We start from the raw sequence: 72,089 nt of genomic DNA on the forward strand, positions 1-72,089 counted from the left end.
AGCTTTAAGCGAAACACGCTTAGCTGACCAAGGCGAACTTGAGGAAATCGGCGGTGGTTATACATTCTTCTGGAAAGGAAGACCCCAAACTGAACGAAGGTTAGCTGGCGTAGGGTTTGCCATCAAATCCACCATCGTAAAAAAGCTGCCAGAATGTCCACAATACATCTCGGACCGCATTATCACATTACGCCTTCACCTACCAAACGACAACTACCTGAATGTGATAAGCGTATACGCACCAACAATGAGTAACGAGGACAGTGTCAAAGATCAGTTTTATGAAGAACTTTGCCAATGCCTTACCAGCATACGTTCAAGCGAACAAATACTGCTGCTAGGCGATTTCAACGCGAGGGTTGGCAGAGATTCTGAGTCGTGGTCGGGCGTGATTGGAAATAATGGTGTGGGCAACATGAATAGTAACGGACAATTACTACTCACACTCTGTGCCCAATTCCACCTCACCATCACAAACACTCTGTTTAGGCTTCGCGACAAATTCAAAACCACCTGGATGCACCCGCGTTCTAAACACTGGCACCTCCTCGATTACGCGATAACGCGACGAAGGGACATCTCCCAGGTGCATATCACACGCGTTATGCGTGGCGCGCACTGCTGGACAGACCACAGGCTTTTGGTAACTAAGTTGAGACTCCGCCTTCGTGAACCACGAAGACCCTGCAGGGCTAAACCAATATCTCTCAACTTAGATCGACTGGATTGTAAAGATCTTCAAGAAAAATACCAGAAAGGCCTAACAGATGTGCTAGATGTGTTTGATGCCCAGCAAGGTGACTTAATATCAAAATGGAAACAGATCTCATCCACCGTACTGACTATGGCTACGGAAACCATAGGATACAAAAAACGAAACAACGAGGACTGGTTTGACCAGAATGATAGGGCCCTAACTGAAGCATTCAAACAGCATCGTGCACTCATAAAGCGTAATGAAGGAAATCATAAATCCAGTCAAGAAGTCCGAAGTAGTGGTGATTCCTTAAGGAAATTAACGAGGAAGATGAAAGATAGATGGTGGCTTGAAAAGGCAAAAAAGATACAGTGGCTTGCAGATACCCACCAACTAGGCGCTTTCTATGAAGAAACGCGTAAGTTGATTGGCGTTTCCATAAAAAACTGCACTCCGTTAAGATCCCTAGATGGTTCCCAAAAGCTCACTGCTAAGCAGGATATACTTGATCGTTGGGCAGAGCACTTTAATCACCTGCTCAATGTAGATCGATCAGCAGATCTTGAGCATATAAGGCGTATCCATCCTCTGCCGCCGAATGAGTCGCTTGCTGAACCACTAACTTTTGCTGAAGTTGTTCAAGCCATCAAAGAGCAGAAAAACAAAAAAGCAGTTGGCGTTGACAACATCGCCGGAGAACTGCTGAAATACGGAGGGGAGCAACTTCATTCTTTCATCTGGCAAATTTTTGATCGCATTTGGAACGAGGAAACAATACCACCTGAATTTAAAATTTCCCGTATACAGACACTGTATAAAAACAAAGGAGACCGTTCCGACTGCAACTCCTACCGGGGTATATCGCTCCTCTCTGTCCCTGGGAAGATATTTGCCAGAGTTCTTCTCAACCGGCTTTTACCAGTCTCCGAAGCCATATTGCCAGAAACTCAGTTTGGGTTTCGACCTAACAGGGGCACCGGCGAAGCCATCTTTTCCATCAGGCAACTCCAGGAAAAAAGCCGAGAACAAGGCCAACCTTTGTGTATGTGCTTCGTGGACTTAGAAAAAGCTTTTGACTGCGTGCCGAGGGAAGCCCTCTGGACTTTACTAGCAAAAATAGGTTGTCCTGAGAAGTTTGTGAGAATGATTCGCCTTCTGCACGACGAGATGACCTGCTGTGTTACCTATAATGGTGACCAGTCAGAGTTCTTTCCTGTCACCTGTGGGGTCAAACAAGGTTGTGTGCTTGCGCCAACACTGTTTGCTCTCTACTTTTCTGTCGTTGTCAGTGAAGCGCTCAAACAAACTTCTGCTGGAATCAAAATACGTTTCAGGACTGATGGGGGACTTTTCAACCTGGCCAGATTAAAAGCATATACTAAAGTATCTCATGCTCTTATAACGGAGATCATGTACGCTGATGATCTGTGTTTTGTTACCAACTCTGCACAAGAGCTCCAGAACCTGATGACTAACCTTCAGGGAGTCTGTTGTCGTTTCGGTCTAAAAATCAGTGTTAAGAAAACTGAGGTAATGGCAAGCGACTCTCAAGGAGCTACAGAACCTGTCAAGGTAAATATTGGCGATACTGAGCTGAAGCAAGTGAATACCTTCAAATATCTGGGCAGCACAATTACATCCAAATGTGACCTTGATACCGAAATAAACCATCGCATTGGCGCTGCATCAGCTGCTTTCGGTAAATTACGAGCCAAGGTCTTACACACACATGATTTGAAGCTTTCGACAAAAATCTCCGTTTACAAGGCCATAGTCCTCCCAAAATCTTTTATACTCGGCTGAAGCATGGGTCCTCTATCGGAAACATATACGGGCGCTGGACCGATTTCATCTAAAGTGCATAAGAGACATTCTGAAAATCAAATGGTCGGATCGGATTAGAAATACCGAAGTGCTACGACGCGCGAATGTCTGCGGCATAGAAGTGTACCTGATGCGGCGACAGCTCAGATGGTGCGGTCATGTTTTACGCATGGATGATGATAGGGTGGCCAAGCGCATCTTCTTTTCTGAACTCCAGAACGGCAGACGGAAACAAGGTGGCCAGTTCTTACGCTTCAAGGATGTTCAGAAAAGACACATGAAAAGGTGCAACATTGATCCTCAGAACTGGGAGACAAAAGCCATTTGCCGCCCTGAATGGAGAGGCCTACTTAAAAATGCGATCAAAAATTTCGAAGAGCAAAGGAAATCCGCACTGGATGCGAAGCGTGATGCTCTTAAGGCTAAAACACCAGTAGCCATTTATTATAACTACGTGGACGGTATCCTAACGTGCAGCCAATGCTCGCGCACGTTTACACATAAAATAGGGTACTGCAGCCATCAAAGGGCGCATAGAAGAGCTGATCATCCTAGTTCTTCTCTCAATGATAACTGAAAGCAGTCACCATAGCCGAAATCGGCAGGGAAGTATATAATAATAAGTAAAAAATTATGCAAACATAACCTTCAAATTTTTAAGCCTACACACAGACTTTTCAATCCAATTTAAATAGAACTGCGATTTTTATTTGTTTAAAATATATCTCGATGTCACGTATCGTCCTGAAGTCTGAAGGTGAAATATTATCGATTTGATATAACAAAACTAAAATGTTTTGTGACCGTTTTATGGTCGTCACGCTTAGGTATTATATTAGCAAATGCCCACGGTTTCACTTGCGTCTTGGAGATGTCAAATCCTCAATAAAAAATGCCTGAAAAAATATGCGTCACTTATCTTTCATTCAGTTTAGGATTCAATTGGTCAGTGTTTTTAGCCTTACAAGAAAGATTTATTTGGATATTTGAGAGGTAACATGTCGTATTTCCATTTTGTGGTTTATTAAAATTATCTTCTTTACAATATTACCTGAATAGATCAAAGAATAACACAGGCTACTTTTTGTCCGGGAGCGGTTACTAATTTCCTCTTCACACGAGTGAAACCAATGGCTTGTAAAAATGTAAAATTTAAAAAGTGTATGCTTATTTTCACCACTACTACACTGTTTTCAGTAAATCAATTTTGTATAATAATTGGGATCGTTTCAAAATAAAAGTTTATTGTAAATATCACAGCTTGATACTTTAACTAAATTCTGAAAACCAATGAATACAGATTATTTGCTAAAAATATTCTCGAAAGATGTTTTCATAGGCAAATCTTTTTAAAAGCATTTTTCTTACTTAAGTACATACTTACATTGGACATCTGGTACCTACTTACTAAAGAAATATATCTAAGTGCCAAGCTAAGCGATTTTTATGCAAAATTCTAATATTCATAATATCATATGGAATTCATAAATGGCCGTGCATAAAAAATACTTTTCAAGTTTTTATTGCCTTGCCAGACCTTTGGATGGAATATAGTAAAATATTTATGTGGGATGCCTAGTTTTTTTCTTTTAGCAAAAGTGTCGTTGACCGCTTACACTAAGTGGTGTTTCAATAGGTGAGTTTTTACTTCAAACGAATTCATACAATGTTTTGTTTCTTGCATTATAAAAAATGGTAACAAAAAATGTTAATGGGCCCAATTGGGAACAGACATCATGCTGCTTTTGTAGCTAATTACAATCTGTTTATTCTGTGAAAATATACAGTGATAGACAATTTCTACATTACTCGGGCTCTATTTGTTAAAAATGTTCTCACTTAAATAAGACAAAAAAAATATGCATAAGTATCTCGAATTTCTTTACCCATCATGCGTTGTTATTAGTTTCTAATCTTAGCTGACCATGGATGCTGTAAAGGATCCGAAACGTCGGAATCAAATAACATTTAAAAACCACGATAAAATCCGTAAAAGTAGTTTTATTTAAGTTTTTAGTTTCCTCTAAAATGCACTGATCAAAAGACCAATTACAACAATTTATTCCTACCACACTAGGTACCTCTAACTCTGCCACCATTTTTTTACACTCGCGTAATTTATTTCGCAACAAAAGGCAACAAAACGAAATCATTAAGCCGCGGTTGACTCTGCTATAGCAATCGAAACAATTTACCGTAAATGCAACGGTCCACTGAAATACTGACGAATTACGTATTGGTACCAAACTGGGATTTTAAAACCGGACTTTTGTACTGGTTTAAAAGCTTTGGTATGGATTTTTTTGTTGTAAAAGATGGTTTAAAAAAGTAATTAATGTTTTTGGTAGTGTAAATATTTTTTGTAGTATGGAATTAGTATAAAAACGTAGTGAATATTTCATAATTTAAGCAGAAAAAAAAACAAAAAACTATTCCCGTACCGGGAATCGAACCCGAGCCTCCTGGGTGAAAGCCAGGTATCCTAGCCACTAGACCATACGGGAGATGGAGAAGTAGCTGAAATAGTGCTTGAAATTCTAAATAGCTGTGTAAACTTATCTTTTTGCCAGATGGTCACGATTTCTTTTAAAATCCGAGGCCATTTAGATTTCTACGTATTTGTGACGTCATCTGTTGTGAATGTATAGGATCTCAGATGTTTTGTGCAAATGTTAGTTATAAGAAATTATTTGAATTGTTACGCAATATCTAATTAAATTGCGTAGTTTTTTTGTGTATAAAGTATGTAGGTACGGGTATATAACATTTACATATTAATTAAACAAAACACCGCAACATAAAATAACTACAAAACACCAAAAATAACTTACGCACGAAAAATCTCCAAAATCAGGCCAGGGTTTATACTCCACAAGTTATGTGCAATCTTCATAAAATCCCAACTGTAATCTATTCGGGCCTAAGCAAACGAGTGTTAATGGCCTTTCGCCTCTAAGGCCCCAGGCCCTAAAATAACAACACCCATGTGATTTGTGAACCAGATTGCATACACTTAATTTTTTTTTGCGGTTACGAAAAGATGGTAGCGAAGTTTCTTTTTTTGATAAGGGTTAGGTGTATTTTTGAGAATAGCGTTTTTTTGATAAAGGTAATGTGGGTTTAGGGTTTATTTTGTTTTAATTTCTGAAAGGTTTAAGGTAAGATAGAATGATTTGATAACTCTTTAATTTAGATCGGACAAATCTTTGTAATGTCATAAGAAGAAAGAAAGAAAGAAAGAAGAAAGAAAAGATATTTATTGACACAAGCCATACATACACAAAGAAATAAAAAAAATAGAATAATAATTTAAAAAAAAAAAAAGTAATAAAAGGTTGTGCCAAATAGGTCCAGTTCAGCATTATGCCAGACAGCTAGTGTCTGACGCTGGTTTTCAACTGGACCTATGAGGAGTTGCGGGTGTCGATCGGTATGAAATCATTTATGCTCTAAAGACAAAAAATAATAAAACTACTAAACTACTAAAAATAACTAAAAAAATAAATAAAAAAAGGAACCATAATCATAATCAGAAGGATTAGTCACAAAAATAAAATAGAAAGTGGAGGTAAAACGTAAATAAATTCATACCGTGACTAATCGCAATCCTGACTAAGCATCACTCAGCGACGACTTTTTTCACACAGATGAAATGTGGTGTTAAACACATTCACAGAGCCGTAACTGGTTGCAACATCTGTTTTCATTGTGCCACCGATCATTGCCGACATATATTAGTGCAAAATAAGCAATTATAAGTTGTGCAAACTCGTAAAATACAATTTTTACAATTTTCATAAAGTTTGTTGTTTTGAATATCAGGACTTACTGAACGGTTTTCAGGAAATTATTTCAGTGTTAGATAGCCACTTTATCTAGGAATATAAAGGACAAATGCTGCTTTTTACCGGGTGGGTAATCCCAAGGGACGCAAGTAACACCGCTGGCGGAAGCCAGTATCCTAATTACATTCAAAATTGACTGTAACACAGTAAAGAAAATGGCGGCGATCGATCACGCTCCAAAAATCAAGACAGATCATCTCAGCATTAAGCCGAGATCCTTCAAACAAATGGACCAAAAACGAAAACACAATCAGGAAAATCTATCCATCATAACAAAAAACATAAAAGATAAATGAACGAACCATTGCTACGGATCGTTATATAAATTCCATTTAAAACAAACGCAAAAGGACCCGATTCTACTAATTTTACTCAAGCGACATACGACTACGATTCACATCCGACTGAGATCCAATCACGACTCAATTACGATTGAAGCTTATGTAACACTAGCTTCCGCCCGCGACTTCGTCCGCGTGGAATAGGAAAATATCCCCCGATTTTGAAACATTCTTCATTGGTGCTCCGCTCCTTTTGGTCTTAGCGTGATAATATATAGCCTATAGCCTTCCTTGATAAATGGGCTTTCCAACACTGAAAGAATTTTTCAAATCGGACCAGTGGTTTCAGAGATTAGCGCGTTCAAGCAAACAAACTTTTCATTTTCTCTATAATATTAGTATAGATTCCGTTATTTCTATTCCTTTAAATAAACGTTTTTATCAGTTTCTGTGATTCAATAATGAATCATATCGTCTGCAAATTATTTACGATTGTAGAACAAACTACCGTATAGGCCAAATGAAGGACCAATCGCAAACCAATCGAATGCCATTGGAATACGATTGGTCTTATATTGGTACCCGAATGCCCGCTAAGGTTAAAACTGCTATTGCGATGCAATTTCTTATCTTGTATACACTTTCTAAGTATATCTTGGACACCAATGGCTGATAAAAGGGTGAAGGAAAACATCTTGAGGTAACCTGGACTATATAGTCTGAAATCACCAACCCGCATTGAGCAAGCGTGGTGATTAATGCTCAATCCTTCTCCGTGTGAAAGGAGGCCTGTGCCCAGCAGTGGGACGATAAAAAAAAGGCTGTAACAGTAACAACAGCAACAGATTCAATTTCTATTCAATTTTGAAATTTAACTTAGCAGAATCGGGCCCCAGTTTAAGGCGAAATAATATTGAAAATCCTTAATGACCCGTTTTTGCTCAGACACCTATTAAATGGCTGATCATTTCGGCGATCGCCCTTCATTTCCTCGGCTCGATGAGCTCATTTAAACCCCTACTTAAGGAAGGGCGTATAAGGACGATTCGTCTACAGATTATTAAATTTAACTGATGGAAGGGACGATAGATAAGGGAGGATAGAGTATCTCGAAGTTGATGCGATTTGGAGTTGTTTTGATGAAAAGTATTGCTATTTTTGTGTGAAGATGTTTAGTTATATCTACATATGTAGCTGTTTTAACATAAAATGTATCCTATGTCAACCGGGTATAGCATAAAAGTGATTTTTCCAGTCCCGTGTTTTGGGCATAAACAAACACACACCAAAAACTTTCTGTACATTATTAGTTTAGATGGCATTCAAATTGGCAAAATTGCAATCTTTGTGTACGACCAACAAATTCTAGCAGTGGAATTAGGCCAATGCCTACACAGTTTTTGTTAGAGAAAAAACATAAATTGCCATATAAAACTAAAATTACTGATGAATTCCCCTAATGTCATGCAAACCGTAAAATAAAATTTCTACAGCCTTCAAAAATTACAAGTTCAAAAGCCTATAAAAAAATATCACAAATAAAATTAAGTCAACAAAGAAAGTAGTCAGGTGTAGAAAATTTAATACTTTGTCAACAAACTCCTTAGATAATATATTGCGAATAAAAAAAATCGCAAATTTAATTTAACAAAAAAAAAAAAAACTTATATTGTGCGCTCAATCTTACGTTAAAATGACGTAGAATGCCAAAGTTTGGAGCGTAATTTTTTCTACGTAATTAGGATTCAAGTTTGCACAGAACGAAGTAGATTGTTTTTAAATATCTTTAGTTTTACAAGATAGTAAATTTAATCTAGACTCTAATGGGTAAGATTATGAGATTTCGTTCTAGATAGATGAAGCAGTTTAGAGAGCCGGAATTTTATAAATGATGCGCGGATCGGGCGCTTGAGAGGAAAAGTTTTGCTCAACGTGGGTAATTTTAGATTCAGTGCTTTTAATGTCTATGTGATTGGTTCTTCTTTAGTCGATATGGATATATATTTTTCTTAGTAATCAAGTCAGATCAAATTCAGTAAGATTTCACGGTAAGTATTTTGAACAATCTCGACGTTTCTGTTTTATAAACTTTAAAGTGCAACAAGATAGGTAAATGATGAGAGAGAGAAAATGTTAGAGGTAATGTTCCAAAAGTATATATTCATAAACTTGTGATATAGGTTTGAATCTGAATTAAATCTTTTTTTCGGTGATATTAGGATAAAAGGATAGAATTTCAACTACCTATTTCAATTTTGCAAAACTAACAATAACTAAATTCCATTTACTATTAGGTACAGCTCTTTTAAATACGTATTAAAGCAATATTTCTAACACCGGCTTCCCACGGTGCGTGTTATCGCGGACGGACGCGGACCAGCACGGACGACGCACCGTGGGAATGGCCTCGTCCGTGGTAGCAGAAGACGTCTGCAGCGGTGCGCCGGTATCCGTCGCGAGGCGGTAACTTCAAAGGTGCGGACAGGGATTTTATGTCATTCGTTAATTTTCTACCGTGATCCCACTGCTATGTGTGACAAAACACAAAATAAATAAAATTAGATATAATATATCTAATTCAAATGTTAATGTAAGTGTATATAGACATATTAAGTCGTTAAACGACTTTTGTTGTATGCTGATATCCACCAGCGCCGTGGTTTCTTTTTACTTTTACTACTCGTTAATATCACAGCCGCTGCTGCAGCGACGACACGTTCTCTTTCACTTTGCATTTTGAAATGAAGTAAAAGATCTGCACAGACGGACCGTTGGAAGAGCCCTGTCCGTGTGCGTTGCCGTCCGTGAACGTCGGCTGTGCGTGATGATCCGCAGAATCGCGGACCGTGGGAACCAGGCTTGAGAAGTCATAATATTATTTCTCATATACTTTCCTTTGACATTCTTGCAAATAGCCTTAAGAATATCGTAGAGGTGGCACTCTAATCAGTATTGGATCGTTCACAGGCCATCTGCTATGCAAGGCTCACTAGTTCTTGCATTTACTTAGAGTAGAGCTGCACGCTTTGTAGAGGCGGCAACGTCCTACGTGAACGATTAAGCTGATGCGAGGCGAGGCGATGAAGAATGGCGTGAATGGCGATTGAAATGGAATCATTTAAAAATAATTTGTAGATTGATCGCTTTGTCACATTAATATCCTTGGTATGTCGTTACGGGTAGTCAGAAGCCAGTAAATCTGACACCAGTCTAACCAAGGGGTATCGGGTTGCCCGGGTAACTAGGTTGAGGAGGTCAGATAGGCAGTCGCTTCTTGTAAAGCACTGGTACTCAGCTGAATCCGGTTAGACTGGAAGCCGCCTAGTATAGCCGCCCACAAAAAAAATCTGGTGGTTCAGATTCATTAACAGAACATATCTGCATCATCAGTAAAAAAAAATTTTTCATTCTTTTGTCCGCCCTATAATCAGCAAAATATGGATACCAACTATTCCTATGAGCTTGGAGCAGCGCTCGCGTCAGTAAACCGGTTTCGCGTTGCCGTCGTGCCTACTGATGATGATGATGTCCTCCTAGCCGATTATCGGCTACGGCGGCTGTTCTCATGTAAGGAGATTAGCCAACTACGCAGGACATATTATAGTGCACGAGCATTTGCGCAGACACAGGTGCACTCACTATTCCTTAACTCTCATAGCCCGATGGGACGGTAATCCGACACGACCGGAGAGAGATCAGGCGCAGGACCGACATTTACGTGCTCTCCGATGCACGGGTGTATCAATCACCAGCTTCCAGGCTCCGGGCTGCTTTGTGAAAGTCTTTTAAAACCCACAAGGCGATTTCGGCCCGACTCGGGAATCGAACCCGAGACCTCGTGCTTAGCAGCCGCACTTGCGACAGCTAGACCAACGAGGCAGTTCCTACTATGACGACTGTGACCGTACAATCGGTTACAAAATAAACATCTTTCCATATCAATAACTTTTCTTTTTTGTACTAAAACACGACAAAATAAAAATATACGTATCTATAAAACTTATTTAACTATAAGTTGACAAAGTTTGCGCACTGGATAAAATTAATTCCTGTATATTCTGCTATAAAGTATAATCGATGTAGCTCGGAGCTAATTTTTTTAGGCACTTCGACACCTCGATAACGTTTATCTTTATAGCATCTCTTCGCTGTCATATCTCACGTGGGACGTGGCGATATAATTTTAGTCTCTGAGCGAAATGAACGAACTCAATTATATTAATGGCATATTGAATGAACGTTTTCATATGACATCGTTGATAAATTGTATTTCAAGTTTATTTATGACTAGACTAAGGTTAGTTATTGCATAGGAATGTATTTATAATAACTGCCTCGTTGGTCTAGTTGTCGCAAGTGTGGCTGCTGAGCACGAGGTCTCGGGTTCGATTCCCGAGTCGGGCCGAAATCGCTTTGTGGGTTTTAGAAGACTTTCACAAAGCAGCCCGAAGCCTGGAAGTTGGTGATTGATTCACTCGTGCATCGGAGAGCACGTAAATTTCGGTCCTGCGCCTGATCTCTTTCCGGTCGTGTCGGATTCCCGTCCCATCGGGCTATGAGAGTGAAGGAATAGGGAGTGCACCTGTGTCTGCGCAAATGCTTGTGCACTATAATATGTCCTGCGCAGTTGGCTAATCTCCTTACATGAGAACAGCCGCCGTAGCCGATAATCGGCTAGGAGGACATCATGTATAATAAAGAGTTATAGTTTTATACTTTGAAGTATTGGTTGAAGAAAGAACTGTGTAGTATGTTGTTTGATCAAGGTTCAATTGTTTTGTTAAGTGTTCTTTTTTGGCAACGCAACTAGCTTTCCGCCCGCGGTTTCACCCCGAGATGACTGCTTCCCGTAGCCGGATGGTGACAAAAACTATCCTACGTCCTTCTCTCAGGTACAAGCTATCCCCATAATTAAACGGTTCAGCCATTCTTGAGTTATAAAATGAGTAACTAACACGACTTTCTTCTATACATATGTAGATATAAGAAGATACTTTATAGTATGAATGTTATATTGTTTAAAGAAAAAAAAACAGTTTTTTGCGTTGAACTAGGAATATCTCAATAAGAGAATATTTTATCCAGCAAAATAACATCAAAAAAGCTTCCAGGATCAATAAAACACATAACAATTTTTAGAATTCGTATTTCTGCCGTTTGTTTAACTTTTCCCTGAAAACGCGTAATTGGATTTACTTGAAACTTTTACCTATTAGGTACTGTGGAAACAAGCATAGTTTGTAAAAATGATAAAATTTCTGAAACCAATACGAATAAGAGATCACAATGTCAAAGGGAATAATAGATTTAAACCCTTTAACATTGTGATATCTTATATGATCTCTCATTGATGTTAACAGATATAGAAAACTGACTGCCTCGTTGGTCCAGTGGACGCAAGTGCGACTGCTGTGCTCGAGGTCTTGGTTTCGATTGCCGGGTAAGAGTTACCCCGGCCTGGTACATACGCGGCCTACGACGGAACGCGACGGTTTTTAGTCAGTAAGAGTCTGACACTCCCTCACCGCTGCTAACCCACAGCGGGAGGGGTCATTTGATGATTTTTGACGTCGTAAAAAAAAAGCCGACCCGAAATCGCTTTGTTGGTTTTAGGAACTTTCACAAAGTAGTCCGTAGGCTGGAAGTTGGAGATTAATATATCTGAAAGCTAGATCATCCTCCGAGCCTTTTTTCCCAATCATGTTGGGGTCGGCTTCCAGTCTAACCGGATTCAGCTGAGTACCAGTGCTTTACAAGAAGCGACTGCCTATCTGACCTCCTCAACCCAGTTACCCGGGCAACCTGATACCCCTTGGTTAGAATGGTGTCAGACTTACTGGCTTCTGACTACCCGTAACGACTGCCAAGGATGTTCAATGACAGCCGGGACCTACAGTTTAACGTGCCATCCGAAACACAGTCATTGGTGTCTAAGATATACTTAGAAAGTACATACAAACTTAGAAAAGTTGCATTGGTACTTGCCTGACCTGGGATCGAACCCGCGCCCTCATACTTGAGAGGTTGGTCCTTTACCCACTAGGCCACCACGGCTCATATCTGAAAGCTAGATATGCCAAATATTATAGCTATATTCGTTTTGAGAAGTCGGTTAAAAAACTTCATATCGTAACTGTAGCTTCGTTTTTCTTTAGCAGAATCAATTAATTCCCCATACCTCTATATTGCCCTGCATATTTTAGATTTTTCCCGAGAACGTATCGAAATTGAAAAATAACAAGGGAAAATTATAGTTCTTGGTAGTAACAGAATATCGTTTTAATTGCTTTTCAAAAAGTTTTCACATTCGCCTAGTTTAAATATTTTTCCTGATTTATTAAAGTTCGGCCATTCAGAGAATGCGTTCCTGACACGTCGCGATTGAACTGACGACGTAACTACATTCATTGATTATTGATATAATAATGTTGTTTTAATGCTCCTCAATTGTTAAAACGGTAAACAACCAGCAAAAATATTTTTATCGTAACTGCAACGCCATTGCAAAGTTACGTCGTCAGTTCAATCGCGACGTGTCAGGAACGCATTCTCTGAATGGCCGAACTATAGATAGTTAGTATGAGATTTTTTGTGCACTAATAAGATGAAAATTATTTACTCTATAATATATCTATTTACTCTATAAATTTGAAGACCATAAATAATTTCAGTTTGTGTAAACTTTCCCCGAACCCGGGACCTCGTACACGGCAGTTGCACTAACCGCCAATGGGCCAACGCAAAGGACTTCAAAAATATACTTACTTGCAGAAAAACCACTACTTTTCATATTCATGATTTTTAACTAAAGGGCACGTTATGCGATAGCAATTCACTCCAACTCCTTACCTTTTTGCAAAAGGAAAAACAGGATCTCGGCAAACGGGAACTTTACCCAAATGTCACGACACTATTCCGACAGACGTTAGTGTCGCAATTTATGTCAGGTAATATTCTCACAACTGACACTTACTCGAATAAATAAAGAGAAAACAAGTGTACGTAAAATAAATAAAAGAGGTAATATATTCTTGTACAGTCCCTAGTATGGTACGAGTATTATTGGTGACATTTTGTTCGGTAACTTTATTTTTATACACCACTTTCTACATTGCAGTAATTAAACTTATTTTAATGAAATCTAACAGAACTTTCACACTGGCGGATTTTCTGGTCGGTTCATATGGGGTGGTGTCGCATATAATTGACAATCAACATATTGTACGAAAATGACTTAAAAACCGAGCGACAGATTTTTAAAATGTATCACACTTTTACGTTTGGATTTACTACCTAGCGAATAAATTGCCTGTGTAAAACCGCTGCAAAAGATACTATAATTTGTAGCTAAGTATACATTGACTCTTTGATCACGACACTTTTAATTGACTCGATAGCTTAAATCCAAAAATCAATCATATATTGGTGACTCATGCACGGCACTTGTGTCATGAAACACAGTACCGTATCACCGCTTTGGCCTCTATAAAATCCGCTCAAACTTGTCTCGCACATATCCTATCGCACGCTTGAGCGATTTGCATTTGTTTGTCTCCTCCGCCATAACCGGTCATGTGACAATCACATTTACCATCTCTCTCTTTCATTTACAATCACCAACACCAACACAAGATTAACCCAACATACCATTCCAAAAGAAACGCTTTCAAAAAACCGTTTCAGGCTTCATGAAGTTTCCAATTTCCTTCAGCACAAATCAATCCTTATACGCAAAGGGGGGAGGGTACATTGGAGTCTTAGACGTGTGAAGACGTTTGTGGCCAGATAAGGGGTATCTGGAGCCCATTTGCCGCATAGCTGATAATTTCCGCTGCACGATGGTGCCATTTACCCTTCGAAGAGTTGCAGGTGGGTATCCAGTGAGAGAGGTGGGTGAGAAGCTCTTTTAAAATGTCGGATTGGATATTTTTCTCATCTTTGGTCTTGAAGGGGATGAAAAGAACTTTGAACATCCGATTTATAAGACATGAAATTATATAATTAGGTTTAGTGGTTTTGGGAGGCGTTTGGATGCTTTTTGAAATATTTTTTATCAGGGTTTTATTTCATAGAGCACTGTACCTATCAAGTTTTTACCTTTATTGAAAAAAAAAACATTTATTATTTAATGCTCCTGGTCGTGCGTTAGTACAATTGCAGAATTAGAAGCAGACATTTTATGAAACGAACATTTTATTATCACAGTAGGTCTTATGATAGGTATCGCTCGCAAAGACACCACACCCACCATCTTTAAAGCGACCAACATATTTGCACCCGCCCCAAAACTGACAGCACAATTTTCAACCCTAATCCCTTTCAATAAGATCCACAAATCCCTAGCAAAGCCTTCCTCATACGAGTTCCTATATTAGTTAATATCTTGAACTGTCTCCCACCATTACTGACTGTCAAAGTCATCGGTGAGCTTCGATATTTGAAAATAGATAGTGAACTTGATAAAATAGGTTGAAAATAAAAATAGCGCCATCTAGTTTGGGGAGTGGAAAACGCATGTTTAGATGGGTATCTCATGAATTGTGGCGCGATTTATCATGGTAATGGCGTTTTTAGTTGCGTGACCTGTTTTGGGAAGCCATAGGGCTGCCCGCCCATGTCCGAATCGTTAACCGATTTTTTGTAAGAGAAAAATAGAACACTGACAGCAATAGTGCAACGCACACGTCCTACAAAAATTCGGTCAGAAAATCCTAGTCAGATGGTCCTACAAAAAATATTAATAGCCAAATTCTGTCCTAGAAAAAGTCTGACGACCCACGTCAGGCTTTTGCCGCCTAATATAGTGTTATGATTTTGATTTGGTTCTTTTTTCTGAAATATCTGATGCGGAAAAAAAATTGAACATTTTTACTTCGAATGGCCGTAGTTCTATGAAAATGCATGATTCAAATAATTAAGTGAATAATATTTAAACTTATTAGCTATCCTTTTCTAAATAGCCTTTGTTATTTGAACACAATTAATAAACAACTGTGTTTAATTTAATTTTAAGTCCGACAGTCTGCACTCGAGTTTATTGTAACATTAAATCATCCTACAAATTAATTAAGTGTGAAAAGTATTTGTTTGAAATATCATTTAGTTATTTGAAAAGTTAATTAACGCTATGATATTTACTGAATAAAATATTATTTTTATTTGTCTTTGTCTATTTACCTACCCACGGTTTCACCTGGGTCCCGATTGAACTCCGTACCCTGACAAAAAGTAGCCTATGTCGTTCTCAAGCTCTAGACTAGCTTTTACAGCTAGCTTTTTTTTAAATCGTTTTAGTAGTTTTTGGGGCAGACAGTCACATTTCCAACAGCTGGGTATACTTCCTCCTTAGCCATTTCGACCATTTCCCTGAAAATCTAGGTGATCTCATTGAAGAAGAAGGTGAACGGTTCCATCAAGATATACGGACTATGGTAAAGCGGTCCCAGGGTCATTGGAATGCCAACATGATGGCGAACTACTGTTGCAGCATTAAATACAGCCCTAGTCAACCGAATCAAGCTAGAAAAAGAAAGTTTTTGATGCTTAATCGTTGTTCTTCTGCTGTTTTTTGTTGATAAAATTATGTTTTTCTTGAAAATCACGTTTTGTCGATATCTCAAGACCAAAGGTGATACAGAAATTCTGACTTCAGATCTTAAATTAGCAGCCCAAAGATATACAATATCAGTCGTAATATTTCATGCAACAAAAATCATGTTCCCTTGTGTAGGTAATTAGACGGTATAAATGTTTGAATGTTTGTTCCTCTATCCCACAGAAACTAATAAATAGATTTGATGAAACTTAGCAGTAATATAACTAACTAACTATTAAGATAATCTGAGGAAACATGGCTTATACTTAGGTACATCAGAAGAACATAATAGGTTTCTTTATCCCTATCCGGGAAGTAGTTCCTTCGGGAGGCGAGGTATACTGCTGGCAGAAGCTAGCACTTAAATAAACTCAATTCCCAAACAAATAATAAGCAATCGGTCATCAATAACAAAAACAGCGGTGTATCTGGGAGTTTGTACATCAGAAAATCTTAAATCCCAAACATTTATGCAGCTGTAATCAGTAACAATAACAGCGGTATGTAGTGTAAAGAATTCCATAAGGATGTCTGCAGCATGTCACGGGGAATGCATTGCGGTGCTTGTTCACTACTGCGATTCAATGAACTAGATACTTTTTTTTTTTTTTTTTTTTTTTTATCGACGTAAAATCATCAAATGACCCCTCCCGCTGTGGGTTAGCAGCGGTGAGGGAGTGTCAGACTCTTACTGACTAAAATCGTCGTGTTCCGTCATAGGCCTTTTATGTACCAGGGCCGCGGTATCTCTTTCGAACAACCCGCAGCCCCGGCAGGCCTTGGCCCTGCTGGGCCCCGCTGGGGTTGCTGACATCTCTTTGAGGAGCGCGTGGAACAACGCGCGCCGTCGACACGGGTCTGTCGTCTAGAAAGACAGAGGGACGATGAGCCACCCGAACTCACCGCCCACAGACCCACGCCTACGGTGGCCGGGAGTCATCTCGCGACACCCGGCGCTCATGGTGTCTACCTGGTCCAGCGCGGCGGCCGGGATGAGAGGTGCGAACTCTCTGGCGTTCCGCCTCCTCCTTCTCGAGCATGACCGCTTCGCAGAAGGAGGCGACGGCATCCCATTCCCTCTCGCCCCGGACCATGGCCTGAACCAGGGCCGGACGCGAGAGGTCGCCGCCGCCCAAAGCCTCAACGAGGACCCGGCGGTGCCCCTCCCATGCGGGGCACACCTGGACTGTGTGGTCCACCGTGTCCTCGGGGCTGTCCGCACAATGGTGACACCCGGGCGCCTCCTCACGACCGATGCGGTGCAGGTACCTCCCGAAACAACCGTGTCCGGTGAGGACCTGCGTCATGCGGTACGTGAGGGCGCCGTGACTCCTCCCGAGCCACTCCTCAAAGAGGGGACTTACCGCCACGATGGTGGCGTGCCCTGCACTGGGTTGCGACAGTCGCTCCCTCCAGGCCACCATGAGATCGCGCCGGAGCTCCGCCCGCTGCGCGACAACTTGCCGCGGCAACGGGGTTTCTCCCCGGCGCTGAGCCTCCTCGCGCCAGTCGTACAGGCGCAAGAAGACCCTCGCCTCCAGATCCCACGGTGGCAGTCCAGCAAGTTGAACTTGATACTTGGCGTCTAGATTTTAGGAGATTTTTTAGGTAGATTTAAAAGTAAGTACTAGATATCTATTAAAATTTCATTTAAATTGGGTGTGTAGTTTTGGAGTGAAAGCGCGACAGACAGACAGAGATACTTTCGCATTATATCAACATAAATAATTATAGCAAGTGAGGGTTGCGCTGTTACGCGGGTGTAACATAAGATATTAGCAGTAAAAATAGCTTTAAGAGATTTTTTTAGTTTCTTGGGCTCAATCAGTAATACTCGAATCTCAAACATTTATGAACCGGTAACAATAACAGCGGTATGTAGTGTAATGAATTCCATAAGGATGTCTGCAGCATGTCACGGCGAATGCATTGCGGTGCTTGTTCAATACTGCGATTCAATGCACTTGATACTTGACGTCTGGAATTTAATAAACTTACCTGGCTTTTTGAACTTTTAAAGAAGTTCAACAACGTTTTACAACTAGAATCAAACTTATCTATTTATATAAATGCTTGTAAATTATTTAAACATTTTTTGACATTGACTTTTTTATTATTGAAGAAGTACCGAAGTGTGTTTTTGAAAGGGCATTAAAATTGCGTGTCAGGAAGTTGAAGTTGAAGTGGAAGTTGAAGTTGAGAATATTTTCTATTGGAAAAATAAACTAGGACAATTAAAATACAGCGATTAAAATGTCCAAACCTTTTCAGTGATACAAAAAATAGGGCTATTAAAGCTTAGGCTTGAGAAGTTTTGTGATGTTTTTTTTAATTACTTGGCAGTAAACAAAGTAGAAAACTTTGTCTTTTTGATACGTGTTCGTAAATGGACGACTAAGTGTCACTAGACACACAATTTTCCCGATTTTCTTCTTACATCCACGCAAAGTAACTAACAATGCAAGTATCAACTCATTTCAATCCGCCCACTACACGCCACAGTACTCGAAATCCCCAAAGCCTAATCGCTTCGTTTGCCTGACATGTCATAATATATGACATTAACGAATGCTATCTTCCACTTGATATAGGGGGTAATTAGTCCCCCTAAAACATGAGGCCTCCTAATGAGCTTAAGTAGCGTTTAAACCTAGGGTCTGGAGAGGGCTAAGGGACCTTTTTTAATAAGTAATTATGTGTGCGTCGGATTTAGAGGATCAAAGAGGGACTTAACCTAGGCAAAAATGTTGGGTGTGTTATCTTTATCAATTTCAGATTGGAATATATTATAAGAAGTGAAAGAAGTAAGGAAACTTTGTTGCTGGATCACTTTCCTACTTTTTGCTTAGTATCTTTTGCCAATGAATGGAGTCTGTAAGCTTTATAAAACTTGCTATGAGACGTTGTCGATATTTTTTTGTTTAATTCTGCAACTAGAACATCACCATATCAGCCGATTGCCGTCCACTGCTGAACTAGAACATAATGTGCAACAACAAAATAAAATGCTGCACCTTCAAAAATAAGTACCACTATAAAAACTCCAACGGCAATTCTCAAACTAAAAGAGTTCAAAGAGCACTCAAACACGAACGGTTCAAACTCCACAAAACCTTCGATGACGTCACAAACATAATCACCAACATTATCTTTGATCGGCGATTCCATTTCTGAACGTTGCCAAACTGTGTCCTCAAATGAGTACAATTAGGTGTGTCGCGTCCATTGCGCGTTGAGTGAGGTTACGCTGGAGCGCAGCGCACACGGCAGCTGAATTAATGCTGCTGCGGATTTAGGGGTGGTTCAAGTGCTTAAGCTATAGCGATTTACTTTATTTCCTGACATTTTTAAAAATTGAGGTAGGTACTTTATAACGAAACAGGAGGCCAGTCCCAGCAGTGCCAGAGGTACATTTACCATTTCTTATCATTCACCCTATGTATCGGCAAAAACTGCATGGAAATCCATACTGTTCATTTTAGAGCTCCTTAGGAGTAGACAGAAAGATCGATGAAAGCACATCAAACCAACTAAAAACTGACATTTTACTTCGTGTCCTCAAATGAGCACAATTAAGTGTGTCGCGTCCATTGCGCGTTGAGTGAGGTTACGCTGGAGCGGAGCACACACGGCAGCTGAATTAATGCTGCTGCGGATTTAGGGGTGGTTTAAGTTCATAACCGATAGCGATATTTACCTAATGTAATACAATAAGTGGCCTGCCCCACCAAAATCAAAATCAAAATCAAAACTCATTTATTCAAACTTGGCTGCAAAACAGCACTTTTCGAACGTCAGAAAAAAAAATTACATAAGACAGCCCCCAAAACGCCCACCCTTCACCACTTCCTATGTGTTTTTGCTGGGAAGAAGAAGTGGCGCAACAAACTCCCCAGCAACACATGTCTGTCTGTAGGTTAAAAGAACCTTTCAACAAAGTACAGTGAGTATTGCAGTATGCAATACGCAATATTATCATAAAATAAAATTACATTTAAAAATGATTTATAAAATCCACCACATGCTAGCTAGCACTCACCCTACGTAACTTGTCTAACTCAAGCATTGAACCTGCACAAATAATGGGTAATAGGTATACCTAGATATCTATTCCTTCTCGAGATTCACTCCATCTATTGGCAAAAACTGCCAGAAAATACATGTCACCTGTTTTTACGTTTATATTACAAATAGGCAAACAGAAAACTGACTAGGTAGGTACTTTAAAATCCCCAATCTGGGAATCAAAAACAATTTCTCCCCACACTTATATTCATAGACCAAAAATCGCTCATCGCTTACACTCGACACGCGCACTAAAACAGCTGAGTATTCAAAGCTGAACCTGAGAGATGTTTCCAGCATCACATCACTCTGCTCGGTACCGATTACACCTAGCGTAATGCTATTGAGCGATACGACAGTGTTGATTGGTTTTCAAAACTATTTTATAACTTTTGTCCTAAAGGGTAATTCAATCATCTGATTATTTTGTTTTCCAACCTATGGTAAAGCCAGCTTCCAGCATATGGGATGTAGCTGTAAATCAATCTATATCTGTATAGTCCCCAGGCCGGCGAACAATTTTTTTTTTGATACATATACATTTAAGACTTTGTGAGTGTCTTCCTTACGATGAGTCCGACAAACTTTTCGAATGCGCAAATTTTGGTGCCGCTGCGTTTTTTAATGCTTGACTCCTGAAATTGTCGATATGACGTCACTATGGCTCTTCGTACATACACGTTTCATTTTTTGAGATTCGTTTAATAAAGTTAACTAGTGAATGGTGGTCAACTTGTCCGATAAAGATCGTGCTGCGTTTGGAGTGTCCACCATCCTGAAAATGTCGGTATGACGTCACTACGACTCTTCATACATACACGTTTCATTTTTTGAGGTTTGTTTAATAAAGTTAACTAGAAAATTGTGGTCAACTTGTCCGATAAAGATCATGCTGCGTTTGGAGTGTCCACCATCCGAAACATGTCGATATGACGTCACTGTGTCTCCCCATACATACATGTCGGTCAAATACAACAATGATAGATAATACTATTCTTATTGCAAATATCGACTTGTCCGACAAATGTAGTGAGGCAAATAGTCAGTTCGACAAGAAAATGAGAAAAAAATATTACAATTGGAAGAAGTTTATTCTTTTTGTCAATTTCTGACTTAAATATTCACGTGCATTATTTAAGTATATTAAATTGGCATACTACTTACCAATTTTACTGACTAAGACGTATTGTTGATAGTTTATATTATGTTAAGGAATAATATCCCACATCTATTAATGGACTATATATCAATCAAAAGGTCTTTTTAAGTGCAACATTTTGTCTCAACATACCACTTATCAATTCTGAGTATTTTAGAAGATATAGCCCAAATAAGGCGTATTATCGATAGGTTTTACTATGTTAGGGAATGATGTCCCACCTCTAGGTATGAACCATATGTCAATCGAAAGATCTTTTTAAGCGCTATATTCCGTCTTAACATACCACTTACCGATTCTTAATATTTTAGAAGACATAACTGACCTAAGGCATATTATTGATACTTTACATTGCATTAAGGAATAACATCTCACTTGAAGTTATGAGCCATATTTCAATCAAAAGATCTTTTTAAGCGTAAGGTTGTATTAGCATAACTCCGACAAATTGTTAGTACTTTAAAAGCTAGAGCTTTTCTAAGAATATATTATCGGTAGGTTCTGTCAAGCTAATCCATTACTTCTTTAGTAACAAATTATATATTATTTGAAAAACCTTTCCAAATAAAACATTTCGTGTTAACATACTTCCGACATATTGTTAGTAGTTTAGAAGCTAGAGCTTATTTAAAATTATAATTATTGATAGATGTTTTCAATTAAATAAATCCCATCTCTAGTAATGAGTTATACATCATTCAAAAGACGTTTTTAAATGCAACATTTCATATTAAAAAAACTTCGGCGAATTGTTAGTATTTCAGAAGCTAGAGCTTATATAAGATTATTTTATCGATAGGTGTTTTCAAGTTAATAAATCCCTCCTGTAGTAATGATACATATATCATTCGAAACGACTTTCTGAATGCAACATTTACTATTAACATACTTCACACCAATTGTCAGTACTTTATACCAAATCTTAAAATATATCTTTTTCAGTGGACACTCCATATGCAGCATGATCTTTGTCAGACAAGCTTACCACAATTTTCTAGTTAACTTTATTAAACAAATCTCAAAAAATGAAACAGGTATGTACGAAGAGTCGTAGTGACGTCATACCGACATTTTCAGGATGGTGGACACTCCAAACGCAGCACGATCTTTATCGGACAAGTTGACTACCATTTTCTAGTTAACTTTGTTAAACGAATCTCAAAAAATGAAACAGGTATGTACGAAGAGTCATAGTGACGTCATATCGACATTTTCAGGTTGGTGGACACTCCAAACGCAGCACGATCTTTATCGGACAAGTTGACCACCATTCTCTAGTTAACTTTATTAAACGATTCTCAAAAGATGAAACGTGTATGTACGAAGAGCCATAGTGACGTCATATCGACAATTTCAGGAGTCAAGCATTAAAAAACGCAGCGGCACCAAAATTTGCGCATTCGAAAAGTTTGTCGGACTCATCGTAAGGAAGGCACTCACAAAGTCTTAAATGTATATGTATCAAAAAAAAATTTGTTCGCCGGCCTGGGGACTAGTAGTCTATACTTCTAAACAAGTATAATAAAGAGGAAAAATATATAACAAACGCTCTGAAATTACTGCACTATATTCTGGCTGGGTGACTTGGCTGTATTTATCCAGTTGCGGGAAGAAGTTCCCGGGTGAATCCGATGGAAAAAGGTCTAGTGTCTTATACATATAAAGCGACAGTTTTCTTTGCTGTTGAAAAAAATATCTATTTTCGATGCATTTGGATACATGTGGTTAGGACACGGGTGAATCCACGTTAAACAGTTAGTTAATACTCCAATAGCGTATACAATGGTAAGTAGTTACGCTCAATGCACTGTTCTGTACTAAACATATCAAGTGACGCGTCTCTAAGGCGGCTCAGCAGTACGCTCCAAGTGTTAGTAAAGATAATAGTTGTTTTACGCTAGCATTTCATCATAAACACTGCAAGTAAGAACTTGCGTTACGATTACGTGCGGTAAACCGTGACCAGCAACCGATGAAAAAGTCTTTTAATAAGGGGTGTCACCATATGATTGTAGTGTAATATTCAGGAATGCGCGATGCGAATGAGATCAAACGTTCTTGCGATACATTCGTGCGAATTCGCAGCTTTGTGTGGGAGCCCTATCTTCTAAGGACCTTATCAATAATAACAAAACGTGGGTTATAGGTACACAAGGAATAGCCGTACATTTGCATAAGTTTAGACTTGGAAGAAAAGAAGATTATTTTGATGATTCTACCGCGAAAATCGTCTTATGAAAAATTATATTTCCGTCCCGTGTGGGAAAAACCAATAGTGCGTAGGAATTTCAACTCTGACTTAGCCTACCTTTTTCATAACGCTCTCTTTTTAATAACAAGACAAGACTTATAATTTCTTTATTTGTGAGAAAATTACTTTGTCAGTTTGTCCGTAGAAAACAAGGTTCTTACAATAGAACGCCCACGCAATTCCCGGGTGAATCCCGCGTGGGAAGATTTTAATGTTTATTTGCTTATATATGGCTTGTATAATCATTTCATACATTTTTTTATAGACACACCGGCTTTGTAAAAGTAAAGGTCAATAGTTATGTGTACTAAAAATATTATGATTACATATCCTTTAAATAAATAATATAATCTATAACGTGAAAGTTAGTAACTCTTTCAGGTATAAATAAAGCCATATATTCACTGGGAAACAATATTTCAGATACACAGATTCTGAAACATCACGTAGATGCTTACAGCAACAATGTTTCGGAAACTCTGCCGACCACATCGTCCACAGAAACAAAATTATATGTTTCTGAAACAAAATTATTTGTTTCAGAAACACGTAGATATTGTTTCTGAAACAGTGTTTATAAACAATTGTTTCTCAGTGAATACATGGCTTTAGACCAAGTGTTGATGAAACTTTGGTGACATAATGTAACTTATACGTTAGAGTAGAAGTAGACTATGAGTATTGTTTATCAGAGTGCGAAAGCAGGTTAATATGAGTCCTTTTGTATACGTGAATTAATAGGTAGATAGATTTTACCTACTTTGGGAGTGATAAGAAAAAAATACTCGTATTAAATATTTGTTTCCATACGTAGAGGAAAACAACAAATAAACATTTTTTATAAGAGAGTTATATTTAGAAACTTTTATTACCTATATCTATTGTGAGAAATCATTCTATTAATGTTTGATTAGGATAGGGCAGCATTTGTAATGGATATTTAAGAGGCCTATAGATTTACCGTAAACTTGAACATCAAAAAGATACGAAATATTCTATTTATATGTTGTACAATAATACTGAGTTTGGCCATACTGTCCTGTGTTTCACAGTACTAGGGAATTAAAACAAATATATTCCGAATAAAACGTCCGAACCTTGTTCGTGCTTATTTAGTACGAATAAGTACCAAAAGTTACTAGAATTAGGCATAAGTTATTATACATACAAGTTCGAGTTTTTTGTTCCTTTTTTCTTAATAAATGTACGTTTGGTCCAAGCAGATGTAAAAAAACCGGCCAAGTGCGAGTCGGAATCATGAAGGGTTCCGTACCATTATTTAGAAAATGAGAAAAAAATCACGTTTGTTGTATGGGAGCCCCCCAAAATATTTATTTTATTCTAGTTTTCAGTATTTGTTGTTATAGCGGCAACAGAAATACACCATCTGTGAAAATTTCAACTCTCCATCATGGTTCATGAGATACAGCCTGGTGACAGACGGACGGACGGACGGTCAGAGGAGCGAAAACAATAGGGTCCCGTTTCACCCCTTGGGTACGGAACCCTAAAACTGGTCACCGTACTGCAGTAATAAATGTTTTTTTCTTCGTAACAAAAACAGTCAATTTCATGTCTCATTATTTAAAGTGCGTCATTATTATTCCATCCCTTTCTGTCGCAATTTACGACTTGCAATAAACGCATCTAGAATTTTAATTTCTTTGTAGCTCCTTTGACGTTAGTAACGAAGATCTATGGTTTTTACAAACTTTTTTCGTTTTTTCTCGTATTTTTTTCAAATTACACTATTCAATTATGTTTTATTACAATACAGTGTTCGTAAAAAAAAATGTTTTTTTTTTTTTGTAATGAAATCTTAAAATGATTCAATATTGTGCTTGATAATTCTGTTTTATTCTTTACTTATATTTTCATAAAAAGTTGAAGATTGTGGACAATTAGCACAGGTTTATAAAAATACACGATTTCGTAAAATATGAATATGTAGCTCAATTATTCTTCTATTTTTAACGAAAAAGCTACATAATGTCGGAAAATAAAACTAAAAACCGAGGCCTCTACCACAAATGAATAATAACTTAACTGTGCTCGCGTAAATCAACTAGCGCCCTAACTATAATTGGCCGACCTAGTAGGTTAGCACACAAATCAAAGCAGGTTGTTATATTAAATCGGACGGCTTATCGGACGCTTACGACCGGTTAACACTAAGCCGGGTATGAACTAAGTGAATACCGGGTGTAAGTGATTTAGTTACTTACGTCTGTAGTTAGCAGTTAAGGGTACATTTAGTTGAAATTAACAAGTACGTATGTAGTTTATTGATTGAATTTTCGGTCTAGGATAAAGAAATTGGTTTTGGATTAAATACTATTGTCGCTATTGCCATTACAAACACCAATGCACACCAGGCAAGCACCAATAAGTACACCTGGACACCATAGGCTGATTAGAGGTGAAGTAAAACATCTTGAGGAAACCTGGGCTTTAGAGTCTGAAATCACCAACCCTCAATCTGAAATCTCAATCCTTTTGTGTGAGAGGTGGCCTGTGCCCAGCAGTGGGACGACAAAAAGGCTGATGATGAGTGAATAAGATAATGTGGTTTGGTTAAACGTTGTAAATATAAAACCGGCCTTATTTCAAACACGAGTAATCCTCATACAACATGATTATTGATCAGCTAGTTAGTAGTTAGTACCTCATTGCCAGTTGCTAGACTTAATAACGGTACGCAACGTAACTCCGTGTGTTTCGTGCAGATAACGAATGTAAACAGACTATTAATTGTGTCGTAGTGGGAGGTAGGATGGCGAGCTTGTTCGGGAAGGTAGATGATATGAGACACTTTGTTGGAGCTGTTTTATCTTCACGTCTATGATAAATGATTGATTCAAAGGTAAAAGGATTGTTCCGAGCCTCTTTACATACACGAGTTCTAAAGGGGGCTCAGAAATAACTTACGTAAGTCTGAGTCAATGAAAAAACTAACATTAACTTCTGTTGCAACATTTGTCTTCCGTTGCACCAGCAAATGGAGTGATTATTTAATGATGACATATGTCATGGAAACAGCTTGAGGCGTGATAGGGGTCTTCAGCATTGCTATTTGTTGATAGTAAAACCGTAACCCTTAGCTTAGCGAATCCAAAAATACTCATAAAATCATCGGTCATCAATACTTTTGATATTTACGAAGTACATCTTTCTATTTGAATTTGTTCGAATAGAAAGGTGTACTTCATAAACAAACACACTTAACAGAGTTTAATTAGAAAATAATCATTTTTAGTACATGGCAGAGAAAATATTGCTATCCATTCTGCGAAGCCGTGTGTAGTTCCCATAACTAGCTCTCACACACATATAACAGAAAATTCATTAACATAATATATCGTCAACAGCTGCAAAACGTAAAGTGTGAGCAGATATGTATGGGTTTTATGATATTTGATCACCGAGTCAATGGTATGGAAATTATTTATGGGGACAATATTCTACCTTACTCGGTTACCGGTATTGGCTAAATAAATGATGGGTTTTCAGGTAAAAACTGTTTGGGGTATCCACTGAAACATCACTAAATGAGGCTTATTTTAGGTAATATCGGCCTACACTTTTGCAGCCTTACTTATAAAAATCTCTAATCATCATTTTAACTAATCCTTAAGCCTAAAGCCTTATCCTAAAGCCTTAAGTAGTGATTAAATGTTAGTTAAGACATGCTTAAGCAACGTTTATAAGTAAGAATTTTCTTAAACAGCCCATAAGTATTACTTATTATTTAATTCACGTTTATAAGTAAGTCTGTTGGACTAAATAGTGCCACAAATATACAAACCTATAAATAGATCACAGTGGCGTGCACTTGGAGAGGCCTATGTCCAGCAGTGAACTGCGATGGGCTGATGATGATGATGATGATGATGATATAGATAGATACTTAAACAATTGTGGCCTTACTACAAAAACTTTAACCACTGTTTTACACTTGTCTAAAAAAAATGTGGCTCCAAAATGAACCATATGTCAACGTCATAATTTGACATTTTTTTAGACAAGTCTTAAACTGACGTTAAAAAGTTTTTGTGGTAAGACGGTTGATGTTTTTACATGGACTTAGAATGGATAAAAAATATTTATAAGAAAGTTATCTTTCGTCTGTTACCGACAAGGTAACACCATAACTTTAGATTTTGTTCTTTTCTTGATGACTCAGGGAGCAATTCGTAGCAATAATTCTCTACCAGATTATCTAAAACATAAACAGTCGCAGACAATTGTTTCTCTTTCGATAGATGCTCTCGATCTCTCAGGTTCTGATGAAAATGTGTCAATTTGGGAAGTACCTATACCCTTTCGAACAAAAAAAAAAGGATTGTGCTAATCGCGGTTGGTAAATGACGGAGATATGCGCGAACAAACACGAAAAAATGCAAACTTTTAACTTTTTGTGAATTCGGTTAAAAAAGATAGGTATTCGCCAGCTTGTTATTCGCATAATTTAAATAGTTTTCTATATCACCAAGCAAGAATAATATTCCTTTACAAAATGAACTCTGATAGCAATCAGGCTATAATTTAGTGCGCAATTTATCTCATGCTAACTCAAAAGGAATTGGAACAAATATAATAAATAATAACAAACTAGAGTAACAAAGGAATAATTACGAGAGGAATACAAACTGGCACTTAGTTAATTAAACAAGCTGCTAATTGGACAATACAGTGTGACCAGGATAAAATAAAGTGAATTCATTCCACTTGTTTATTTTCTCTTTGTTGTTATTATTTTTGTTTTAATTTTTTTTAAGTGTTTTCCCTTTAGATTAATTTTATTTTTATATAGCTTATTATTTTAATTAATTAAAAACTTTTTATTTTTGAAATAACTCTTTAGTTTTGTGTAGCTAAAATATTTTTATCTAAAACCTTGCTACAGTTTTACCTGTACTCTAAGTAAATTATTTTATTTTATTTTTATAAAAAATATTACATTTCCATAAAAATAAAGCTTATTGGAGGAGGAATTTGGAATTGGGTATACACGTAATTCAATAAAGAAAACTAGAAAAATAGTTTCATAAATATTTTATTATAAAAAAAATAAATAGGTATGTCAATATATCGCACTTCTCGTATAGCTTCTCCAATCAGCATATTCATACCTATCTTTAGAAGATAGGTACAATATAACTTATGTTTTTCCTATGACGTCATCACACGCGTCGTTGGCTCCAAAAAGTCCTGGATGCAGCATTATCATCATCTTCTCATAACTGGAGTGCAGGATTGTCCGAAAGAGTCCGATCTTGTAACCCTAAGGTTAGTTTGGTTCCAAGGTCAAAGTTGATTTTGAAGCATAATCATTTTCTTCCACTCCACTCGCAACGGCTTTTTGGTGACTTTCCATTATAAATAGTAGGTATCGTTGTAGGTAGTCAGTATTTGGTACGTTCCGATTTATTTGGTCTCCTATGAATTCCTCAATAATTGTTCATCAATATTTCCTTTCTTCCTCATCTTTTGGTGATCAAAAATCAGCTGTTTTCGGCGATAAGTCAAATCATAATTTTGAATGACCTCTCTTAGTAAGGCCACTTTGGTATCATATTTGAAGTAAATGTTTAGACACATACATATGCTAAAATGAAAATAATGTATAAATTTAAAATAAACTCATAAAAAGTATAGGTATTCATAAAAATACAGTTTCAGTTTCAGTTCAGTTTTTTTGCTGTCTTTTTTTTAATTATTTTCTGATACCGAATCAAATACATATTTTTCTAAATGACTATAATTTCTGCATACAACGTGAGAGATATGCATTGTGTACTTTCAATGTTCATAAAAACATAAACCCAAAACAAGATAAGTTATCAAAGATAATGCAAAAGATATCTTAGTTTATTTGTTTATTTTATATGTCACAAGAAAACATTTTTATCTTTATGACTAAGTAGTACTAACCGATAGTTGTATGATGCAATAGATTTTCTAGCGAAATGAAAAGGATACTAAAATCGGCACTTCAAATATACCAAAGTAAAAATAATTAGTTCAAAGTTATTAACATACAGAAGTAAAACAAAAAAATCTCTCATTGGAATTTGTTTGTTTTTTTTTTATACCGATTATTCTTTGGAAAAACTTGTAATGTGAAAAACAATTTAAATCGCTCAATCAAAATAAATTGGGGCCAATAAATGAAATATAAATGAAAGATATCTCGGTAAATAAATAACTGGAAAGAATAAATAAATTAAAATATTCTAAAAAAATAAATATAGTACCTACGTCTTTACTTCAAACAGATTGTGGCCTTGGAGCACTTTCTAAAACGATTCTTTGCACAAACACAGTATCACCAGTAGGATTTTGCTCCTTATTCTTCTGGCTACAAGGTCCTTTTTCCTTTCTTCCTCCGTCACGTCCACATTGGCCCTTATTCTTTGAGCAACAAGGTTCATTTTCGCAGCACTTTTCACAGTCAGCATTTCTTGAGGGTCGTCCTTCGGGAATATTGTAGGGACAGGGTCTTGGGCCATATCCTGGTCTGCCAGGACCATGGCGTCCAAAGCCAGGCCTATGATGATCGAAGCCCCACAGACCCTTCCATGGGCCTCCGAAAGGGAAATCAAAAGGACCATGTCTTCCAAAGCAATGGCTTTCGGGGCTGTGTCTAAACCAGGGTCCATGTGGACCTGGTCCGTGTCTACGACCTGGAGGTCCAAAGCAATGGCGTTCTGATGGTCTACCACAATGGCTGCCAGGAGATTTAGGGCGCCCACAATGAGGACGACGGTGACCGTGTTCAGGGGGTCCGCGCGGATGATGATCCGGTCCATGTCTTGCCGGGCTGTGGTCTTTACAGCCATGGTGTGGAGATCCATGGCGACCACCATGTCCACGGTGGCCGTCTTCGGGAGGACCGCATCTATGATGCTCAGGTCCATGGTTTCCTTCATGTCTTGCGGGGCTATGATCATTGCAGCCACGATTCGGAGACTCACATCTTCGACCTCCGTGATGGGGCCCGTGATCTCCGTGCCTGACTGGACTATGGCCATCGCAACCGCGGTGAGGGGATCCTCGGTCACATCCAAATCCACCACGAGGTCCATGGTTATGATGCTCAGGCCTCAATGGACTATGTCCTCCGCAGCCCCTGTTAGGTGATCCTCGGCGACCACACCTGGGATCACCAGGCCCATGTCTGAACCTTTCAGGACTATGGTCAAAACCATGTCCCCAGAAAGGACTATGACCAAAGCCTGGTCCATGATGACCTGGGAAGTCAAAACCTGGTGGTCTGCCCATTCCTCGAAAATGACCGTCGACTGGGATCTCGAAAATGTCGTACTCCACGTGTTCTCTCATGATTTGGATACCGAAGTCTTCGAACGAGTTCACTCGAATGCCGGTCTTATCGATTCATAGTAGTTTATATGTCTCGATTGTGACGCAATGTTGCGAAATCAATTGTTTACAGGGCTGTCCTGAATTGCTCATAGATTTTCAAGTATTCAGATAAAATGGTATGACTAATATGATATTGTTTGGTTTTAGGAATTCCCGAACTGTTCCCTAAATAGTTTAATAATTTCAATTTTGGGGTATTTTATTTGTATGTCGATATGTTAAAGGAGTGGTTTAATTTCGGTTGGTTTCATTTTAGAATTTCATTCCAATAATAAACTGTGCTATTATTATGTGTTCTAAATGTCAATGCCGTTTGCATAATTAATTAAAACTTTTTTTTATTAATTTTGTAAAACTCTGATCTCTATGACCATAACACCATTATAATATGGTTAATTTTTACACTATATTTTTCATTCCATTTTTAAGTCACACAATTCCAGGAATATTTCAAAATGTTGCGCAACAAACCATTCCTATTTCGCAATACATAAACCTAAGTATATTGCAATTTATTGCGAAATTATATCTTTTTCATCAGCATTTCATCATCAGGAAGCTGAAAAATGTCCACTGCTGGCAAACTGGACGTAGATGACCTACACTTTACACAATATTCATAACACTTATATAACAACAACAACACTAACACACAACATAAATAAAAGACTGACTATTCCGCCATCTTTCTCAGAATACATTCTCAAGACTGCAGTGTTGTCCTTAAACTGTAGGTAGGTATATTTTTATTATTTTTTTTTTTCAGGGGGGAAAATCCTCATGGACTGTACTCCACCTGGGGTAGGTGGAGGGGTGTGCCGGACTCTTACCGGCTAAAAACCCTACCTGGTGTTGCCTCCAATTACCTGTTGTCGAGGGCACGGGTATCGCCAAAGCATTCTTCCGCACCCCCGACAGGTATTGGCCCGCCAGATGTTCGAAGGCGGGCCCCGTCACCCTCTGTGGCCGTCACCCAGCGGCCACAGTAACTCCACTAAGAGAGGCGCGCGCTAGGTAGGTATATTATATCTATTGCATCTTTGGTGTGGTGATAGGTGAGCTCAACTACTGTGCTGTGCGGGGTCCAGCATTTGGTCCATGAAAATTTTTAACCATCGTACCACAAAAACTTTTAAACGCCTGTTGAACGCTTGTCTAAAAAATCTGATCATGACGTGGAAATGAGGTCCGATTTGCAGCCATTTTTAGACAATTATTCAACAGATGTTAAAATGTTTGTAGTTAGGATGTAAGTGTATTAAGAGAGTTGGTAAAGAGCACGGAAACAGACTTCTTTTCTCTTCTGTTGCTGTTCTCTTGTTCTGTTGAACAAACAGTATTATAATATATCTGGGACATAAGTCAAAGTTAGTAGCTAAAGTGCTTGACAGTGTGCTTGAGCGCAGAGTGACTGGACAGCTCATTCCTCATGATTCCCAATTTGGGTTTAGATCTGGACTTTCCACGGAGACAGCTATATTGACGCTCAAAAATACTGTAAGGTATTATGTGGATAGGAGGACTCCAGTGTATGCCGCGTTCCTGGACCTCTCCAAGGCTTTTGACCTGTGTTGCGACGATAGCTCAGCAGGTGGAGTAAATAATACTAGTGGACTGTATAACATATAAATACGTATAATGACTTTAAATATAACAATATAGTACAATTAAGCAAATAAGAATTAAAGTAGTAAGAACGCGTGGGCGCGGCCGGTGCGCATAAGCAAGATTTGACCTCAGACTCCGCGCATACGCGGCGAGCCGTTGCACCACGACGTCACAGTCGCCCCCACTTGTCGTGGACGCGGTTGAAGCGAGTGGGACGACTCAACATACTCCCCCCGTTGAAGTGTCTTCAACAGCAGTGGCGACGGCTAACGGGCAAATAGTGTTGAACGCTCGCCGAATGACACCCTTACGTGTGCGGATGTCGGCGACTCGTGCAATGCCGTCTCTACCAGGAAGCACCTTAACGATCCGTCCTAAAAGCCATAACAGAGGAGGTGAGCTTTTATCCTTAATGACGACAAGGGTTCCTTCTGTAAGTTCCCCTGACGATCGGAGCCATTTCGTTCATTCGGTTCGTTGTTGGAGCCACAAAATGTACTCATGTGAGAAGCGTGACCAGAAATGTTGCTTTAAACATTCGATGCGACGGAACCGCTGCAAGTTGTTCACGTTATCGTTCTGGACCTGTGGGTGAGGCAACAAGATGAGCGATCGTCCAATAAGGAAGTGGGCAGGCGTCAAGGGAATAAGGTCGGAAAGGTCATCGGAAAGTGGAGTTAAGGGCCTGGAATTTAAGATAGCTTCTACTTGAATTAAACATGTTACCATCTCTTCAAAAGTTAAATTCGTTAATACAAGGATGCGTCTGAGATGGTGTTTGGTTGACTTAACTGCGGACAATGCTAGACATGAGAAAATGTTACTTGGCTTCCCCCTACGAGCAATAAAGCGGTTCATGGCAGCCAGAAAAGCCGGATAAAGGTTCAAGATGGACGGCCCTCGTGGCTAAACACACAAACACACATGTAAAGCACTTGATAAGTCCCTACGGTCAGCTATCATGATGGGTGAATGGTGACGAAGTGTTGTAAGAAGCAATTTCGGTAAAAGATGTAAAAGTCGTAGGTGATACATGTCAAATAAGAATTTACAAATAATCCGTCTTACCACAAAAACTTTTAAACGTCAGTTTATGCCTTGTCTAAAAAAATGTCAAATTATGACGTTGACATATGGTTCATTTTGCAGCCAAAATTTTATTAGACAAGTGTAAAATAGGGTTTAAAGTTTTTGTAGTAAGGCCCAATATGTTTAGTTGCTTAAAGAATAGAGTTTAATATATTGTAATCATAAAAGGAATTGTTACAACTCCAACACGAAGGAAATGACTCCTGTTGGCAAAATCTTAATACATATAATGTGTAATGCACTATTCAACTCTTTAGATGTAAGTGGACCAGGACAAACTGTTTGTTTTTTAATTTTAATGTTAATGAAAAGTAAGTATGCGGTAAAACGTTGTATTTTATTAAATGTTGTAAATAATTTAGAAATGATGTTGTCGTTATGATTGAAGGTATGAAAAGAAGAAAAGAAGAAGTTACTGTTTCTGGTAGATTTTGAGTGGGTTGATGCGATTCAGGAAATTGAGGCCAAGTAGATGAATCCTTGAATAAAAATTGTGGTCCCGACCACCATAGCGAAGAAGAAAGCAGCTTATCTGCTCTGAGTCCACGCGAAGCGAGGTCTGCGGGGTTTTTTTGTGACGGAACGTAACGCCAAGTTCTACCCTCCGCAGTTTCCTGAATTTCAGAGACACGATGGCGAACGAAGGTCTTAAGTTGCGTGGGTGAGGCGGACAACCAACCCAAGACTATGGTGGAATCACACCAGAAATAGACGCCGTCAATATGTAGTGTAAGTGACTGACGTACCTTTACGTATAATCTCGAACTCAACAACGCAGCACAAAGTTCGAGTCGGGGGATGGTCGTTGACTTGACCGGCGCTAATTTGCTTGTAGCAGTAAGAAGGTGTATGTGAACCTCACCACTAAGCGATACGCTGCGGACATGCAAACAAGCACCATACGCCCTTTCAGATGCGTCGGTAAACACCTGCAACTGCACAGAAGATGATGATTCACACGTGATCCACCGACGCATCCTAAAATCATTTAAAAAAGGTAAGCTATTTTGAAAGCTGTCCCGTGGATGCTGAATATGTTCGGGAACTGGCTCATCCCAGGAACACTTTATCAGTCACAGTTGCTGCATGATTATCTTGGCTTCCACTATGCAAGGAACGACCAAGCCAATAGAATCAAAGATCTGAGCAATGACAGACAAAATCTTACGTTTTGTGGCAATGTTACTGGAAGTTGCATTTGACATGGAGAAAGAAAAGGTATGTGATGAGCACCTCCAGTTCAGCCCTAATGTGTAGGGTAATGCTAAGCGGCGCTTAGCCATGTTATAGGAATCACCCAATATGTCAGGAGATTCCTTAAGTGGTATGCTAATTACGAAGCGTCCATCCGCATCACGGTAAGTGGACTTCAAAGATAATTCCTCACAAGAACGCTCTTCGCGCGTGAGATGTTTTGCTGAAACTGAGTCTGGCTTAGAAAAACGGTTTAAGTCTGCCTGCAAAGTATCAGCCAGCAAACATAAATGAGAAGAAGAATTTGATTGCTTGATGACTCCTGATAACAGCCATCCCAATTTGGACTCAAATAAAGTAGGCATGGATTTACCTAAGTCTATACGGCTAGTACCTTAAACGTTCCAAAAGACTTCAGCACCTACAAGAATATCTATAGAAGATGGAACGTAAAACTGAGGGTCAGCCAGGACTATATTGGTAGGTATATTTATATTGTGCACATCAATATATGTATTTGGTACACACGATGAAATTTTGGACACGACATAGCAATCAATATCGATGTCATATTCACTATTGACTGACTTTAATGAAATCGAACAACCTTGTGTACAATAAGAGGATTGATCATTAATGCCTGTTACCTTAGACTCGACTGTATAGGTGGAAATGTTAAGTTTACGAGCCAACTCCTGTGACATAAGGTTAGTCGTACTCCCGTTATCCAGCAGGGTTCGTGCAGTATGAACGTTGCCTTTAGCATCCGACACATTCACCAGCGCTGTGGAAAGTAAGACAACTCGAGATGTAGAAAGGTGATTGACAGACGCTAAAGTACTAGTCGGTTGGTTAGGAACAACGGTATCGCGATTAAAGTGCAACAATGTATTGTGCTTCTCACGACAATACTTACAGTGACCCAATTTACATTTATAAATATTTTGACCTGGTCGAAGACAATTTAAACATACATTGGAAGTTTGAGCTTTACTGATACGTGATTGTACAGGCAAGCTTTTGAATTTATCGCATTGAAAAATGAAGTGATCTTTTTGACACATTGAACATGATAAAGGACTGCGAGAAGTTTCACTAGAACCCGAAGAATGTTTACTTTGTTTAATATTGTTGACATGTACACCTTCGCCTTTAGTAAACAATAACTTGGATTCCTCAAGCGTTTCTAATAAATCAGCCCTGTTACGAATGAATTCAATAAATACAGCCAATGTTGGAGGTTCTGACAATGAGTTCCTATGCTCCTCCCACTCTCGGTTTGTCACCTGGTCAAGTTTACATGTCATTATATAAATGATCAGTGTGTCCCAGTACTCAACAGGTTGACCCAGTGTAGATAACGCTCTTAAATTTTTATTTGTGGTGTCAACAATATGTCTTAGTGACTTACTTGATTCCTTGCTGATGGACTGCACATTAAAAAGTGATTGAACGTGGTTATTAACTAATAACCTTTTATTATCATACCTATCACAGAGCAACTTCCAGGCAGCGTCGTAGTTATCTGATCTAAAGTCAAGATTGTCAATAATCAAGGAAGCACTACCCTTTAAGGAAGCGCGAAGATAATGTAATTTATTTATGTTATCTATACTGTCGTTATCGTGTATTATAGAAATGAAAGTGTCTCTAAACTCTAACCAATCATGATAGCTGCCGGAAAACTTAGGAAGGTCAATTTTAGGCAAACGGATAGAATTATGTTTGTGTGTGTGCTTAGAACAAGAAACATCAACCTCGGCTATGGAGTTCCCTGAAGCTTGCTTGCGAGCATTGCTGATCAGCTGACGTGCTGCAGCCACCAAGCTGTAGTACTGCTTTTCGAACTCCTCACGCTCCGCATATTGCTCGCTAAGGTCGTCCACCATCTCTTCCATGTCGGCCTGTAACACGTCGTATTTATCATATAGATTTTCGATAGTATTAAGTCTATACTCAACCTCAACAATCTGAACTTCGCTCAACTGTTCACATGACTTGGAAATGTTCAAGTATGAAGAAAATTGCGTAAGCTTTGCTTTAATTGAAGCACGTTTCTTAATAAGGCTTTTAATGTCAGACATTTTAAGAGAAGGCGATAGATTTTGGTAATAAAGCACTAAGGAAATATATAAACTAACAGCAAGTTAACACTTCCAATAAAACGATAGCAACGAGTTGCAAGATAAAGTGCACGAGCAAGATTGTAGCAGAATGCGTATTGCTATTTAAAAATGCAAGGCGTTTGTGCACTGATAATCGCTGTGTAATGTTAACGTTATAAGATAATAATATTCGATTTTGGCTGAAATATAAAACGACACTGTAATGGATATGATTAACTTATAGTGAAATGAATGAATGAAGAGATGAAACAGTTGAAATAAATGGTAAAATGGGATGAAATATGATGAAATAATGTGGAGATGACTTGCAAAAAATGTAACACCGTTCTTTAATTATTATGAGGTAAAAAATGAATGAAATGCAGGATATGGATGATAATGAATATGATTATGATGATGAGATGATTAAATAAGGAATTGGAACGAGCTCACTGTTTTCCGGTGCAAACCACTGATGATGACTGTGCCGAGGAGTATTCTTGTCAGATATCTCAATGCACGACGACAATCCGAACACGTGTATTTGCTGTCCGTTATGATGACGAATGATGAGTAGCCCAAATTCCGTTTCTTCTCGTGTCAGTTGGGTGACGTCAGCTAAGACGGCCGAAAAGTCTCAAGCCGTGCCGATATATCACGACGTAACAATGTTCACAGCGAAGAAACTTGATAATAATCTCTGAGTCACTCGGTGACGTGTACGATGTCCTCCAAAGTCCTTTGTCTTCTTTGTCCAGTTCAATTTTTCTTGGGAGAAGGACCATATGTTGCGACGATAGCTCAGCAGGTGGAGTAAATAATACTAGTGGACTGTATAACATATAAATACGTATAATGACTTTAAATATAACAATATAGTACAATTAAGCAAATAAGAATTAAAGTAGTAAGAACGCGTGGGCGCGGCCGGTGCGCATAAGCAAGATTTGACCTCAGACTCCGCGCATACGCGGCGAGCCGTTGCACCACGACGTCACAGTCGCCCCCACTTGTCGTGGACGCGGTTGAAGCGAGTGGGACGACTCAACAACCTGGTTAATTACAGGATCTTATGGACTAAATTACGGGAAAAAGCAGTAGCTCATGAGATGGTTAATCTCCTGGAGTATTGGTACAACAACCAGGTTAATCAGGTCAAATGGTCTGGGGCGTTATCTGGTGAGTATGGACTGGAGTGTGGTGTAAGGCAGGGAGGTTCGACATCACCGGCACTCTTCAGTTTATACATAAATCAGCTAGTTGAGGACCTTGCCAGTACTGGTCTTGGATGTTCTATTGATGGCATGACTATCAATAGTATAAGCTATGCTGATGACATGGTGCTGCTGAGTCCCTCGATTGATGCTCTTAGACAGTTACTTGGGTTGTGTGAAGGATACGCGGTGGCACATGGCCTACTGTACAATGTTAGAAAAAGTGAGTTTATGGTGTTTCGGACAGGCACAAAAAAACCAACGACAGTGCCTCCAGTTTATTTATATGGGGTGGCGCTAAAGAGAGTTTCTCGGTTTAAATACCTTGGGCACATTCTGACCGACAATCTGAACGATGATGAGGATATTGAGAGGGAACGTAGGGCGTTGTCGGTTCGATGTAATATGCTGGCTCGCAGGTTTGCAAGGTGTACAAGAAGTGTAAAAGTTACGCTATTTAGGGCGTATTGCCAAACATTCTACACATGTAGCCTGTGGGTCAGATATACGCAGAAGGCCGACAACTCCCTTCGTATTCAATACAATAACGCGTTTCGGGTGCTGCTGGGGCTTCCTCGGTTCTGTAGCGCGTCAAACATGTTTGCTCAGGCTGGTGTAGATAGTTTTGAGGCTATTATGCGCAAAAGAACGGCATCTCTGATGCGTAGGATGCGTGGTAGCAATAGCATCCTGAGGGCTATTGCTGAGAGGCCCGACTGCCCTTTTCGAATGCACTGGTCACGTAGACATTGCCGCGGGCTAGGGGCTGAGGACAGGTATTTAAATTAAATTTATTTGAATTGAATATAATTTTGATATTTATATTATTGTTCAATGAAGTTATAATTTTAATGTAATTTATTCCAATTCTAATCAATTTCTATGAAGTGTTAATTTAATATATTTATTTTAGAGTTTTAATTGTACTAACGTAGCTGTAAGTCTTTTGTAACACTAACACTATATGGATGAAATCCGAAATAAATGATTATTATTATTATTTGTATGTCTCTAACCGACCACGGGACTACAGAGTCCCGGATTTTTGGAAGGCGAACGTGGGGCCGAAGCCAACACGCTGAAGCCCTTTTGAGACAACTTAAATGAAATGGTAACACAAAACCGACGATTATCCCTGTATACACTATAGAAATGTACCCAAGGACAATCCCCGGTTCTGTGCTAAACTATTGCTAACTATGGATGAAAACTACTTAGGCTATTGTGATGGGATGCTAATGGACTAGGAATGGGGAAACTACGGGAACTATGGCACCTGCCGATGACAATGTATTAAATACATGTTAAAATGGCAGGTGGAGACTCGCCAACTCACTTACTGGGCCCCCGGGAATCAGTCACTGAAAAGCAACAAGAGGGCAACAGGGACATGAGCGGCTGAGAAGAGTGAGGATACCTCGGCGGACTTTAAACGCAGATCACGCGCTCCCTGTGGGTCCAGCATCACCGGCCCACTCGCCACTTACCACGAGGCACCTACCCTCCGAGCAGGACTAACCTTGCTCTAGCGACTCCACTCTGACCGGCCGATGAAGGCAAGCCAAGAGGCGGGAGACCTATCCCCCGTCATGCTTCACTCCGCCAAGCCGGAGATGGGGGACAGTATACTCTCCCTGGAGCACTCGGATATATAGCCCCGCGGGGTCGCTACTCCCCGTCATCCGCCTCAGATGCCCTGCGGGGCTTATTATTATTATTATTACAGTTAAAATCGTTTTTAAAATAGGCTAATTAGATTAGCCTTTTTTAACGTCAATATTACAAAAGGACAGCACCCCAAAACGCCTCCCTATGACCACTTCCTAGTATTATGGCTGTAAGGAAGTAGAAGAAGAAAGAAGAATTAAAACGTAAAATATCCTTATTTGTCGACAATCACCAACCCTACCTACTTTGCTCATCATAGTACTAAACTGACAGGAAACCGATTATTTTCGCCGAGAATCGTAAGTTTTTAACCGCGATGACGTCATGCGGTCATTGCCGGTTAAACCATTGTTAAACTGTGTTGGTTGTTAACTTGTGTGTCATTATTATCATTATAAAGAGATTCACCGTCTTACTACAAAAAACTTTTAAACGTCAGTTTATGCCTTGTCTAAAAAAATGACAAATTATAACGTTGACATATGGTTCATTTTGCAGCCAAAATTTTATTAGACAAGTGTAAAACAGGGTTTAAAGTTTTTGTAGTAAGGCCCTTAATGTTTTTTTAAGGTGTTACATTAATCAGAATAACTGCCTTTAAGAGTTCAAAGGTTTGTTGGCGCCGGCATTAGTACTTAGGTACAGTCAACTTCAGGTCAGTGGTAACAGATTTATAGGGAAATCGTACTTACTACTATAGAGTTAAGGGGCATGACAGTTACCACTGATGTGCAGTCTACCGTATCTACTTACATCTATACTAATATTATAAAGAGGAAAACTTTGTTGGTTTGTTTGTTTGGTTGTAATGGATAAACTCAAAAACTACTGGACCGATTTTAAATATTCCTTCACCATTAGAAAACTATATTATCCCGGTGCGGGCAGTGGCTCCCACGGGACGCGGGTGATACCGCGGGAAAACGGCTAGTAAATAATACTTACATAATGAACTTCATTAAGTATAGGAATGCTGTTTTTGCTTAGAAGTAAGTTATTTTTTTTAACAAGCTTATTTTGGGCCGACCTGTATGCAACTAATGTAGGTAATCGAATCTAAAGTACCTAACTAACCATCTTCTAAGGATTGTAGTGTCACGAAAATTGACAAATGTGTGTAGTTTTGATAATAATACAATAACACAGTACTGCAGATCTGATCTGATGATGGAGCCGGAAGATATGGACTGGAAGTTTTCAGTTTTTACGTACATTTATAAAAAGCGTGTTTTTATGTATGTTAAATATGTTTATAATCTTCTCTGACTGTATTTACACAAAACAATCCAATTGTCATGAATGAGATAAATAAATGAAAATATTTGTTGTCCTTATCATATCAGTGAATTGTATCTGAGATAGTAAAATTCTGCGATAACACTGTTTATTATATAGGTAACTAGCTTCCGCCCGCGGCTTCGCCCGCGTAGAGTTCGGTTATATCGCGTTTCCAAGAGAATTCTTCAAAAGTCCGGGATAAAAACTATCCTACGTGCTTTCTCAAGGACAACTCTGTCCCTGTACCAAATTTTATTCAAATAAGTTTAGACATGAAAGCGTAGGTAATAGACAGAGTTACTTTCGCATTTATAATATTAGTAGGGATTAATTACAAAGGTAAAAAAAAAATCATGACTGTCATTGTTATAGTTTTATTATTTACTAGCTGTTGCCCGCAACTTCGTCTGCGTGGGAAATATAGAATCGTCAAAATACTACTTATCCCGTAGGTGCATTCTTTCACGTGACAGTATAATTAGGATTAGCACTTAGCAGTCGCATAGATTCATTGATCAAGGTTGTGTTGTGGATGTGACCATTTATCTAAACAAAAGAAGTAAAGTTTGTGACGTTGTTCAGCCAATTTGGAAAATTATTACGTATATGGTGCGTAAGTAATTTTCACAGGAAACAGCTATAATCAAATAAATATATGTCTACATGCTTTGAGTCTGACAAAGCTGTCATTTGTACATTTTCTGCAGCTGCTGCGACTAATCAGAAGCCAGAAAGTCTGTCAGTCTTACCATGGATATCGTCTTGTGTAGTTGACTGGATTAAAGATAGGTAGATAGGTAGTCGCTCCAAGCAAAATATTGGTACTCAAACAGATTTGGTGACTGGAAGCCAACACCAACATAGTTGGGGAATAGCTGGATGGATGATAAAATGAGTCATCATCATCAGCAGGCGCATAGGGTAGGATAGTTTCACTTACTCATGGTAAGGCTGACCACACATTAGGCGTGCGCGATCTTCGGGTGTGTGAGTAGCGCGGACGTCGCGAGCGCGCTGCGTGAACGTCGCGTTTTGCTGCCCTGCGGCATGTGTGAAGAGTGCAAGCGACGCGCTCGCGGCGAGCACGCGGCGCTCGAGTTGCGTTCTTACCCCTTCGCCTGCTATCCCCGCCGCCCGCTAAACGCCTTAGCAGTTAAACGTCAAGGAGAGCGGCGCGTGCGCGCCGCGAGCGCGCTGCAAATGCCGCAGGGCAGCAAAACGCGACGCTCACGCAACGCGCTCGCGACGCACGCGCGGCGCCCGCGCTACTCACACGCCCGAGGATCGCGCACGCCTAATGTGGGGGAGGCCTAAGCCGGGACTCCACCGAAATGTTTGCATTAGTTCACGAATAGGCAAAATGTACGTATCTGTGAGAGTCCACTTCATGTGTTCGTACTTGAAACCTGTAGTTTTGCCAAGATTTTCAGAATGTACGCTCGCAATTTGTCATTTCTTGGTGGAGCCAGCAAATCAAAAGAAACATAAGTGTTGTATACTGTGCGTCACTACCGCACACCGGGAAAATTTTGCTCTAGCGGAGGACGTTTATATACCATATTTTGTGTCACACGTAAACAGGACGACAGTAAGTATCCACCGAAACACTTTCAAAGATCTGATGAACGAACAAATCAGACCTGACTTGGTCACCTGGGGCCAATCAGAGCTCTATGAAGCGATAATACGCTTTGGCTCCTACTGTTGTTGTGGTTTCTGAAAATTTATTCACCTCATTCAACGATGAATGTAATTCTGATGGTACTATTAAGAACACTTGCTTAGCGCAGAAGCTGACGTTGGCAGGTCAACTCTTTTGACTTCTCGAATAGGATACCATTGGTTTTTGTGCAATGCACACCTGCAATGCATTCTGGATTAGGATAGGATATAGGTGGATAGGATTTGCAACAGAGAACAATTCTGTCTTTGTGATTAAATGACATCAAACGTAGTTTTATATAAAAGGTGTTTTTTAGGGTTTTTAGACTTGGCTCGGGTCTTACTGAGACTGTTCGTAATCGTGAACAGTGTATTTGCGATCAGAAGTTGAAAGTAAGCATGTCTCTGGTATGCGGCGCGTAATTTGTACGTTTTCAGACGCATAAAGCATTTTACGTGTGTATGGTATTAAATAGAGAGAGCTCCCATTTCTTATCTGCACTTTGTATCTGGGCTTGTTTTTAAAGCTACAGAATCCTACATTACCTTCCTCACGCTTAGCAGCGCTTGCGAGAGATAGATCCTCATTTCTTCTAGGATTAAGTTTACATATTTTGCACCAGAAAAAATAATTAAGGTCTACTTAATACTACTCACTCAAAGTAATTTGTTTTAAGGCCACCACATTAGTGGAAGATAAGCTAAACTATGTTTATGAAAAAATCCTGATATGAACTCCATCTGTAACTTTAAATGATAATTAATTGTTCCACTAAAGTCATCATTTTTGACATAATGTTCAAAAAATAATTTAGATGGCACCGTTTTAAATTTGGCTGAGAACTATTAATTTTCTTTTCATCAAGGTAATAATTATAGTTGAATTTTGATGTGGCACGGCAAACTGACAAACACTATTGAAATGTCTATCGAAAAATTACACTACGTGTTAAAATATGGTGAAATACGGAAAATACACAACTCCATCTGTTGAAATAATAGTCCTCTATAAAGAATGTATGGTAATATTGTCATTTACCACCTCGCTTCTTTGACAAATTTGATGTATTTTATTTACCACAGATTTAGCACAGATGGAGCTACTTTAACCTTGGCTAAACAAAATTTTCATTTTTTTTTTCTTCCGAAGTTACTTATAAAGGTGTGATTTTCTGTGTAAAGATTAATAATAGGCCGATCAACTAATATAAGTACAACATTCAAATGTACAGTTTTGACAAATAGATTGCGTGTCGTAATATTTTACATCTTGAATTCACAAAATTAATCATATCTTTTGATAGAGTGAATCGATTTCGATGAAACAAAAACTAAGTAATACCCCAAGTTACATAGAATTTTTGTATATAAGCATTGTCTGCATTTAATTCGTAGATTTTACGTGAATCCCGAACAAACAAACAGATAAACAGACAAACAGACAAAAATGACAAAAATGATGGAAATGGGTTCTGTTAGTTATCCTTTAACATGCTGGCTATTTTTTTTGTCAATTTCTTCAATGTACAAAAATTACTTTTCTACAGATTTATTATATGTATAGATTTTGAATACTGTTCACAATTTTGTTTTACTTAATCACCAAATCTCTATAACTCTAAGGTTTGCTGTGAAAACCAGTCTTATAATATCTCGCTCTTTGTTCTTATACATTCCATTACTACACACATAAAATAGAGTTAAAGTTTAACAAACAATATGTAATAATAGTTATGACTATTGTTAATATCTACTATCCACTATCTACTTACTGTGATACAAAAATGCTCTATTTACAGTTTTATTTTTACCTACTTGGATAAAACTGAAGAGCAAAAACACTAAAATCTTTGGAGGCATTTTTAGTTTTAACACTCACTCCGCTAACATTCAATATATGTACTTTGATTGATCCTTCACACATCCATTTATTATCACCAGTCACCTTTTAATAACACAATCACTACCTCACATAAAAGTATTATTTTTAACTGTTCTCCAAATTATAGCCTTAATCAAAGTAAATATCAATAAACGAATCTTATTCTCTCTGTCAGTCCAAACTTCAACCTTATTATTTTCATTCTTTTCATCCTTTGCATCACTATTTTCATCGACCTTATTGTCTTCGTTACAAGGTTCAGATTTGCAGCACTTTTCACAACAACTATGTCTGGGCTGCTCATTACAACAATGGAAAACGCATGGTCCTCTATGACTTAACTGATGCCGATCATGTCCTCCCCAAGGCCAGTTCCAAGGTCCTCTCCAGGCTTCGAAGGGACCTCCGAAGTGGTGTTCCTGTCTTCGGCCTATAAAAGGACAGTGTCTTTCAGGTTCTGGGCTGTGACAGAAGGGTCCTCTGCAATTGGGGCTGCAAGGACCACAGCAACAATATTCGAAAGGTCCATTGCAGTAAGAGCTGCCACGGCAATCACACCTATATCTTCTGCAATCTTCAAAACAGCGTCTGCAATGGTCCCTTCCATGACAATGACGGTCATACCTTTCAGGGCTATGATTAAATCTTCCGAAAGGACCAAAACCTGGTCTTCGGGAATGCTCATGAAAATCTTCTCTGGAAGGACAACCAAATGGCGATCTTCCTACCCCACCAAATCGCCCATGATGGGCGTTGGGAGGTATGTCGTAAAAATCAGCTTCTATGTGGATTCTCATATTTTTGATTTTTAGATTACTTGGGATGTTTCTACCTTAGTTCCATTTGTTTGAATGAGGCTCGTAACTTTTCGCGCGAGTATATATTTCGCACCGATTATGATGCAACATGATAAACCTTTACAAAAGTGGAATGATGAAATATTCAAAACGAGTTTGTGTTTGATAAAAAATTCTTATGTTACCTGTTTATTAGGGTTCCGTATTATAGAGGTTTACTTATATCATTTTTTGTAATATTAATATTTTTGGAAATAATTGCTCCGAAAGTTGAAAAAAACATGTCCATCTAAAATTTTGAACTATGGTTTTAAAAAATATGAAAAAGACCACAAATGTAGAACTTTATATGAACTTTCTAAGAAAAATGTTTTAAACTTGATATGTTGAACATGTTTTTTTTTTTAATATTTTTGTTACTATGTTTTTAATTTAACCATATTTACAATTTATTTTTTTAACTTAGTTCAATTTTAAATAAAAAAGAATCATTAAAATCGGTTCACGCAATCCAAAATTACTACCGAAAACATAGCATACAAACCTATCCGGTTTAAATACGCCTATTAGGTATGGGCTAAACTCTATAGTTCTGTGTGTATTACTACTCCTAGCTGTAGTACTGGAGACAATAAACGTTTATTCTATTCTATTCTATCCTATTCTAGTACTCAGCCGCGTCCGGTTAGACTGGAAGCCGACCCTAACATAGTTGGGAAAAGGCTCGGGAGATGATGATGATGACAAGGTATGGGCTATACTCGGGAAACTACGGAACCCTACACTGAACGTGGCCCGACACCCTCTTGGCCGTTTTTTTTGTTTAAATATTTGTTTAGCCAAATGTTTTGGCAAATGCTGAATCATCGAACGTTAATTATTTAATACCAATGACAGTTTCTTAGCTACATTCGATTACTAGTCGTTTTCCCGCGGTTTCACCCGCGTCCCGTGGGAGCTACTGCCCGCACCGGGATAAAATATAGCCTATGTTACTCGCAGATAATATAGCTTTCTAATGGTGAAGGAATATTTACAATCGGTCCTGTAGTTTTTGAGTTTATCCATTATAACCAAACAAGCAAAGTTTTCCTCTTTATAATATTAGTATAGAGATGATGCCAAACTTCACTAGATACTGTACGTGTAGGTACTTGATTCCACCAGCATTTTATCTAGCGTCCCATGGTAACTACATACCTTAAAGTAGTCTGAATAAAAGTGCTGTCTATCACTAAAAGAATTTGACAAATTTTACGGCTTTCAGTATTAGCAGTCTATCAAGTAGCCTAGCCTTTTCTCAACTATGTTAGGGTCGGCCTCCAGTTTAACCGGATGCGGCTGAGTACCAGTTTTTTACAAGGGGCGACTGATTATCTGACTTTCTCAACCCAGTTACCCGGGCAACCCAATACCCCTTGGTTAGACTGGTGTCAGACTTACTGGCTTCCGACTATCTGTAAAAGGAATGCCAAAGATGTTCAATGACATCCGGGACCTAAAGTCAGTACAGTCATTGACCTATACGTTACTGAGATTTTTTCGCAGTTTCTGTAAATACTGACAGAATGACTTCATTCCATTAGCATGATGCTAATTTCTGGTTCCACCAAGCATTACTGATACAATATCATTTAAATTTAAACTCTAAGTCCTTCACACAGAGTTCAGATTCAAATACTTCTAAATTCATTTATGACTTTTTAAATATCAAACGTGTTTAAACTAGTTATGTTTTTGTCAAGTCATCATTAATTGCAATATTTTCATAACAAAACATCCATCCTTCTCTCGAGGTTTTTCTCAACTATGTTGGGGTCGGCTTCCAGTCTAACCGGATTCAGCTGAGTACCAGCGCTTTAAAAGGAGCGACTGCCCTATCCGACCTCCTCAACCCAGTTACCCGGGCAACCGAATACTCCTAGACTAGACTGGTGTCAGACTTAGTTATTTTCATAATAAAAACAAGATACTTAATTTGTGTAAGTACTTTATCTGACCATCTTATCTTGGTACTTGATAAGGATAAGGTAAAATACATATATGGTGTTAAGTATGAATGAATATTTTATCAGATTGCATCATGTATAGAGAAGATAAATAAAGAAATAGAGAATATACTTCTCGCCGCACAACTATGCAATTTTGAAATATTAATTGTTAATGTTTTTTGACTGTCGTGAAGTCGATAGTAGACGTGGAATAAATAAATGCCATCCATCCTCCGAGCCTTTTTCCCAATCATGTTGGGGTCGGCTTCCAGTCTAACCGGATTCAGCTGAGTACCAGTGCTTTACAAGAAGCGACTGCCTATCTGACCTCCTCAACCCAGTTACCCGGGCAACCCGATACCCCTTGGTTAGACTGGTGTCAGACTTACTGGCTTCTGACTACCCGTAACAACTGCCAAGGATGTTCAATGACAGCCGGGACCTACAGTTTAACGTGCCATCCGAAACACAGCCAATGGTGTCTAAGATATACTTAGAAAGTACATACAAACTTAGAAAAGTTGCATTGGTACTTGCCTGACCTGGGATCGAACCCGCTCCCTCATACTTGAGAGGTTGGTCCTTTACCCATTAGGCCACCACGACTTACTAAATAAATAAATGCACTAGGAGCCAAATGCCTAATAAAATCAGAATCGCAAAATTATATGGCGAATTATATATGTAGGTATACTAATTATATATGTGTATAGGTATACGTGGTACACCACGAATGAGGGTAAACCTTACTTGTGTGTGTAAATAAACATGACTTGGGTTAAACAGGGCTGGCATAAGTTAAAATCACAAAATAATATTAAAATAATTTATTTAATAATATTCCATTATAAATCTTTAAAATACAAAATATAACTATTCTTATTTTCTAACATCACAATATTACACAGTGCTAATCTTTTAAGGCACCATTACTTGGTCATCATCTAAAATTCTTATAACAGGAACGTCTTAAGACTGAGGTGGGCCTTGTCCAAATCCAGGTCTCTGCTGATCAGATCTCCCCCAGAACATTCCCCAGGGTCCACCCCAGGAACGTTCTGGAATGTCTGATGGTCCACGTCCAAACCAAGGGTGTTCAGTGTTATTGAATCCATGTCTGTGGAAGTCCTGAGGGCCAGGGGGACCTCTGAAGCCAGGAGGTCCATGCCAATGCGGTTCTTGCCTCCAATCATGATCAGAATGGTGACCACATCTAGGCTTAGTCCTTTCTTCTGCACCACGTTTGCAATGCCAATGGTGATGATGGTGGTGCATTTGAGCTTGTTGATCGAATGGCCCAAAACGATCAAATAGGGGTTTTTGATCCTGATGCCCCATTCTTCTGGAGAGAGGACAGCCATGACGTCTTGGTCTTGCTTGAAAAGGTGGAGCGTTATACCCATCAAAGGGTATGTCGCAAATATCAAATTCGATGTGTGTTTTCATTGTGAAGATTTTTTCTCGTGATCAGTTGTTCGTAGTATGAACGAGTTCACTCGAATGTCTGTTGTTTCGGCTTGAACGTAGTATTTAAACTGATAGGGCGCGATGATGCAACTTGTGAATACATTTCACGGCGATCCACTTAGAACTGATAAAACTCTTGTGCAGTGTTTTATTTATGTATGTAAATAATATTTACACGTGTATACTAATTGTATTATGAAGAGGTAGTATGTGACGTTGTAGGGGTAACCTATAGATCTATATTGTCAATCTTCCAATAAGTCATGAAGAAGCGACATAAAAATTAGCAGCTTTTTGTAAATATGTAGTACTTGGTGCTGTCGAACTGATCTGATGATGGAGCCGGAAAATAAAATCTGGAACTTCATGATAAAATATCATATCATAGTGTATTTGGACTTCATAAAAAAATTCTCCGAGTTCAAAGTATTGATGATTTTCAAAATAGTGTTTTTTAAGTGTTTTTTTTTTTACTTTTAATTTATTTTTCTTTTAACGAAAATGTAAAGGTAATTTAATTCCCTAAACATTCAAATATAATAAAAAGTGTTCATAGCTCATTCTTTAAGTGTTTTCATTAAGATAATGTATAACAAAAAAACTTATCAATTTATCAAAAATATTATCAGGTCTTAAGAAAGTAATTATGAATGAGAAGGATTATTTTGGATACAAATCTAATGTTATATTATGATGCAACAAGTTACGACATTATCGCAATAATTTCTGCTAAGTCACTCATATTGAAAATTGGTTTTCCCTGATATCTTAATCTATTCAGATAAGATACCTTACATAAAACAATCATAAATGTTTATGATTTGAAATACGTAATTGATGTCTAAATTGCGGTTCCATCCGCGTCCTGAGGGAAAAACTTCTCGCATTCTAATAAAATACCTAAATATTTCCTCAATTCATCTAACACTGAAACATTTTTGAAATTGGACCAGTAAGTTCTTGAGATTTAACGCGTTCACACAAATAAACAAACGAACTCTAACCCCCGCGGCCCCGTACTCAGATACATTTAATGGTTACTTAGTCATTCCTTGACATAAATAATCATTAAATGTCTCTGAGTGCGGAGGTTAGTATAGATTGTAAAAAAGTCAATTTTAAAAAACGTCGCATCTTGTTCACAGCACGTTTTTATAGTGACCCATATAATACTGATCCCCATGTGTATGTAAGGTGAATTTACCGCAGTTTTAACGGCAGAAAAACGTGTGTGAACAAGAGGCCTATGGATACCATACATAAGACAGAAATAAACATATCTTTCTCATCTCAATCCAACCTAAGGTTGTCTGGAAGAGATCGCTCTTTGTGATAAATCGCAGTATGATAGATAGATTAAACTTTATTGTACACCAAGAAAATTAACAACACAGGATATCACAACACACAAAGAACAGAACAGTATGTCACCTTCTTTAATTAGTTCTACAATAAAAAAACATAGTTTGCCTTATAAAGTCTCTGAAGTATATTCGAATAGCAAGAAGTACTTATTGTTACGTAACAATAAACAAACCATGACCATGTGACGTCATCGTCAGTTCACAGTCACGGCCACTACTGGACTAAAATAACTCGTCTCCGATAATAGGGGACTTTGATGCTTATTGCAAAGGCTTAAAGGTTAGTTTTGATTGCAAGCACAGAATGTCGTATTAAGAACCTTATTTTTTTCTATTTTTATATGTTTTTGCGACCAAATTTTTTACCTTATTCAAGTTTATTTAGCCTATTATTATGCCTTTAATATTATATCATTATACGGGAATCAGGTAGTTTGGTGTAAACAGCTACAATAATTATTTGAAGGTTAAATCAATGAAACTTCTAAGAATTCTTTCAACTTTATATGTATCCTAAAATACCCCAAACCAACTCCAGAAATATTACAACCACAATTTCATCAGCTTTCGAGTACATAAACACTCGAAATGTGTTCACGAGTTGCATCATTTTCTATTCACAATATATACTCGGCCAACTCGCTACGTTACTCATTCGAATCAACTCGTTCATTTCACGAACAACTGATAAGAAAACAAACAAACAAATAAATAAACAAACTTCTTCATCATGAAAACTAACGTGGAATACGATATTTGTGACATACCCTTAGATGGGTACTACGCTCCACCTTTTCAAGCAAGACCAAGACGTTTTGGGTGTCCTCTCTCCAGAAGAATGGGGCACAACGATCAAGGACCGCCATTTGATCGTTCTGGGCCATTCGATCAACAAGCTGAAATGCATCATCATCATCACCATTGGCATTACAAACGTGCTGCAGAAGAAAAGACTAAGCCTGGATGTGGTCACCATTCTGATCGTGATTGGAGACAAGAGCAGCAGTGGCAGGGACCTCCCGGCTTCAGAGGTCCCCCTGGCCCTCAGGACTTCCACAGACATGGATTCAACAACACTGAACACCCTTGGTTTGGACGTGGACCATCAGACATTCCAGAACGTTCCTGGGGTGGACCCTGGGTAATGTTCTGGGGGAGACCTGATCAGCAAAGACCTGGGTTTGGACAAGGTCCACCTCAGTCTTAATCACTTAAAGAAGGAATAAATGTCACGCGAATCTGAGTCTTAAGGCTTTAGGAATAAAGTCTATTAAAGATTTTTTTGTGCGTGTTAAAGGAAAATAGACTTTAGTGCTTAGTAATAAGTTCATTATCGTATTGATACTGTGATTTATTTTTATTACTTTAATTTGTAAGTAGCTGTAAGATTGTAATTTGTTTAAATAAATATTTTTTCTTCATTAATTTCTTTGTTTATTTCTCCAATGTTTATGATTTTCCTATCTCATCCTTACCTATCTAAAGAAGAAACTTAGGTTAAGGCAAAGTATTAAAGAAGACTCCAAATCAACAAGAATTATCTGCTTATGATTTAAAGTTTTGAAACCGAAAACTTCGTTTGAACACGCTTGTTTCAGGAACTAGTGACACAATTTGAAAAAATATTTTAGTAGTAGATAGGTAATTTATCGAGGAAGTCTATGGACCAATTTTGTTCTGGGCGCGTGGAGTTGGGTAAAACTCCTGGAGGAAGTTTACTAGTAATAAATGGTCTTAATAAGATATCGCTCATAACAATTAAAAAAAATATAATAATAACAGATTTTTTTATACTATACCGCCGCCATATTATTGTGCAATTCATCCATGACGTCATTCTTCCGGTAGCCAGTGGTTGCACAATATGGTGCAACATGCACAAAATACACATTGCATTTATATTACTGTTTATTGGCAAGAGCTGTGCAATGTTTTATCAGTTTAAACCACTTAATAGGTAATTGTATTCACTTTTCTCTGAACTAGTTAACAGTTGAAAGATAGAAAGCCCGTGTAGAGTTCGGTTATATCGCGTTTCCAAGAGAATTCTTCAAAAGTCCGGGATAAAAACTATCCTATGTTCTTCCTCAAGGTCAACTCCATCTCTGTACCAAATTTTATTAAAATCAGTTCAGTGGTTTCTTTAGACGTGAAAGCGTAACAGGCAGACAGACAGACAGAGTAACTTTCGCATTTATAATATTAGTAGGGATGTTGCAAGTGAACATTTTAGGCAATCGCTATGTGTAGCTCATCTAGGTGAAGTCCACTAAAAATCCTAGGTCCAATATTTCATTGATTTTCAAAAGAACCGGCTCAATGCGTTACTTCAAAAAATCTCCTAAAACGGCGCATGAGCTCTCCAACTATAACCACAAGACAAGCACACAAGCCATCAGACGTACAAGTAAGTTAACGTGCTTAAATATTAAATAGTATTCATAAGTGAAACGTGAAGGAGCATAATTAGGAATGCAGCCTTCAACCCAATTTCAATTCATACCTAGTAGAAATTAGACTGGCTTAAGTCTTAGACATGGAGAACAAAATGACTAGCAGAGGTGTCATAACGAAAATACGTTGAAGAAAGTAGCGCTCAAAAATTCGCGTGAGTGAGAGACGACGATTGTTACTGTTTCCACCCTTAATTATGCTTCTTAGGTAGAAAAAGTCATGGTGGCCTAGTGGGTAACGAACCAATCTCTCAATTATGAGAGTGTGGGTTCGATTCCAGGTCAGGCAAGTACCAATGCAACTTTTCTAAGTTTATATCTACTTTCTAAGTAAGTATATCTTAGACACCAATCCGGTTAGACTGGAAGCCGACCGCAACATGGTTGGGACAAAGGCTCGGAGGATAATGTTGACAGATGTCTCAAAAAACCCAAACGCCTGCTTAATTCACTCGTAACTGATATTTTTGGTCGCCGTACGTATTTTACCTAGAAGAAGGCGCCTGACCTACTTACGTTATGGTACCTCTGCTCATGTTTCCTTACTCCCTAGGCTTAGATAATTTTGAGTGCGCTCAGCTAAGCAAATATGAGGCTACGGAGGTATAATGTGCCAATCTTGGAACGCTGGCGTTTTGGCCTAGGATTTTGGATAGATCGTGCTACTAAATGTGGTGCGGTATTCTTTTGGGGGATGAAAGGTTTGTTTGTTTCTTTGAACGCGCTAATCTCAGGAACTATTGTTCCGATTTGAAAATTTCTTTCAGTGTTAGATAGCCCATTTATCGAGGAAGGCTATAGGCGTTTTATCCCGGTACGGGAAGTAGTTCCCACGGGATGTGGGTGAAACCGCTGGCAGAAGCTAGTGTATTATATATATTGTGGAAATAATGCTTCGACCAGTCGTCGTCACACCATTATATGTCCATTGCTGCAGCGCAGGATGGGTTATTTTTTTTAGTTTTGGAGATACGATGTTATTTATATAATATGCGACAAGTAAAAATATCTAAAATAAAAAAATTAAAAGTTATATTTTTTTTTCGCTGTCGCGTAATTTATAAATAATAAGCACGCTACAGGCTAGAAATAAATACATTATTTAATTCAATTTAATTTCTCATTCCTATTTACTCTAAAGGCACATTCTTATTCATTTCAAAACGCGCCCTACAATGTATCTTACGCACTATAAGTCGGTAAGCAAAACGTTGTGGTTTTATGTCCCTCCCGATAGCGAGTGACTCCGGCCTATGAGCTTAGTTCACCGTTTTAAATATATATAACTATTATATTCCACAGTTATTGGATTAACTGAGAGCTTAAGCTGTAGGAAATGGACTGTTATGTACCAAGTCAATAGTCGGGCAAGTTTCCTTGAATATTTTTGGGTACTTTTTTTTAGGTAGGTACCGATTCAATATTTTGGCGAATTTCCTTGAAAATTCAGTCTAGACTACTTTTACCCCGACTTCGTCACAAAAAAGGAGGGTAATATAATAGAGGTTGATTTTCGTTTTTTATTTTTTAATTAAAATGTAAATATGATTGATTAATAAATAAGTATTATGTTTGTTTAAAATTCCCAATTAAAAATTCTTCAGAAAGATTGCATTAAGGCTTTTTCTTCGTATTTTATTAAGCCCTTGTCGGCTCTTCCGGTGACATGTCTTATTTTACGGATTTTCTTGTCACGTAAACATGTTGCTGTGATCGAAAAAAATAAAAAGAAACACCTTGGTTTTACCTATTTTTACCAGCCATTTGTTTATGAGAGTAAGTATTTTAAATAAAATTTATTTATTTACTGCAAAAATGTATACAGATATGCATCCTTATCCTAGGTATACATTACCCTGTGAGGGCGCAGCAAATTAACTTAAAACATGTGTAAATTGTATCAAAACATTTACATATGACAAAATAATACTGTACTGTGTGTAAAATAATACTATTTTTTAAATTAAAGGAGACATGTGAATGAAGACGTATTTACCAAAGGTGTAATAACTAATCATGTCTAAAAATATTTTTTTCTTCACCCCAACAGGTAAAATCAAGCAAAGAGGGGGGAATTCGCGTTAAAGTATGGGTACTTTAACGCGAATTCCCCCCTCTTTTCCCCATTTATTTAAACTAGGTACTAAACATCAATGGCCCAGCACATTGACTATTCAAAACGCCATTCAATTCTAAACTATTATGGAAAAACTACACATGACCCTAACTTCTCTATTTCAACGCAGTCGCTGACAAAGGCTAGCCAAATAAGAAATTTACCCAAATTTTCCTACTTTCATCCAAACTAAAAACCACCCTTAAAGCTTACACAATAAGATTCATTTCTCTGTGAGGTTTTGGCCTACATAACCAGCTCTTTACGCAATGGAAAATAAATTCTATAGCTTATATAATAAGGTTGGTTTTTGAGTATCAGTGATAAACATAGGAAGTCACGTAGGTCGTTACTTCCACTAGTTGTCGCTACTGTTAGCGGATACGGGATTTGTACGGTGACCATGGGTTGAAGTAATTTGTGGTCAGACAGGACAATTTGGGATTTTATGATGTGCAGTTGGATGAGTTTGTTGGTTAGCTAAGGATGGTATGATTATTATGTGTATAATATGATTGTGGTTGAAATATTTTGTCTAGGACGATTTTATATGAACGTTAGACAAATATGAAGTGTGTTTTTCACGCTTTTCACGCAAAATTCAGATCATCAATTTTAAAACTATGTATATTCCATGATCATTGGCAATGTCTTGCTATTGATAACGCGATAGACATCAGATTAAAAGATGTATACCTACCTATTACATTTTAGAGTATGTGTCTTTTGTCTAACTAATTAATTTCATAGAAATTGAAATATACCTACATATAAGCATGAAACAATAAACGCTGAAGGCAAAATCAAGAAAATACAAAATATGCGGAATCCAGTTTCAAACAATAATACTACTATCCTTCAAACTCCGACAGCACGGTCACCCTACCCACTGAAACTTACTGCCGCAAGTTTAAAGTGGTGATTTTCTAACGACTTCTAAATGGCTACATTTTGCTAGTTTATCCACGGGTGAAAAAACTACAAGAAGCCGTTCTTTACGGTCACATTGTTGGGTAAGTTAACTCGGCACTTCAAAGCTTATTAACTTAAAGTTATTTATTGAAAGAATATATAATCTCTTTGCCGTGGGTTTGGTGCTTGTGCTCCGAGCCTTTTTCCCAACTATGTTGGGGTCGGCTTCCAGTGTAATCGAATGTAGCTGAATATCAGTGTTTTACAAGGAGCGACTATCTGACCTCCTCAACCCAGTTACCCGGGCAACCCAATACCCCTTGGTTAGACTGGTGTCAGACTTACTGGCTTCTGACTACCCGTAACGGCTGCCAAGAATGTTCAATGACAGCCGGGACCTACAGTTTAACGTGCCATCCGAAACACAGTCATTTATGTCTAAGATATACTTAGAAAGTACATACAAACTTACAAAAGTTGCATTGGTACTTGCCTGAACTGGAATCGAACCCGCGCCCTCATACTTGAGCGGTTGGTTCTTTGCTCACTAGGTTATCACGACCTTTTTTGCTTGTTTATCCACGGGTGAAAAAACTACAAGAAGCCGTTCTTTACGGTCACATTGTTGGGTAAGTTAACTCGGCAGTTCAAAGCTTATTAACGTTACGTTATTTGTTGAAAGAAAAGTTAATTTCTTTGCTGTGGGTTATTGCTTGTAATATCCATGTGGTTAGAGTAAATCTTATGTGTGTTAGGTTTTAAAGAAAACTTTCAAGAAAAAAATTAAAATTGACTTTACAAAAGATTACAAACAACAGGGACGAAATAAAGCATTTGACATGGTTCTAGAAGTCGATTCCTGCAGGTCTGTTGACTGTGTTTTTAGCCACGGACTACTAAAACATGTTTTTTTTTAGTGTCTGAATCCAAAATTATAATATTGTTATCACCCGATACCTAGTAGGTGTAGAATCGACATTTACTTACGTGCTCTCCGATGCACGGGTGTATCAATCACCAACTTCCAGGCTCCGGGCTGCTTTATGAAAGATTCTTAAAACCCATAGCCATTTCAGCCCGAGTCGGGAATGGAACCCTACGCCCCGTACACAACAGTCATTCTATGCGATTACCAAACTAACGAGGCTATAGGAGTAATATTAGATTTACAGCCCCCATTATATTGAGCATACTTTAACAATAGCTTATTTATGAAAGTTCTGATAAACAGACTAGATGCTTATATACCAGCGTAACTTATTTCTTACCAGCGTACTTTCAAAGCATATTTAAATTTATTCAGCGAAGCAAAATCTGATAAACTCTGCGAGACGAACTAGATGTCAGATATTATAGAGGTAGTATGTCTCACACTAACGCGATATGCTGCTATAAACTAAGCTTAGGCACTACAGTTAGTTTCTTTGTGGGTCCACCATAATTTATTAGAGATCATAAAAATAAATATATTCACCTAATACACATCTTCATCCCTATAAGCTGTAAGAGGCATGTATCAATTGATGGGTATGTTGAGTTTTTAAAATGCCTGAAATAAAGTTTTTTCATTTGATACAGAGTTGTCTGCAACACTACTGAACGGATTTTTAATAATACATTGAAAAATTTGGATGGAAGGATTTAGGATGTAATTTCTACTATGTACTATGTACAACACATTTTATTGCAACACACGCTTTACAGACACATTTATTTATTTCGATCCATCCACAACTGCCAACGCTGTGCAATAGAAATATGATGAAATGTGTGACAATTACACTCTATTTGAGTAGATACTTATCGAGATTGTTTACCGCTAGTTAGTGCCTACTTAAATTAATTATCTAGGTACTTACATATGAACACAGCATGCATTGCTTGCATCATCATCATCTCCCTAGCCTTTTTCTAACTATGTTGGGGTCGGCTCCCAGTCTAACCGGATTCAGCTGAGTACCAGTATTCTACAAGAAGCGACTGCCTATCTGAACTCCTCAACCCAGTTACCCAGGCAACCCAATATCCCTTGGGTAGACTGGTGTCAGATTTACTGGCTTCTGATTACCCGTAACGACTGCCAAGGATGTTCAATGACAGCCGGGACCTATAGTTAAACGTGCCATCCGAAACACAGTGTTTGGTGTCCAAGAACATACAAACTGGCCTGACCTGAACCTACGCCCTAATACTTGATGGGTTGGCTCTGTACCCACTAGGCCACCACGACTTTCACATGGATAGCTAGCATACCTTCATATATTCCCAGCCAGTGTGTGATCCTCCTAAGCTATACGTTCATGCTTCTACGGAAATTAAGGTATGTTACCCTGCATTGCCCTTTCAAAGGTAAAGATATTTTGTAGCCAAATAGCGTTGAAAAACATCGCTGTAACCCTTTGTGGGAACATGTTTCGGAGATAAGTTGGCTCTGATAGTCAGCTTCAGCGTAAGTGCCTTCTCACAGTAAAGCTTGTGGCACATTATAGCAGCACGGCAACAGCACGGCAGCAGCACGGCGTCGCCTCGAATTAAGACTACGGCTAGCTGCCAGCGCGCCAACCACGCGCTGTCCGCTCGCCGTCGGCGCGCCGTCCGCTCGCCGTCGGCGCGCCGGCCGCGCGCCGGCCGCGACGTGTAAGCTTGCTGTCACCGCAAACTCAATATTATTTTAAGACGATTATGATTGATGTTATGATTGAACACGACGTAATGACGTTGTTTCGCTGCCGGCTCGGAGTCGGCGCGCAATTAGCACGCCGTCGGCGCGCTGTACGCATGAGGACCGCTCGCTTGCAGCACGCGGGCGGCGAGTCGAGTTGTGTGGAAGCGGCAAGCACGCTGACTGCTCGCCGTTGGCTTTTTCATATTGACATTACGAAATATATTATAATTTACACGATTTAATGCTCTAAATTGAATGACAACTTAAATGCTGGTATGGAGCCGTGCTGTTGCGGTGCTGCTGCAATGTGCCACGTCCTTTATTTAGATGAAAAAACATGTTTATGCCTATGTAAAATTTATATCTTTGCTAATATTATTAAGCAGGGGATGTTTTTTTTTAAACATTTTGTATTTAGAAACTAGATCAGCTAGGTAATTTTTCGTAATTTGTCGTCACTTTTTCTTGAACGGATTTTCGATTGCTATCGTAATCATCTACCAAATCGTCAGTTTTTTTCACTTTAAAGAAGTAAAGGTATAAAATTAAAATTGATGCAATTTTCACAGGCCGACATCTCTATATCTATAGGTACTACGCACTTTGTATATCGGGTGTGTCGTTCACAATCACATTAAATCATATCGCATATACCTTATGATATTCTATGTCGAATTGTAAAAAAAATAACCTAATCCATTCAGTGGTTTAACCACAGGAGTCATTTTTCGTTTTTATGATTTACAACATCATGTGTAAAGCAGAGATAAAGTTAGGAGTATCGTATGTTTTGATCAGTTGACAGCTGTCAGTTTTCAAGGGAGAATTTCAGTTGTTTGTAATAACTGACTTTTATATGGTGTTTAAATATTTAATTTTTGCACATTTTTATTCCATTTACTTTGTTTGAAAAAATCATTTTTTTATTTTTAGGTATTTTTCTTTTATCTTTCTGTTAATCGACATATATTAACCAGTATATTAACGCATTTCATTTAATGTGATTATGAACGATACACCCGATATAAAAGAAAGTCGTGTTGGTTACACATTTTATAACTCAAGAATGGCTAAACCGTTTACGCTGAAAATTAAAGAAGGGAGATAGCTTAGACCCGGGAAAAGGACATAGGATAGAGTTTTTGTTACCATCCGGCTGCGGGAAACAGTTATATCGGCACACGGGTGAAACCGCGGGCGGAAGCTAGTTTGACATATAAATAATGCTATTTTTCTTTGAAAAAAAAACTTCTAAGTCATCGTCACCCACATTGCAAGTCGAAATACATCCCTTTAAATCCCATAATACCTTATTAAGCGACTCGATAGCCTTTGGGGAGAGTCGCCTTGAGATAATATTCAATATTATTCTTTCATTTCACCCTGTAGGATGAATCTCTGTAGGAAGGTGATTTTCTGTGTTGAAATCGAGTTTGCGTGGTCACCTGCAAAAATGGTAAGTGGGATGTCTTTTTCTTCATTGTTGGGAAAACAAAGAGGGGGTGATAGATTTAGCTGATTTAATTGAATTTGGTAGACGAAATGCCGGGTAATTACTCCCATTACCCGTTTAAAAACTATTCCATGTCCGTATCCAGTGTATCATCTTTTGCTATCTGAATCGGTTCATCCGTTTTAGCATGATTATGTTACAAACAGACCGAGTAAGAGTACTTAACTATTTTTTACTATAGAGAATGTATTTTAAATTTTACAAATAAGTGTAACTGGGAAATATTGCTACACCGTTGATGAGTTTGTAAATGGCTAATTTCCATGTTCATTCTAGTACCGTATATTTTTAAGTGAATTTTTAATACACCTAGACCAAACCATATTTGTACGTCTCGCCATAGACAGAACGCCATAGATAGCGCACTATACTTATTTTTAAGATCTACATTTTATTTTACCTATGTTTTACGAATAATAAGTACCTTGTAAGTGAGATCTTGTTATAGATAAGTACTACAGCAGCAGGAAGAACTTCCTTAGAGATGGGAGTAAAACCACTTGCAAACAACTAAGTATTAACATAATATGTTTAATACAATTCCAGATTATACATCTCCATAAATCTAGATTGAGGTCAAACGCATCTAACTACAAGCAAGCTTGAGTGACATACAGTCACGCGGAATGCGCAGCCATTAAATTAGAAGTCCAGTATGTCCTGTGACTATGCGCCGTGAAATGCGCTTCCCGCGCGTTGTTATACGCACGGCTGGAGAGGATGGCGAACAATTATTGCATTCTATTTTTTTGGTTATTTTTTGATCATACTTTTATTAACCATACAATAGTCGGTCTATAGTGAGATGTACAATGAATATGCTTGCCATTTTTATTATCTTTCGTAAAGAAGAGAATTAACACTTCCACAACATAAAATGATGATTATAATAGTGTATGTAGAAAAAAATCGTATTATTAAAAACAATGTATTATTATAATTGTTTCATTTTTATTGAAATACATACTTCTTGCACATATAGTACAATGTACAGTACAATATATTTTTACTCTTACAGTCATAAATATAGGTAAGCCTATAAAATAAGTTTCGTACGAAACAATAATATGTCTACATGACACCACAGAATCCTTGACTTTGTATTATGTTAAAATTATTTCAGCATGAACAAAAACTTCACTAACCACTAAATATCAAAACTAGGACTATACTTCGGCCGTTCAGAGAATGCGTTCCTGACACCTATCAGTTAGTCACGACTAGTGATGGGCACAACATAACACTGAGTTCGTTACCGTTCCTTCAAAATGAACCGCCGCATTATTTTAAGATTATTTTCGTTTTAAATTGGCGGAATCATTTGTTTTATATTTTAGTTATTTAAGTGGAAACCAAAAAAAGGTAATATTCATATAATAAAATTGTTTTATTTATTCTTTGTTACAAGTACATTGAATTGAATGTGCGAACAGAATATTAATCAGACTCCGATTTGCTTGAGGAGGTGGTGTCTTCATCATCATCTTCGCCTACATGTATAATTATATTATTATCAATAACAGAATCAATCCTGATATCTCGGTCTAACAAAAGCCGGGTAATCAAATAAAAAAAGATCGAAAACACTTGAAAAACGTGGTCTATGCGCACGAAACGACAACGGACGACTGTTTTAGCGTCACAAAATGGCGGCCCATAAGGCCATTTGGGGTTACCATTTTTAATCTAAGTATAAAAATGCGGTTTGGTCATAGTTTTATTTTTATATTTCATAAACGTTATAATTAAGTCTTATAGTCCATTATTTTCCAATTCTTAAAAAGAAAATCAAAACGTATTATTTTATATTATAACTGTATAAGAACAGATTACGATACTTGCCTGTTATTTTTAGCACAGCACTACAAAATATAAACCGCTGACATAACCTTGTAATAGCGCAATATAGATTTAGAAAAATATTGTTTACCAAGTTATTTGACACTCAGTTTGGCACAAAATTATAACATTCATTGATTATTGATATAATAATGTTGTTTTAATGCTCCTCAATTGTTAAAACGGTAAACAACCAGCAAAAATATTTTTATCGTAACTGCAACGCCATTGCAAAGTTACGTCGTCAGTTCAATCGCGACGTGTCAGGAACGCATTCTCTGAATGGCCGAACTATACTAACAATATTGTAGAGTACTGAAACAGTTAAATATTACAATAAACAGCTATCTTAACTGCGCTCTTAACGATTATTGCTTCTTGTTATCACTTGAAACCAGTTAATTATAAACATTAAGCTGAATTGCAAAAATTACTTGATATTTCTAAGTTTTATTAACTTCAATTGTTGCTTTGAAAACGTATTTTGTAGTAAAAATATATCTACCTTCTATGTTGGAAAGTTATTCAGATAAAAGATATAATTATGCTTGATATATCTCAATGTAAAAGAGTATTGTGAAGTATTTTGATGTTTCATAAGAATCTGTAATAGTACTTTTTCAATTTTTTGGTCTAGGTCTATCTGGTTTAGGTCTATAGGCATTACCAAAGAATTTAAACATAGGCCTACTAGTAAATTCAGAATTTATTTCAATCGGAACATGTTATTTATTGATTTCTCAACATATTTTTAAAATTTTAAATATTAAATTCAAAAATAAAAAAACATTTAAAAAATAAAAAAGATAGGTATACCGGTGGTTAGGGGTCCCAGAGACAGAAACCTCTTCAAATTATTATTAATTGGGACATTATTATTATTAGAACAGGCTTGATATTTTTAATGACTCTGTGTATCGCAATCCCCAAGCTAATCGCAAGTTATTGCTCAATGTTCATTGTAGCTTCATGTAAGTGATCCATGTAAATACAAGTATTATTCATACTTCATGTCGCTATATGATTACTTGTAAAACTCAAAGCCATTCAAATTATTCATTACAGTATCCTTTTTCCTAGTCGAGTGCGCTGAAAAAATTTCCCTAACAAGCCATAGTGTAAGAATTTTCTCAAATGACCCTGATGGCTTATAACGAGGAATGGAAACGACTGCTACTGAGTAGCATTCGGGGAAGCTTTACTTGCTCCCAGGCAAGCGACGGTAACACCGCTAACTTCCCGACTTCAGGCTCCTTTGTGAAAGGATGAATTTAGTCTACGTACTTCTGAAAATCCATATGCAAAACGAACGCAAGTTTATGCAAATATCCAAGAATGAAACTTACAACAACTTAAGATTTTAGATAGATACACAATATACTCTTCCATTCTTCACTACCATTAGAATGTTTCAATTTCAAAACAAATAGACACTGAAAAAAAGGATACCTGGTATGATATAGATGATGGAAAAAAAGTTTAAATTAGGACAACTTATCACGAGGTCAAAAACCCGGAGCAATCATACATGATATTCATCATATATTCCAATAATAATCTGACCCTTGACACTTTCAGACCACTAGAGTCTATTTTTATACACTTTCAGAAGAAACTCTTTAATATTTTTGACGGTTTTAAAATGCAGGACCAATATTTTGACTGGAGAAGGTCAATAACTTCGCCTCCGTACTTTAAAAAAAGATATAAATGGTCCCCAAAAGAGCACTCGTAATGCTTTGAAAAACTTTTCAGGTGATATATTGTGGAAAAGTTTTATAAGCATTAAAATAATGGTGGTATCTAAACACCACTTTGGTATGTTATTTATTAGGTACTCTTGGGACGTGAGAAAAGGGCCAATAAAGATGCTCTAGGGAATTTTTACTAGTTCTGTCTTGATGCAACATCATTATCAGCGCTTTTAACCTCTTCTCATTTTTGAAAATGAAATAACTTTAATCACTACACTTGCTCAAAACAAATTGGCGATTTTAAACTTATTAGTCCAGGCTATCTCAAAACGCTTTCTTCATATATACTCAGTATCTGGTGGACAAGATAAAGGTACTTAGAAAGTATTTTTAACTTAGGAAAGTTCGTTGGTACTTGCCTCATCAGGAATAACCGCACACTAGGACTTGAGAGGCTGGTATTATAACCATTGTGCTACTATGTAGATCTAGTATAGTAACACTAATCTTGACTTAGATCTAATGATGATAAAAATAAAACACAATAGCTTATATTTTATATATTTTTGAAAATTAGAGCTTTTCATCGTAAAACCCTACCAGGATACACGTGTCATGAAACTTTGTTTGCACATGTCATGTTTATTAGCATATAAATGTATGTGTGGTGGGGGGAGGTTTTTCAAAGTTCAACATTTTGTATTACGATGTTGGTATGGGAGCTTTTTTTTTATTTGTGTCAACATGTACAAAACTTAGTTTTTTTTTTAAAAGTCTAATTTATGGCAACTTCTTTTTATTTTTAAATAGTGTATAGATTGAAATTAACGAAAATTAAGTTGGAACGCCAAAAATATAGCTAGAATAATAAATATCCGAATACATAATGGAAAAAGCTACGTGATCACTTCCAGAATGTGACTCTATTGAGTATGATATTAACAAAAAACTACACAAAATATTATTAATATTTTTATTACTAATTAAAGAAAACAATCTTGTCAAAAGGAAAAAACACAATACACGACAATTCTTTGAACGTTTTATAACAAAAATCAAACTTCAATTTCAATTATGTGACTTTTGATGCACATCGGATATTATTTTTTAAAATATTAAGCTATAATAAAAATATATTTCTGCAGTGATCCCTAGTTATGAATCAAAATTAAATTCCTGTCCATCGAGCGAAAACAGAACAAAACAGTATTTTATAAAGAATTTTAAATATTTTTTTGTTTCAAATAGAAAACAGGGACAGTCACGCAACTGAACGTCTGAAAAGTATAAAGCTTCATCTACATGGACGCTATTATTATAATTATGTAATATTCCAGATCAACATTTAATAATAATCAAGAAATACTATATCTTTTCAATAATGGAACAAATAATAACAAAAAAATATTGTACCTCGTTTACATAAAGATTGTAAACATGAATAAAATAAAATTGATCCCCACAGAAAACTCTTATTCTGAATTTCTGAAACAACATCACTGTTTCCATGTAAACTTAATTTTATAGGATCAGTCATGTTGTGACTTTGAGCTCAGCCCGTATGTGACCATAGATTTGGTCACAAAACGGAAGTCACATTTTCATACTTGCCGATTAAAAAAAAATTATAAATAATTATTTGTAGTTCTTTTCCATTTGATGTCATTTTAAACAGTAACTTAAAGAAATGGCGGAAACAGCAAACCTAATATTTGGTTACGCTGTAGTAAAATTCAAACACAAATCTGAACATAAATTCCGTTCTTGTACGGAGCCAGCAACAAAACGTCTACGTTCCTCAAAATCCTTTTGACTTTAATAGTAAAGTAAAGTAAAAACCAGTAGTATGTCTAAGTAGTGCCTGTTTCAAAGTATTAGGACCCAAAAATTGTGGCTTAAAGTACTATAAAATGCGGTCACAATACTGAATGTTCAGGATGGATCAAAATTTCATCATCGTAGTTTTATACGTTTTTTTATGTAAATAAGCCAGAATATTACAAATGAATTGATGAATATTATTAAATGATGACATTTAGAAACTAAACCCCTTAAAAAAAGTATATCGTCCGTAGAAAAATCGCGAAATATTCTTGATCCAATCATACGAATTCAGCTGGGGACAAGCAAAAAAAGCCTACTCCTGTTTATTTAAATGCTGTTAAAACAAAATAATGAATAATTGGAACTGAAACTAATATAATAAATTAAAATTAAATGTATATTCTTTGGTCCAGTATCTTTAAAAACTCAAATAGTTAATGGTTTTAACAATGAAATTAGGTCAAATCCGGGGGACAAGCAAAAAACGCACTTTACACAAATAAAAAAAAAAGCTCATGGACAGAGATTATTTAATGTTATTTGGTTATAGAAAAGGTTTGTGGAATGTGTGTTACTGTTTATAATACATCATCGTTATCTGCCTAGTCTTTTCCCAACTATGTTGAGGTCGTCTTCCAGAATAAGTTTGTAATTATGAACATTCACTTTTCTGCAGCTAAGTCGAAGACTTCTGAAGCAATGTAATGTTTAATTCATTATATAGTTTTCAGTGTGTGTGGAAGTCGTTTTATATTTCAAAACGTCTTAATAATAATTATCATCATTTCCATACTCCCCTAGATAGGAAAGTAACATTCAGACACTCCGACTTAACATAAAAAATAACAAAAAAAATATCTACCTATGAAAATATCAGAGTCTCAAAGCCATTCAAATTAAAGCGAGTCAACTCAGTCCAAGGGTATCTTTGGAAATAATATTTCTTGAGATGTCCAATTACGGGAGGTTCTCAAAAGCTAGGCCCATTTCAGCAAGGATTTTTGCGGATCACTGAGAATTAGATTTGAGTGAGCGGCGTCATTTAAATTCTTTAATAATTGGAAGGTTGGGGTATGAAGTGTAAGCGACCAGCGAGTATAAATATTACTTCCTACTGAAGCTTTGTTGAATTCCACAAAGAAAATAAACTTCTTATTATGGGAAATCTTCAAATGGTGCAGTGGGAGTGTCAGACTTAAACAGAATAAAACCCTTTATGTACCAGGGTCGCGGTAACTCTTTCGAACAGTCCTGTAGCCCTAGCAGGTTTGGGCTCATAGAAGCCAAACAAAAGAAACAACTTTAACTAAACTAAATACTTTATATGTGCAAGTTTAAATTATTATCGAAGTCTAACGCGCAGAAATAACCAAATTTAAGAATAATTTACATGAAATCTTATGAAACGTGACAAATTGTAGTATTTTGCATTTATCAATTTACGCAATTCCAACAAAAAAATCGCTCTAATCTCATGAATTGCAAGGCTATTGAAATCAAGAGAAATCATATATTTCCCTCGGCAGCCGATAAGGTGGGTGCCGATTGAAATTCCTTTCGCACGCCGCTACCTTTGAATACAGATACAAGTATTCATCTTATGCAGCCCGATATCAAAGGTTTTATTTGTTTTTTTTCTCTTTTAACTGTCATAGTTATGTAAGGTTGAAAAGCATGGAAATATATTAATTTCCGGGGTTTCGATTACGTCACGAAAGATCTTCTTAAAAAGAAGCCTCGGATAAATGAGCTATCTAACGCTGAGAGTTTTTAAAATCGGACCATTGTTTTTTGAAGAAAGCGCGATCAACTAAACAAAAAAAAAATACTATTGTCCGAATACATAGAAAAGTAAAAATATTATTGGTATCTAATAACAAGAAGAATCATTTTTGCCTAAAAGAGTACAACAACGATCATATAAACCCACACACATACAGATATCCTTACAAACTTCCGCAAATAATATTAGCAGGATATCCCGGAAAAAAACTTCGATATAACAACAAACACTTAATACAAGTCCCACATATTGAAAACAACTGAACGAACTACAAAAAACAAACTATTTTCAATATGGCAGTTATATTTCCGAAGTTTCCCGGTTTACGAACGATACATATTTTCGCGAACTCTCCGTAGACTCTCAAAGAAGTTTTATTAAAAATCGTTGCAATAATCCGGATGTTTTTTTTTCTTCTGCTACTCGATAATCGGGACGTTTAAGATTCGTGAAAAGTTAAAAAAAATGCTTGAAACTCCAAAAGAAGTAGCCGTGGTAGTAAATGATATTATTAATTCGATAATTGATGAACGATTTGGTTGGTTATAGTGAAAGGGGACGACCAAAGAAACATTGGATGGATTGTGTGAAAGTCGACATGGCTAGAAAGAATGTTACTTGTGAGATGACGGCAGACAGAAGAGTATGGAAGAAGAAAACATGCTGCGCCGACCACAAAACTTGAGTCAAGGATAGGAGGAGGATGATGTCGAATGGGAACTTAGTCTAAGCAAGGATTTTAATTTGAGAATAAACTTATATATATATATACAACTTAAAACTAATACAGTGCATCAAAAAATTGCTCCTCATCGCTGTCACTGGGTAATGTACCCAAAAGACTGGCAGCATTGCCACGTTGGATGGCAATGCTCAACCTCTGTGCGAAATAAAAGCCAGCCTTTGGGTCCCGGGAAGTGTCAACCAGGCGCTGGGAAATATCCCTGGCAAGAAGGTGCGCCCTCGGACCCCACGGCCCCAGAGTTTCAACCCCAAACGGCTCAAACATGTAATTGCCTATAAGGTTACTATATTTGCGCCGCTTGAGGTTCTCTGCTTGTGCAGCGGCGGAGCCAGCACAACATGCAGTTCCGGGAAGGTGAGATGGCGCAAGAGTGTCGACGCATGTCGCGTCCCACACTAAAGTCCTACCCACCTTCCACGGAAATAGCGACATGCCGTCTGGTCTCTTGCCATCGTCGCGTGCCAAGCCATTTGGTTTGAGTACGGCTGGCATGCCGACGGCAACAAGAGCGCGACGGATCACGTCGTTTATGTTGGCATGTCGTGGTATGCGGCCGGCACTCCGGCTGCACGACAGGCCGTGGTGACCGAGGCTGTTGACAGCTTCCCCGCAGTGGCAGCGATGAGGAGAGCAGCATGGAGCACCTAGTCGGAGGCAAACGACGAGTCTGAAGGTGGTGTCATCAAACATGGTGCCTGTGTTTGAGGACGGAAGTGCAAGAAGCCATAGACCCGACTCCCATTCACCCACAGCCAGTAGGCGCGCTCGCTCTGCAGAAGTAATTTCATCCAACGTGGCAATGCTGCCAGTCTTTTGGGTACATTACCCAGTGACAGCGATGAGGAGCAATTTTTTGATGCACTGTATAAGTTTTAAGTTGTATATATGTTACCGGCCGAACCCGATTTTAGGACAAACCAGTTTTGCCTAGGCTCAACTAGTTCTTCCTATAGGCGTTAGGATTAACTAGTATAGCCTAGTCCAAACTAATTTGTCCTAAGCCCGATAGGACGGACCAGTTTAGGCTAGGCAAAACTAGTTGATCCTGATATCAATACGCACACTCTAGGATAAACTGGTATGGCCTAGTCTAAACAACATGTTCATGCGGGAATGCTCCGAACGTCCCACGCCGCTCGCTCCCCGTTCGTCATTTGTCGCGTGGTTTTAAACGCATTTAGCGTCTAGTTGCTAGCCGTGCATAACGTACACGCCCCGAGCGCCTCGCGCCTAATAACGTATTTAGTTAATTTAAAAAAATACTTACCTATTATTTGTTACTTTGCTACATATATGTAGTATGATTGTTCGTATTATCAATTTATCCATAACGACGAATCATTATAGTTTAATAAAGATGATTATTTTTCTAAACACGGAGTAGTTTATTTAGTTCATCTATTTATTTACACTTTTAGATATGTATATGTTTTGACTAGGCTATACCAGTTTATCCTAGAGTGTGCGTACTTATATCAGGATCAACTAGTTTTGCCTAGCCTAAACTGGTCCGTCCTATCGGGCTTAGGACAAATTAGTTTGGACTAGGCTCTACTAGTTAATCCTAACGCCTATAGGAAGAACTAGTTGAGCCTAGGCAAAACTGGTTTGTCCTAAAATCGGGTTCGGCCGGTAACATATATATATATAAGTTTATTTTATTTTATTTTCAATTAATGTAAATATGTATATTGTGAATAAATAAATTAATTTTAATTTGAGAATTGTTTAAGAAAAAGTATTCAAGGCAGATCGAATAACCATATTTTTGACCAGAGTGAGTTAGGTACTGTTGTAATACATAGGTATAATTATTGGTCGTTATGACAAAAAAATTCATGAAGTCTTCTGAAATGCATTTAAAAAACTGAAGGGTAAGTATATATTTTTGGCTACCAATTTTTTTAAAGTACGCCTTCCTTCATTAATCAGGGGATAAATTCGCAAAATCGATAATAAAATTGAACGTTTTTATGTGAAATGGCGACGGTAACCCATTTACTGTGCATTGTCATTCGTTTGTATGCACTTTAAGTGCATTGCGGATTTTATGACTTCAAGCGGTCTACCCCATGAGTTACGACTACAGAGTTACGAAGGGTATAGACATGACAATTCTACTTACTGGTCAATCGTATTGTTAAGTCTTCTATCCCGCCGGGATTGTTTGAAAGAGTTACCGCGGCCCTGGTACATACAAGGCCTACGAAGGAACACGATGGATTTTTAGTCAGTAAAAGTCTGACATTCCCTCACCACTGCTAACCTGCAGCGGGAAGGGTCATTTGATGATTTCTTCCATAATAAAAAAAAAATCTTCTATGACAGCTGAATCTTTCTCTTAGCTTCTAAGTAAGTTTATATTACTAACTTAGTACACAGTTTTGCACACCTCATAACATTTTTTTGTATCTAAATAGCTAATAATGGCACAGTGTGTCTATCTATCACTTTTGATTGATAGATAAAGTAAGCAAACCTTGTTAATAGGAAATGAGCACTTAATTGCCATTCTATGGAAACTATCTAAGAAGAATTATGATGGAACCTCTATCCCAATTCATTATTTACTCTGTGGTCACGATGTTGAAATGAAAATAATTCCATTAATATTTATTCAGATGAACTCAAGTGTTATTTATGTGACTTTCAACACACTTGAATTAAATTCATATGGAAATTCTGTGTGAATAGTGGTCAGCTGGCCAAAAACTTTGTAGACTGATGTTGTAGACTGGTAGTTTTTTTGGGTTAACTTTTCCTAGGGATCGTTTTTTAGTAGATAAACTGTGTTTCGTTGAATCATTTCTCAGTGAGAGCCTGTGTATGGATGTTCCTACAACAAGGAAATTACAGCTATTTCGTGGTGAAACGTAAAAAATGAAAAAAACTCACTAAAAATGAAAATATTATTTGTACAAACTCTAGATAACATTAAGGAAGTAAGATGTTATAAAAAACACGGATAATTAAAAGAAATAGTTGAACATACTAAAAAACACGATAGTCATGTATTGTCATCAGAACTCGGAGCGTGTGCAAAATTTCATCCTAATCGAAGACCGGGAAGTGGGTCACATTAAGATTTCAAGATTTTGTTACATACATAGTTACAACGGAAGCTAATATAAGCGTGTTAAAAAAACTACTAGCCGCTTCCAGCGTCCCTATAAACCAAAGGTAAGCAAAAACGTGATTCAAAATGAAATCCCCAATCAGGCAACATCATAACGGGTAGTTAATCAAGACTCGGTTATTCAAACGGATCGTTATAAAATGCAAACAGTTCGCAAGATGGTACCAATAATAATTTTCATTAAATCCTTGGTAGTTAATTACCTGATGCTCTACGGGAGATTGCGAAGATGAAGTTGGTTTACTAGAAGTGGTTTAATTTTTATATAATTTTGAAACCACAATACGAAGGTAGGTAAATGAGAAAATCGAGCTAAACGTTGAAGGCTTAAAATACATAAGAGGGCATAAATATAACTTGCTGACTATTCCCAAAACACATAAAAAATTGAATTTAAAAAAATATTCATAAACGATGTTTTTTTTTTCAATTAAAACAATACATTGATACCTACTATTACATCTACATACTTCATTCAAATCTTTTTCATTTTCAGTTAAATAATAAGATTTGATATATTAACGTCACATCCAGTGAATCTAAGAAATCATATGTCCAAAGACGGTAGAAATTCATTAAAATTTCTTATTGGAAGTGTCTCAGAGCTAGGAGCGAGTCGTGTTTAATTCAGACAAAAGTGTCTAAAAAATATTTAGACTGTTCTAGAAAACTTTTAACTTATATTTTTTTTACTTTTACAGGTCACATTGGACAGGATAAAAATATGTGCTAAAGCAAAGGATTTGTTTTTCATTAAATACCAATTGAATGTGAACTATAAGCAATATGATGATGATGATGATATCCTCCTAGCCGATTATCAGCTACGGCGACTGTTCTCATGTAAGGAGATTAGCCAGCTGCGCAGCACATAAGTATTATAGTGCACAAGCAATTGCGCAGACAGAAGTGCACTCACTATTCCTTCACTCTCATAGCCCGATGGGACGATGGGACGGCAATCCTACACGACTGAATAAGCGATAT

At 37.7% G+C, this 72,089-nt stretch overlaps 2 protein-coding genes and 1 non-coding gene across 12 annotated transcripts; all 3 read right to left on the bottom strand.

Moving 5' to 3' along the window:
• Positions 1-4,953: 4,953 nt before the first annotated feature.
• Positions 4,954-5,025, bottom strand: Trnae-uuc. The gene has a single exon. It is a non-coding gene; the product is annotated as a tRNA-Glu (tRNA).
• A 23,732-nt stretch (positions 5,026-28,757) lies between these two features.
• LOC124635945 lies at positions 28,758-31,111 on the bottom strand. 2 transcript variants are annotated; one of them, XM_047171911.1, is made up of 2 exons: positions 29,975-31,111; positions 28,758-29,325 (listed from the first exon to the last, which is right to left on the bottom strand). In XM_047171911.1, exon 1 carries the CDS (start codon positions 30,803-30,805, stop codon positions 30,017-30,019), a length of 789 nt encoding a protein of 262 aa, XP_047027867.1. In that variant the 5' UTR covers positions 30,806-31,111; the 3' UTR covers positions 28,758-29,325; positions 29,975-30,016. The 2 variants fall into 2 exon arrangements, with proteins under 2 accessions (XP_047027867.1, XP_047027866.1); XM_047171910.1 differs by having other exon boundaries at positions 29,979-31,110.
• A 1,607-nt stretch (positions 31,112-32,718) lies between these two features.
• LOC124635786 lies at positions 32,719-39,346 on the bottom strand. Of its 9 annotated transcripts, none has more exons than XR_006985062.1 (4): positions 36,752-38,902; positions 35,642-35,778; positions 34,663-34,735; positions 32,719-33,085 (listed from the first exon to the last, which is right to left on the bottom strand). XR_006985062.1 is itself a non-coding variant. In XM_047171741.1 (2 exons), the coding sequence occupies exons 1-2, from the start codon at positions 37,076-37,078 to the stop codon at positions 32,978-32,980; spliced, it is 435 nt and encodes a 144-aa protein (XP_047027697.1). In that variant the 5' UTR covers positions 37,079-38,493; the 3' UTR covers positions 32,719-32,977. The 9 variants fall into 9 exon arrangements, 2 of the variants coding, with proteins under 2 accessions (XP_047027697.1, XP_047027696.1); XR_006985061.1 differs by having other exon boundaries at positions 34,663-34,778; XR_006985060.1 differs by having other exon boundaries at positions 34,663-35,778; positions 36,752-38,906.
• Positions 39,347-72,089: the final 32,743 nt, after the last annotated feature.

Source organism: Helicoverpa zea, chromosome 13 (assembly GCF_022581195.2).
Source record: "Helicoverpa zea isolate HzStark_Cry1AcR chromosome 13, ilHelZeax1.1, whole genome shotgun sequence".
Classification (NCBI taxonomy): Eukaryota; Metazoa; Arthropoda; class Insecta; order Lepidoptera; family Noctuidae; genus Helicoverpa; species Helicoverpa zea.

Excerpts from the sequence above, each read along its gene's own strand:
- LOC124635945 (XM_047171911.1), bottom strand. The coding sequence starts at position 30,805 with ATGGACCTCGTGGTGGATTTGGATGTGACCGAGGATCCCCTCACCGCG.
- LOC124635786 (XM_047171740.1), bottom strand. The coding sequence starts at position 37,078 with ATGTCTGACATTAAAAGCCTTATTAAGAAACGTGCTTCAATTAAAGCA. Across the intron at positions 33,297-36,751 it reads CAGGGAACTCCATAGCCGAG|GTCCAGAACGATAACGTGAA; the intron begins GTTGATGTTTCT and ends CCTCACCCACAG.